This window comes from Cynocephalus volans, chromosome 15, assembly GCF_027409185.1.
Source record: "Cynocephalus volans isolate mCynVol1 chromosome 15, mCynVol1.pri, whole genome shotgun sequence".
In the NCBI taxonomy this organism is placed as follows: Eukaryota; Metazoa; Chordata; class Mammalia; order Dermoptera; family Cynocephalidae; genus Cynocephalus; species Cynocephalus volans.
Window position 1 is genome coordinate 66,024,476 of NC_084474.1, and position 72,089 is coordinate 66,096,564.

General features: G+C 39.2%; 1 protein-coding gene across 1 annotated transcript; it reads right to left on the bottom strand.

Moving 5' to 3' along the window:
* Nucleotides 1–26,344: 26,344 nt before the first annotated feature.
* LOC134363704 (low-density lipoprotein receptor-related protein 12-like) lies at nucleotides 26,345–51,645 on the bottom strand. The gene is given in 8 exon segments (XM_063079269.1): nucleotides 26,345–26,906; nucleotides 26,908–27,148; nucleotides 27,151–27,220; nucleotides 31,267–31,399; nucleotides 33,047–34,151; nucleotides 35,720–35,925; nucleotides 43,802–43,937; nucleotides 51,579–51,645. Coding segments are annotated over 8 exon segments (2,505 nt in total). The 3' UTR covers nucleotides 26,345–26,359.
* Nucleotides 51,646–72,089: the final 20,444 nt, after the last annotated feature.

Below are 72,089 nucleotides of genomic sequence, written 5' to 3' on the forward strand. Positions count from 1 at the left end.
AATCAGAGAAGCATTCCATAATCAAAACATAGTACCCTGTTATGATATTTGGAGGGCCAAATCTTTATTGCCCACCCTGTCTCTATCAAGCCCCCTCAAACATGTGGGTTGTAGCCCCGCACTGCTTCTTGACATGAGGCTGTGTTTGGGGGATGGATAGTTGCCACTGTGCACAATTTATCAGGCAAGCTGTCCCCTGGAAGTTGCAAGCATTCTAAGAAACTACAGAGTTCCAAAATTTCAGACAGTTTCTGCCAGTATAATTACTGACCATTTTGTGAGATGGATTCTGTTGCTTTCTACTGTACCATTTTCTTAACTTCACTCTGCTGAGGATCAGTTTTAATAGTAAAGCATAATTACTCCTTAAGACCATTTTGTGAGATGGATTCTGTTGCTTTCTACTGTACCATTTTCTTAACTTCACTCTGCTGAGGATCAGTTTTAATAGTAAAGCATAATTACTCCTTTAAGCATGTTGATTACCCTGTATCAGATATCCTAATTTTATCCTCTTGGATTAAATTTAAGAGGATCCATTCTCCAAGAATACAAAACAACCTAAATGTATATGCATCTAACAAAAGAACTCTGAAATACATGAGGTAAAAAAGGATTAGTCTGAGAGGAGAAATTGACAAATGCAAAGTTACAAGAGACTTAAGTACTCCTCATTTAATAAAAGAGCAAATAGGCAGAAAAACAGTCAGAAAATAGGTTAGTTGAAGATAAAAAAAAACAATCCTGATTGACATATCTAGTATACTCTACACAACAATAGGAGAACACATCATTGTCCAGTGAACAGAACATTCATAAAGTAGATTAAATGTTTAGCAAGCAATAACACATTTAAAAGAATAGAAACCATACAAAGTGTATTTCTGGAGCAGGATGGAATTAAAGTAGAAATTAATGACAAATACATTCGGAAAATTTGCAAATTACAAAAATGCAGCAATATGCTTACAAATAACCAATGGATCAAAGAGGAAATCTAAACAGAAATTAAAAAATATTTTGAGCATAATGAAGATTAGAATAAATCTTATCAAAATTTGCAGGATGCAGCAAAAGGGTGCATGGAGAGAAATGCATAGTATTCAGTGTGGACATTTAGAAAAGAATAATAATTCCATATCAGTAGCCCAAGATTATGCCTTAAGAATATGGAGAAAGAGGAACAATTAAATCCAAAGCAAACTGAAGAAAGGAGCTTACACCAATTAGGACAGAAATCAGTGAAATTGAAAACAAAAGCAGGGAGAGAGGAGGAGGAGGAGGAAGAGGAAAAGGAGGAAGAAGAAAATGGAGGATGAGGAAGAGTAGGGGGAGGAAATAAATGAAATCAAAAGCCTGTTTGAATATTTCAGTTCAGTCTGAACAAGAAGAGAAGAAAAAGGATGTAGATTACCAATATTAGGAATGAAAGAGGGGCTACCAATATATACTCTACCATTATTAAAAGGATAATGAACTAATACTGCAAACAATTCTACATAGAGGAATTTGACAGCTAAGATAAAGAAAAAAATTTCCTTGAGAGACCCATACTACCAACCCCCTGAAGAAATAGATAACTTGAATAATTCTATATCAGTTAAGAAATTAAATTTGTAAATAAAATCTTTCCCAAAAAATCCTGTCACTATTATTTCACTGGCAATTTTACCAAACATTTAAGGAAGAAGCAGTTTCCACTCTACAGTCTTTTCTAGAAAATAGAAGAAAAGGGAACACTTCTTCACTCTTTTTATGAGGCCAGCATTAATGCTAATTTCAAAACCAGAAAATAATATTATGAGAAAAGAAAACTGCACCAATATCAGTCATGGAAAAAGAATGAAAAAAAATTTTAAAAAAATATTGCCATATCAGAATTAACTACAGAAATTGTATACATGTATATGCATATGTGTATGTATGGTGGTGATGCATTATGATCAAGAAAAACAGAGCTGATTAACCATTCAAAAATCTACGTAATGTACTATAGTAGTAGACTATGCAAAATTATCTCAATAGATGCAGAAAACGTACTCAGTAGAATTTAACATCTATTTCTGTTAAAAAAAATAACTCTCAGCAAGTTAGGAATAAAACAATTTTCTTAACAATAAAGAATATATTTTAAAGTCTACATTCTTAATGGTGAGGATTGAATAACTTTTCCCTAAAACTGGGAACAAGGCATTTCTATTTGGTATTGTATTAGAAGACTTGCAAAGTGCAACAAGAATAAGAAATAAGTGGCATACATAGTAAAGTTGAAACAATTTTTATTTGCTGATATAAAAATATTCTAGGAGAAAATCTTTGGGTTCTAGGGCTAGACAAAGAGTCCTTCCTTCTTATTTATAAGTATCTTTTAATGAATTTTTGTTTTCAGTAATAGAGTAATGTGTACCTTTACTTATTCTGAGAAAAAGGAAAAGTATTCAATGTGCCCTTTCAGGTTTATAGACAAATCACACGGATTGATCACTCATCATAAACCCATAGTTGATCAGTCTCAGAGCAATCCACTTTTTTCCTGAGGGGAAAACACTTCATGCTTATGGAAATTTTGGAGAATTAGGGGTGGAACCAGGGGGACCAGAGTGATCTGGAGATGCTGCTAGTGGAGGGGAAGAGCTAGGGAATTCACCAAATCCAAGGACAGGCAGACCTCGCTGAAAGTTCTGGAGAGATGTAGAGCAGTTAGCTGAGCTTCAAATCTACTGATTAATTGTGAAGTGCCATGTTTTGTAGAATAATGAAACAGTACTTCCTAGGGAAGAAATAATGAAATAGGTAATGCAAATATAGGGATGTTGAAATACATAAACAAAAGCACACACACAGACGCACACACGCAGGGCTGCACGGACCTCTGGCGCAGTGGTTGCGTCTGGCATGGAGTCACGTGGGGGCTGCTGCACCGTCCATGGCAGAGCCACCCAGACCTCTGGCACGGGTCCTGTGGCTTCCTCAGGCGAGAAGGGCTGTGGGGGCTGTGGGGGCTGTAGGACCGTCCACAGCGGGGCTGCACAGAACTTTGGCATGGGTCCTGTGGCTGTGACTGGTGCAGAGGCCCGTGGGGGCTTCATGGCTATCCATGGCAGGGCTGCGGGGACTTTTGGCACTGGTCTGGCAGCCGCTTGTGTAGGAGGCATGCGGGGGTTGCCGGACAGTCCATGGCAGGGTTGCGTGAACCTCTTGCGTGGAGGCACAAGGGGGCTGCGTGACGATGCCAAGAAGGGCTGTGGGGACATCTGGCATGGGTCCTGCGGCTGTCTGAGGCATGGAGTCATGTGGGGGCTGCGGGACCATCAATGGCAGGGCAGCACGGACCTCAGGCATGGGTTTTGTGGCTGCATCTGGGGCAGAGGCACATGGGGGATGTATGACGATTCATGCAGACCTCTGGTGAAGGTCCTTCAGCTGTGTCTGGCGTGGAGGCATGTGGGGGCTGTGGTACTGTTCATGGCAGGGCTGCAGTGACCTCGAGCGAGCGTGGGTCTTATGGCTGTGTCTGGCGTGGATGCACATGGGGGCTGGGGGACCACCCATGGCAGGGCAGCACGGACTTGTGGCATGAGTCCTGCGGCTGTGTCTAGGGTGGAGGCCTGTGGGGGCTGCAGGGCCATCCACTGCTTGGCTGTGGTGACCTAGTGTGCTGGTCCTCATGCTGTGTCTGAGGGGGAGACCCGTGTGGGCTGCAGGACCGTCCATGGCAGGGCCACATTGACCACGGGCGTGGGTCCTGTAGCTGCGTCAGGTACAGAGGCAACTTGGGGCTGTGGAAGCATGCCCGGCAGGGCCTCCTGGATCTCAGGCGCAGGTCCTGCAGCTGCATCTGGTGCGGAGGCACATGGGGGCTGCAGGAAATTCTCTGGCAGCGCTGCGGGGATCTCTGGAAGGGGTCCTGCATCTGCCTCAGGGGTGGAGGTAAGTGGGTCTGCGGGACCCACCATGGCAGGGCTGTGCTGACTACTGGGAGGGGTCCTGTGGCTGCATAAGGCACTGGGGCACGTGGGGCCTTCGGGACCTTCCTCGGCAGGGCTCAGGAATATCGGGTGAGGATCTTGCGGCTGCATCTGGCATGGAGGCCCGCGGGTTCTGCAGCGCCATCCACGGCAGGGCTGTGCGGATCTTTTGCGCATGTCAGGGTCTGGCGGCTGTGTCTGGGTGGAGGCACGTTGCGGCTCTGGGGCCTTCCACGGCTTAGCCGTGGGGACCTAGGGTGCTAGTCCTGGAGCTGCATCTGGCAAGGAGTTATGTGCGGACTGCAGGAACATCCACAGCAGGGCTGCCGGGAACTCTGGTGTGGATCCTGCGGGCTGCCTCAGGTGTGGAGGCATGCGGGGGCCGTGAGACCGTCCACGGCAGGGCTGCCAGGATGTCTGGCACAGGTCCTGTGGCTACCTCTGGTGCTGAGGCATGTGGGGGCTGTGGGACCACCCACGGTAGTGCTGTACGGATCTCTGACACAAGTCCTGTGGCTGTCTCTGGCACTGGGGCTCATGGGGGCTGCGGGACCGTCCCTGGCAGGGCTGCAGGGACCTCTGGTGCGGGTCTTGCGGCTGCCTCAGGCACAGAGGCAACTTGGGGCTGTGGTAACATGCACGGGCAGGACCTCCTGGACCTCGATTGTGGGTCTTGTGACTGCGTCTGGCGCGGAGGCACATGCGGGCTGTGGGACCTCCCATGGCAGGGCCCTGCTGACGTCTGGCACGACTCCTGTGGCTGCATCTGGCACTGGGCCACGTGGGAGCTTCCGGACCTTCCTCGGCAGGGCTTGAGTGCGGGTCTTGCGGCTGCATCTGGCATAGAGGCACGCGGGGTCTGCAGCACCATCCACGGCAGGGCTGTGCGGATCTTTTGCGCACGTCGGGTCCGCGGCTGCGTCTGGGGCGGAGGCCCGTTTCACCTGTGGGAACATCCATGGCAGGGCTGCGCGGACCTCTGGCGTGAGTCCTGCGGCTGTGTATGGGGCGGAGGCCTGTTTGGCCATCCACTGCTTGGCTGTGGGGACCTACGTTGCTGGTCCTGTTGCTGTGTCTGAGGAGGAGGCCCATGTGGCCTCAGGGGCAGACCATGGCAGGGCTGCGGGGACCTCTGGCCGGGTTCCTGCATCTGCCTCAGGAGCGGAAATACATGGGGGCTGTGGGACCCCCAATGGCAGGACTGTGCTCACGTCTGGCATGGGTCCTGCAGCTGCATCCGGCATTGAGGCACGTGGGGGCTGCGGGACCTTCCTCAACAGGGCTGCAGAGACATCGGGTGCTGTGGCTACACCTGTAATGGAGGCACATGGGGTCTGTGGCGCCATGCAAGGCAGGGCTGTGCAAATCTTTTGCGCACGTCGGGGTCCTGCGGCTGCGTCTAGGGCGGAGGCCCATGGGGGCTGCAAGACCATCCACCGCCGGCCTGCGCAGACCTGTGGCGTGTGTCCTGGGACTGCATCAGGTTCGGAGCTATTTGAGGTCTGCGGCACCATCCACGACATGACTGTGCGGATTTTTTGCTCTCATGGTGGTCCAATGGCTGCGTCTGGGGCAGAGGCACTTTGGGGCTGTGGGGCCTTCCACGGCCTGGCTGTGACCTAATGTGCTGATCCTGCAGCTGCCTCTGTTGCTGAAACACATGTGGGCTGTGGGACCACACTCGGTAGGGCTGTGCGGATCCCTGGCACAAGTCCCGTGGCTGCCTCTGGCACTGGGGCACATGGGGGCTGCAAGACCATCCTCGGCAGGGGTGCGGGGACTTCGGATGTGGGTCTTGTGGCTGCATCTGGCATGGAGGCATGTGGGGGCGGTGGTACAGCCCAAGGCAGGGCTGCTTGTATCTCTGGCGCGGGTCCTGTGGCTGCGTCTGGGGCCGAAGCCCATTTGGGCTGTGGGACCATCCACTGCTTGGCTGTGGGGACCTAGGGTGCTGGTCCTGCTGCTGTGTCTGAGGCAGAGGCCCGTTTGGGCTGCGGGGCAGTCCATGGCAGGGCTCAAGGACCTCTGGCAAGTGTCCTGCATCTGCTTCAGGCGTGGAGGTACGTGGGGGCTGCTGGATCCCCTATGGCAGGGCTGTGCTGACGTCTGGCATGGGTCCTGTGGTTGCATCTGGTTCGGAGTCCTGTGGGGGCTGCAAGGTCATGTACAGCCGGCCTGCGCGGACCTGTGGGGTGTGTCCTGTGGCTTCATCAGGTACGGAGCTACGTGGGGTCTGCAGCACCATCCACGGCAGGGCTGTGTGGAATTTTTGCGCTTGTCGGCATCCAGCGGCTGCCTCTGGGGTGGAGGCACTTTGAGGCTGTGGGGCCTTCCATGGATTGGCTATGGGGACCTAGTGTGCCGATCCTGCAGCTGCCTCTCTTGCTAAAGCACATGGGGGCTGTGGGACCACACTCGGCAGGGCTGTGCGGATCTCTGGAACAGGTCTTGTGGCTGTCTCTGGCACTGGGGCACGTGCGGGCTGCGAGACTGTCCTCGGCAGGGCTGAAGGGACTTTGGGTGCGGTCTTGCAGCTGCGTCTGGGGCCGAGGCCCATTTGGGCTGTGGGGCCATCCACTGCTTGGCTGTGGGTGCCTACGGTGCTGATCCTCCTGCTGCGTCTGAGGAGGCCCATGTGGCCTTCAGGGCAGTCCATGGCAGGGCTTCACGGACCCGTGGCATGGGTCCTGCGGCTGCGTCTGGTGTGGAGGCACATGGGGGCTGTAGGACCATCCATGGCATGGCTTCATGTACATCTGGCTCAGGTCCTGCAGCTGTGTATGAGGCGGAGGCCCCTGGAGGCTGAGGGGCATCCACAGCCGGCCTGCGTGGACCTGTGGCATGAGTCCTGCGGCTTCATCAGGTACGGAGCTATGTGGGGTCTGCGGCACCATCCTTGGCAGGGCTGTGTGGATCTTTTGCACAAGACAGGGTTTGGTGGCTGTGTCTGGGGTGGAGGCACATTGTGGCTGTGGGAACTTCCACGGCTTGGCTGTGGGGACCTAGGGTGCTGGTCCTGCTACTGCATCTGGCATGGAGGAATGTGCAGGCGGTGAGACCATCCACACAGCAGGGCTGCAGGGACCTCTCATGAGGATCCTACCGCTGCCTAAGGTACGAAGATTTGTGGGTTCTGCAGCACCATCCACGGCAGGACTGTGTGAATCTTTTGCACTCATCAGGGTCCGGCGGGTGCGACTGGGGTGGAGGCACGTTGGGGCTGTGGGGCCTTTCACAGCTTGGCGGTGGGGACCTAGGGTGCTTTTCCTGCAGCTGTGTCTGGCGCTGAGGCACATGGGGGCTGTGGGACAACACACGGTGGGGCTGTGCATATCTCTGGAACAGGTCTTGTGGCTGCCTCTGGCACTGGGGCACGTGGGGGCTGCGGGACCATCCTCGGCAGGGCTGCGGAGACTTCGGTTGCGGGTTTGCGGCTTCGTCTGGCATGGAGGCAGATGGGGGCTGTGGGACTGCCCAAAGCAGGGTTGAACGGATCTCTGGCCCGGGTCCTGCGGCTGCGTCTGGGTTGGAGTCCTGTGGGGGCTGCAAGGCTATCCACAGCCGGCCTACACGGACCTGTGGCGTGTGTCCTGCTGCTTCATCAGGTACGGAGCTATGTGGGGTCTGCAGCACCATCCACGGCAGGGCTGTGCAGAATTTTTGCGTTTGTCGGGGTCCAGCGGCTGCCTCTGGGGTGGAGGCACTTTGAGGCTGTGGGGCTTTCCATGGATTGATTGTGGGGACCTAGTGTGCTGATCCTGAAGTTGCCTCTGTTGCTAAAGCACATGGGGGCTGTGGGACCACACTCGGCAGGGCTGTGCGGATCTCTGGCACAGGTCCTGTGTCTGCCTCTGGCACTGGTGCACATGGTGGCTGCAGGACTTTCCACGGCAGGGACACGAGGATATCTGGTGCAGGTCCTGTGGCTGCCTCTGGCACTGGGGCACGTGGGGTCTACGGCACTGTCCACGGCAGGGCTGTGTGGATCTTGTGCGCATGTCGGGGTCAGGCGGCTGCATCGGGGTGGAGGCTCGTTGGGGCTGTGAGTCCTTCCTCAGCTTGGCTGTGGGGAACTAGGCTAGCTGGTCCTGCAGCTGCATCTGGCGTGGAGGAATGTGTGGGCTGTGAGACCATCTACAGCAAGACTGCGGGGACCTCTGGAGCGGATCCTGCAGCAGCCTCAGCTGTGGAGGCATGCGGGGGCTGCAGCCAGTCCATTGCCGGGTTGCTGGTACTTCTGGCATGGGTTCTGCAGCTTCCTTAGGCACGGAGGTATGTGGGGGCTGTGGGACCCCCTATGGCAGGGCTGTGCTGATGTCCGGCACAGGTCCTGCGGCTGCATCTTGCGTGGAGGCACTTGGGGGCTGCGGGACCATCTTTGGCAGGGCTGCTGTGACATCAGGTGCGTGTTTTGCGGCTGCATCTGTTACGGAGGCACGTGGGGTCTGCTGTGCCATCCAAGGCAGGGCTGTGTGGATCTTTTGCGCACGTCGAGGTTCGGGGACTGCGTCTGGGTTGGAAGTACGTTGCTGCTGTGGGGACCTCGGGTGTGGGTCTTGAGACCGCGTCTGGCGCGGAGGCACGTGCGGGCTGCGGGACCGTTCACATCAGGGCTGTGCATAGAAGTGGCCTGGGTCCTGTGGCTGTGTCTGGCCTGGAGGCACAGGGGGGCTGCGGAACCATCCACGGCAGGGCTGCGGGGACCTCTGGCGCGGGTCTTGCGACTGTGTCTGGAGCGGAGTCCTGTGGGGGCTGCAGGGCCATTCACTGCTTGGCCGTGGGGACCTAGGGTGCTGGTCCTGCAGCTACATCTGGCATGGAGGAATGTGCGGGCCGTGAGACCATCCACAGCAGGGCTGCGGGGACTTCTCGTGAGGATCCTGCGGCTGGCTCAAGTGTGGAGGCACGTGGGGGCTGCGGGACCTCCCACTGCTGGGCTGCAGGATTCTCTGCTGCAGGTCCTGTGGCTGCCTCTGTCACTGCGGCACGTGGGCACTGTGGGACCATCCTCGGCAGGGCTTTGCAGACCGGTGGCTCCTGTGGCTGTGTCTGTCCTGGAGGCACATGGGGGCTGCAGGACTTTCCAGAGCAGAGCTATGCCTACCTCTGGCACGGGTTCTGCGGCTGTGTATGGGGCGGAGGCCCCTGGGGGCTGCAGGGCCAACCAGGGCCAGCCTGCGCGGACCTGTGGTACGGGTCCTGCGGCTTCATCACGTATGGAGCTTTGTGTGGTCTGCAGTACCATCCATGGCAGAGCTGGGCATATCTTTTGTGCTGGTTGGGGTCCGGCGGCTGCGTCTTGTGTGGAGGCACATTGCGGGTGTGGGGCCTTCCACGGCTTGGCTGTGGGGACCTAGGGTGCTGGTCCTGAAGCTGCCTCTGGCGCTAAGGCACACGGTGGCTGTGGGACCGCCCACGGCAGGGCTAGGTGGATCTCTGGCACAGGTCCTGTGGCTACCTCTGGCACTGGGACACGTGGGGGCTTCGGGACTGTCCTCGGCAGGGCTGCGGGGACTGTGCGTGTGGGTCTTGCGGCAGCATAGGTCATGGAGTTACGTGGGGTCTGTGAGACTGCCCAAGGCAGGGCTGTGCGGCTCTCTGGCGTGTGTCCTGTGGCTGCGTCTGGGGCAGAGGCCGGTGGGGGCTGCCGGGCCCATCCACAGCAGGGATGCGTGGACCTGTGACGTGGGTCCTGCGGCTTCATCAGGTACGGAGCTATGTGGTGTCTTTTTGGCGTCGTCCTCGGCAGGGCTGTGCGGATCTTTTGAGCACTTCTGGGTCAGGCGGCTGCGTCTGGGGCGGAGGCATGCTGGGGTTGAGGGGCCTTCCACAGATTGCCTGTGGGGACCTAGGGTGCTGGTCCCGCAGCTGCATCTGGCGTGAAGGAATGTGCGGGCTGCAGGACCATACACAGCAGGGCTGCTGGGACTTCTGGCGCAGATACTGCTGCTGCCTCAGGTGTGGAGGCACGTGGGGGCTGCGGGACCGTCCACAGCAGGGCTGTGTGGATCTCTGACACAGGTCCTGTGGCTGCTCTTGTGCTGAAGCACATGGGGGCTGTGTGATTGCCCACAGCAGTGCTGCACGGATCTCTGGAGTGGGTCCTGTGGCTGCCTTAGGTGTGGAGGCACGCGGGGACTGCGGGCCAGTCGATGGCAGGGTTGCTGGTACCTCTGGCATGGGTCCTGCAGCTGCCTTAGGCGCGGAGGTACATGGAGTCTGCGGGACCCCCATGGCAGGGCTGTGCTGTCGTCTGGCACGGGTCCTGCGGCTCTGTCTAGGGGGGAGGCCTGTGGGGGCTGCAGGGCCATCAACTGCTTGGCTGTGGGGACCTAGGTTGCTGGTCCTGCTGCTGCATCTGAGGCAGAGACCCACGTGGGCTGCGTGGCAGTCCATGTCAGGGCTGCAGGGACCTCTGGCACAGGTCCTGCTTCTGCCTTAGGTGCAGAGGTATGTGGGGACTGTGGAGCCCTCCATGGCAGGGCTGTGCTGACGCCTGGCACGGGTCCTGTGGCTATGTCTGGGGTGGAGGCCTGTGGGGGCTGTGGGTCTGTCCTCGGCAGAGGTGCAGGGGAATGGGGTGCGGGACTTGCGGCTACATCTGGCATGGAGGCACGTGGGGGCTGTGGGACAGCCCAAGGCAGGGCTGCTTGGATCTCTGGCGTGGGTCCTGCGGCTGCGTCTGGGGCAGAGGCCCGTTTGGCCTGCAGGGCCATCCAAGGCAGGGCTGTGCAGACCTCTGACAGGGGTCCTGCATCTGCCTCCGGAATGGATGTACTTGGGGGCTCCTGCCCCCCCCCCATGGCAGGGCTGTGCTGACGTTTGGCAGGGGTCCTGCCGCTGCATCTGGCGTGGAGGCACGTGGGGGCTGCCTGACCGTCCTTGGCACGGCTGTGGGGACATCGGGTGCGGGTCTTGTGGCTGCATCAGGCATGGAGGCACGTGGGGGCTGCACATATCTCTTGTGCGAGTCCTGTGGCTGCCTCTGGCTCTGAGGTACATGGGGGTTGTGTGATTGTCCTTGGCAGGGCTGCGTGGATCTCTGGTATGGGTCCTGCGGCTGCTTCTGAGGCCGAGTCTCCTGGGGGCTGCTGGGCCATCCTTGGCAGGGTTGCACAGACCTGCGTGGGTCCTGCTGCTTTATCAGGTATGGAGCTATGTGGCGTCTGCCGCGCCGTCCATGGCAGGGCTGTGCAGATCTTTTGTGCACGTTGGTGTTTGGCGGCTGCGTCTGGGGTCGAGGCACGTTGGGGCTGTGGGGCCTTCCACGGCTTGGCTGTGTGACCTAGGGTGCTGGTCCTGCAGATGCATCTGGCGCAGAGGAATGTGCGGGCTGCTGGACCATCCACAGCAGGGCTGCGGGGACCTCTGGCGTGGATCCTGTGGCAGCCTCAGGTGTGGAGGCATGTGGGGCCTGCGGGCCAGTCCATGGCAGGGTTGCTGGTACTTCTGGTATGGGTCCTGCAGCTGCCTCAGGCACGAAGGTATGTGTGGGCTACCGGACCCCCCATGGCAGGGCTGTGCTGACGTCTGACACAGGTCCTGCAGCTGCATCTTGCATGGAGGCACGTGGGGGCTGCCTGACCGTCCTTGGCACGGCTGTGGGGCCCTCGGGTGCGTGTCTTGCGGCTGCATCTGTCATGGAGGCACGTGTGGTTTGCGGCTCCATCCATGGCAGGGCTGTGCGGATCTTTTGCGCACGTTGGGGTTTGGCGGCTGCGTCTGGGTTGGAGGCACGTTGGGGCTGTGGGGACCTCAGGTGTGGGTCTTGAGACTGCGTCCGGTGCGAAGGCACTTGCGGGCTGCGGGACTTTCCACATCAGGGCTGCACGGAGAAGTGGCATGGGTCCTGTGGCTGTGTCTGGCGGGGAGGCACATGGGGGCTGTGGGACCGTCCACGGCAGGGCTTTGGGGACCTCTGGCGCGGGTCCTGCATCTGTGTCTGGTTTGGTGTCCTGGGGGGGCTTCAGTTCCATCCACTGCTTTGCTGTGGGGACCTAGGGTGCTGGTCCTGCTGCTGCGTCTGAGGCGGAGGCCCGTGTGGGTTTTGTGGCAGTCCATGGCAGGGCTGTCGGAACTTTGGGAGCGGATCCTGCAGCTGCGTCTGCGTGGGAGGCTCGTGGCGGCTGTGGGGCCATCCACGGCGGGGCTCCGGGTATCTCTGGCACAGGTCCTGTGGCTGCCTCTGGAGCTGAAGCACATGGGGGCTGTGGGATCATTCCCGGCAGGGCTGCGGGGACCTCTGGTGCGCATCCTGCTGCTGCCTCAGGCTTGGAGTCAACTTGGGGCTGTGGGAGCATGCAGGGCAGGGCCGCCCAGACCTCGGGTGTGGGTCCAGCGGCTGCGGCTGCATCTGGGATGGAGGTACATGGGGGCTGTGGGGCCATTTATGGCACGGGTACACGGACTTCTGGCATGGGTCCTGTGGCTGCGTTAGTTCCAGAGCTACATGGGTAAGGTGGGTAAGAACAAGGCCTTGGCAGCCACTTATCACCAGGAGAGATTGGACAGCTCAGGCAACCAAGGCTCAAGATAGCTGGGACAGGAGTTGTCAACCAGCAGCTATTGTATGGACACAAGCTCTGTGGGATGGAGCTCAGCAGGAGTGCCACCAAGTGACACTGAGAAATAGCCAGGCTGGAGACTTTTGTAGGCAGATGGGAGGCCATAGGGTCCATGGGTTGTGATGGGGAGGAACGGGTGCGAGTGGCTGGGGGAGAGGAGGTCTAGTGGGAGCAAAGGCTCTGGTGGTTGAGAGGCACCCAGGGTGAATGGGAGCCAAAAGAAACCATGGAGATTGTTGGGCTTAGTGACAGGATGGAGGCCACAGGTAGAGGAATACTCACCCAGAGGAAACGGGGCAGCCCGTTGGCATGTAGTGATCGGACCAGCATCTTCCCCATGCTCCCCGCATGGCTGGTGGATTGAGGCAGGTGCTGGTTTGCACACCTCACCGGGAGGGTTGGGGATCTCTGTCAGGTGGCTATAGGAGACACATGTTGCAGCCATGAGCAGATGGGCCAGGAGTGACAACTGCACCCACGGCCCCTCCACTGCCCATGTGCTGACTTCACACAGCTCCTGCAACCTTTTCCCCAGGACTGTAGTCACATGCAGTCCCCTTCCTTGGTACCCCTCTCCCAGGTCCACCTCAGGCCCTGGGGTCACATCATAGGCCCTGGTAGGAAGGAGGACATGGGAGAGAAGGGGAAAGTTCCTCACCTTTGCCGATGTGAGGTCAGACCCCATGCCTCCTTCAGTTCCCCCAGGCCATCTCTACGGGCTGAAATCAGGAGACTTAGTTATGGTGGAGAGGGAGGCTTAGTGGAATGTGCTTTAGGGGAGATCATGGGAAATTAGACCATGAAGTTTTCGCGTCGGTGTCCAAGGCTATGAGATCCCTGACAGTCACAGTAAGGCATATGGATGGGCAGCGCTTTGTCATTTACAAAGTGCTTCCATATCCAGCACCCCATGGTCTTTACAACTGCTCTCTGGGGGAGGAAGGGCAGTGTCACGTCTAAGAGGAATCAGGTTTAGCAACCTTAAACAGTATGACCACATTTGGACCAGAAGTTCTACCTTAAGATCCAGGCAGTGTTGGTCCACTCTTCCCCCCACCAGCCCTGCTGGGCAATACCCCTTCCCTGGCCTGCTGTGGCTTCATTTCCAGCACAGAAACTGAGAAGGACCCCAGATTCTGGTCTTCTTCCCAGGACCCTTTCTCTCAGGCCTCTGTAAGGATATCCTCACAGACATGGCCCTCATTGCTCAGGGACGTGCAAGGTCAAGTCACCTCCGGGGCTCTGGCAGAAGGGCAGGGCCTTTCCTGGCCAAGCGTCACTCTTCCTGCTCCTCCTTGTCTCCACCTGATGCTGAGAGACAAGAAAGAATGAGGGCTGGGACCCAAGTCTCACTCTCCTCCCCCTAGACAAGCTGCAGACACACAGCGTTCATGAACAACACAACGTTCTACAGTTAGCTGACGGAGCCCTGTGCTCTTTTCTTGCCTTTTACTCATTTTGAACGTGGATAAAATTGATTCCTGTTTTCCTTCTGTGAAAAACAGAAAGAGGGATTTTCTATGTGAGCTCCACTGCAGACGACCTCAGTTGCTCTGGAAACCCACAGGCTAGGCCGGCATCTGAGCTGTCAGGTAGGATTCTGCCTTCCAAGACCAGAGTCACCTCCAGCCTCTGATAGGAGCTCTCAGGGGCCCAGGAAGGACCTCATAAGAGCCCAACACACAGACAAGACTTGGCCCGAGGCACCTGCCACAGGGAGGGACTGATGAGCTCAGGGCCTGTCCTCCCACGGAGGTCTCAGCTCTTAGCAGTCCCATTCTAGGCCACAGAGTTGAGTCTCGGTGTCTGACATTGCCTTGGTCCCTCCCGCTGAGCAGCACAGCTGGTTTGAGAGCTTTGGACAGAAATCCTAGTGTCCACTCTCACCCCTGGCCTGCCCTGTCTGTCCCTAGAAGGATGCTGTTCTCATCTTTCCTGAGATTTCCCATCTCAGGCATCTCTCTAGTTGATTTGGAAGAGAGGAGATAGTAATAGGAAGAAAAGAGAGAATCACTGTCTGTTGGGTCTGGACAGAGGTTTGCTTACCTTCCTCATGTTCCTCAGGTAAGGGGGCATCCTTCTGGATAAAGCGGGGTAAGAGGAGGAAGTGCCCCAGCCCACCCAGGATAGCAAGGGTGATGTCCACCTCCCAGGAAGTGGAGCTGGGGCTCAGCCATGTGGCTCTGATGCTTTTCAAATTTAAGAGAAGATTCTCCATCGTCTGAATCGCAATGCTGCTCTCAGGCAACTGAGCTCTGGGAGTTGCCTTTGGTGCTAAAACCCAGGCCTGCATCACAGAGCTGTGGCCTCATCACAAAGGGCTCCTGGGGGGGAGGGGCAAAAGGGGAAGAGGCTGAACCACAGCCCCTCCCCCACCACAGGCCCAGCAGGTCCCTACGCTCTTCTAGGCCTTCTTGATCCCTCCTTCCAACTCCACCTGCTCAACCTGTCCCAGATAAAGCTTAGTCAACTTTCTGTTCTTTCCCCCTGGAACCCAGATATTACCTGCTTCCTCAGAGATCCCTGCTGTGGTCCATCCATTTCATAGTTTTTGAAAACATGGAGTTATCCCTGTAATTTTTGTTATTTCCCAGGGATTGTTATTATTTCCCCCAGGAGACAGGATCTCCTCTGTCTGCAACAACATTCTTTTATGTAGTATGTTCTTGCCTTGCATCAACTCAGATATACGAGTTAAATTTTTTCTATACTTTAGCTTTTTTGAATAAGATTTTTATAATTTTTTGTTTCAATTAATCTTTACTATCTTGAGCTAGAGGGACTTAAATATACATTAAAATTACACAAAGTTCAGAAGGCTACATAAGTATAAAATAATTGAAATACTGAAAGCTTCAAATGACATTTTTATACATTTCTAGTATTTTTGCTGCTAAAATAAGTTAAACTGCACAAGAAATTTTGGAACATTTAGTACACGCACACACACACATGTGCACACATACACACATGTGCGCGCGCACACACACACACACACACACACACACACACACACACACACACCTTTGAGAAATCAATCCAGTATTTTCAAATGAAAGAACCAAGCATTGCTTTTAGTTCCAAGGACTTCTTTTAGTACTTCTTGTAAGGTAGGACTGCCAGCAACACCTGTTTTAGTATTTGTATATTTGGGAATTAATTTTTCCTTCATTTTAAAAGGTAGGTGTTCTGGACATGGAGTCCTTGGTTGACTTTTTTCTTTAAGCTTTGGATATGCTGTCTCACTGCCTTACCCCCACTGTTTCTGATCAGAAGTCAGTGGTTAATGTTATTGTGGTCCTTTGTACAAGAAGAGAGTTTTTCTCTTGCTAATTTCAAGATTCTCTGGCTTTTCAGAGTTTGCCTGTGATGTTTCTGGGAGTGGATATTTTTGTTTTCATTTTACTAAGGGTAAACGTTGACTTTATAGATTGCTGTTTTAAGTCAAATGTGGTAAGATTTCATCTATTATTTCTCCAGGTATTTTCTCCTTTTCTCCTTCTTTCTGAGACTCTTTTCCCGCCTGTGTTGATGTGCTTGATGATGCGTCATGCGTCAATTTTCTTCAGTCTCTTTTCTCTTTGTTTTTCAGATTGTGCAATTGTTTTGTATCTTCAAGTTTACTGAGTCTTTCTTATGCCATCTCAAGTTTGCTGTTACGCCCTTCAGTGAGTTTTTTATTGGTTGTTGTACTTTTCAATAGCAAAATTCTACTTTTTAAATAAATAACTTCTAGCCCTTTATTGGCTTCCTGTGTTTGTTGAGCCATTGTAATTCTTTGTGTGGTTTCCTTTAGTCTCTTTAAGTTCTTACATTCACTGCTTTGAAATCTTTATTTGTCAAATATAACACATGGGTGCACTTAAAGACAGTTTCTACTAATCCTTTTTTTTTTTTTTTCCCACACAAGTATGGGTCACATTTGCTTGTTTCTTTTCATGTTTTGTAACTTCTCATTAAACACTGGATATTTTAGATAATATATTGTAGCAACTTTGCATATAATTTTTTCCTCCTGAGACTTGTTTGTTTGTTTAGTAACTTGCTTGTACTAAATCTGTGAATTCTGTTAGCAATGTATAGCCACAGGTGTCTTGCTTAAATTTTTGCCTTGTTTTTATTTTGATTCATGGTTTCACAGGAGTTACTCCTTTAGCTGCATGCATGGTATTCAGTCAACAGTTGTTTGGATTTGCACACAGACACCTTTAGTCAGTGAAGCTTCCACTGTTTGCTGATGATCTGTGTGTGGACAGGGAGTGCATTCAGAATCCTGGTGTTACTGGTGTTTACCTTCTACCTTTGTTTACTAAATCTACTTTTCATTGAAATACAGCTATAAGTCACCCTGTAACCAAGAAAATAGGACAGTGACTACTATAAAAAAAATCTGTTTTCAGAAAGCTCTCTAGTAGTATACAAAATGCATAACAAACCATGTAGGGGACTCTAAAAAAGATTGTTTTAATTTTGAAAATGAATCTGTAATATTGATGTGTAAAATTTATTTTCAACTTCTATGTGTCACACTCCAGGAAACACATGACTCCTTATGATTGGGCACAAGTAGCTAAAGCATGTTTGTCTAGAGATAATTATTTCTTATGGAGAATGGAATATGAAGAACTAGGTAAGAGAGAGATTACTGCTAGAAATTTAGGTGGAGGAGGTAAGAAACAAGGTAGTCCCCTTACATTGGATATGCTTTTAGGGCAAGGTACTCACTTTGAGTTATCTGAACAATTAAAAATTTCTAAAGATATTCTCTGCCTTATATCATCTTTGGTGGTGGGTGCCTGGAGAAGGCTCCCATCTTCAGATCAAAAATTTCCTGGATTTATTAATGTACGACAAAAGTCGGAAGAGCCTTTTGAGGATTTCGTGGCTCAACTTACTCAGGCTGTTGAGCGTATAGTTCCTAATCCAGGATCTGCAGATATTTTCATCAAACAATTGGCTTATGAAAATGCCACTTCTGCCTGTCAGGCCCTTCTTAGACCAGTGAAAAAGTCTGGGGATCTATCTGATTATATCAAAGCTTGTGCAGATTTAAGCCCTTCCTATCTTCAGGGAATAGCTATAGCTGCTGCCTTACAGGGACAAACGACTACTCAGTTTTTGTCAGAACAGAAACAACAGCCTGGAACAAAGGCTGTTGTCTGTTTTTCATGTAATCAATCTGGACATATGAGTCGTCAGTGTCCTAATAAGACTATTGTTCAGAATCCACCTTCACCTACTTTTCAGGCCTACTCTAAACCATTGCCTCAGGTTTTATGCCCTTGTTGTCAAAAGGGGTGTCAGTGGTTTAATAACTGCAGATCTAATTATCATAGAGATGTTTCATTGCTGTCTCCATTGGATTTTCAGCTGACACAAATTTCACAAGTTTCTCAAAATCAAGTCTTGCAAAATAAAAAAGGTTCAAGTCCCACAACAGGGAAACTGGACACGGGGCCAGTCTCAGGCCTCTCAAACGATAGGGACAATCCAAACCAGTCTCAACCCTTTCGTACAACAATCACAAGGGTTGTAGACCTCCAGTGTACCACTCCAGGGAGCGCAGGACTGGACCTCAGTTCCACCACCTCAGCAATATTAACTTCTGATTCTCCTGTAGTTAAGCTTCCCACAGGTGTTTATGGTCCTTTGCCTGCTAACATTATGGGTTTAATCATGGGAAGAAGTTCCACTTTACAGTCATCCCTGGAGTGATGAACTCTGATTATATAGGAGAAATTCAGATTCTAGTAAGGCCACCACAAAAAACAATAATCATTCATCCGGACAAAGAATTGCCCAACTTATATTAATGCCTTATTATCAGGTAGGAGGCTCTGTTACCCAGTGTCCCCGTGGTAATCAAGGTTTTGGATCTAGTGACATGAATTTTTGGGTTCAGGAAATACAATCTAAATGACCTAAAAAACTCAAAATTCAGGGTAAAGACATTAATGGTCTTATGGACACAAGAGCAGACGTGTCCTGTCTGGCAGGAGCAGGGAAAGATTGGCCTTCCCCTCGGCCTACTCAGGTAACAACTTCTCATTTGGTGGATCTTGGCTAAGCCTCTAATGCAGCTAAAAGTTCTCAGATTTTGACTTGGTCTACTCAAGACCAAAAGGGAACATTTTGTCCTTATGTCATTCCATCATTGCCTTTTACCTTATGAGGAAGAGATATTTTGGAACAGATGGGGGCTTTATTAATTAGTCCAAATGAGTTAGTTTCTTCCCAAATGTTACAGATGGGATTTCATCCTGAAAACGGTTTGGGCAAATCCCTGCAAGGTCAGATAGAGCCTTTCACATATAAAATACAAAATGACAAACGTGGTTTAGGATACCAGGATTTTTAGTGGGGGCCACTGCCCATATTACTGCTGATGCTATAACTTGGATATCAGAAGTGCCTGTTTGGGTGGAGCAGTGGCCCTTAACTACTGAAAAATTACAGGCAGCTCAATTACTAGTAGAGGAACAATTACAACTTGGCCATTTAGAAACTTCTACTAGCCCTTGGAATACCCCAATTTTTGTTATTCAGAAAAAATCTGGTAAGTGGTGACTCTTGCAAGATCTTAGAAAAGTAAATGCTGTCATGGAAACAACGGGAGCCTTACAACCTGGTCTCCCATCCCCTATCACTATTCCTAATGAAGGTAATATTATTGTTATAGATTTACAAGATTGTTTTCTTTACTATACCCTTACACTCTAATGATAGAAAAAAATTTGCTTTTAGTCTTCCTTCAGTCAATTTACAAAAACCATAAGCTAGATATCAGTGGAAAGTTCTTCCTCAAGGAATGAAAAACAGTCCTACTTTATGCCAAAAATTTGTGGATATGGCCCTTAGGTGTTTTCATCAAGAATTTCCTTCTATATATTTGATTCATTACATGGATGATATATTATTGTCCCATAAAGATAGAGCTTATTTACAATAGGCACTTGCTTGTCTAGTAAATGATTTACAAAATTATGGTCTTAAAATTGCTCCAGAAAAAATACAAGTTCAGCCCCCTTATTTATATTTGGAAAGAGTCATTTACACTGATTAGGTTGCCCCACAAGATATAGAAATTAGGATTGATACTTTAAATCTTTAAATGATTTTCAAAAATTCCTAGGAGATATTAACTGGAGTGGACCATATTTAAAATTGACTACAGCTGAGTTACAACCTTTGTTTGATATATTAAGAGGGGATCCTAATCCATTGTCTCCTAGGAGTTTAACTCCACAGGCCCTATTGGCATTACAATTGTTCCAACATAGATTGAGTCAGAATAAAGTTGTCAGATTAAAGTATGAGGAGTCGTGGCAACTCATAATCCTCCCTACCCCTCAAACGCCAACTGGTTGTTTGTAGCAAAAGGGTAATTGGAATGGCTTCATTGACCTGCTAGCAAGAGACGAGTCATCGTGTCTTATTTTTTTCTTGTGGCCTCTTTAATTCATAAGGGAAGGTTAAGGAGTAGGGAATTGTTTGGTTTGGATGTTGCAGAAATTATTATTCCCTATTCTGCTGAACAATTTAATTACCTTATAGCAGAAGAAGAGGATTGGCAAATGTCTTTAGTAAATTTTACGGGGTTGATTTCTCATCATTTGCCTAAAGACCCATTGCTTCATTTTATCAAAAATCATGCTTTTATATTTCCAAAACGATGTGCAACTTTTCCTGTGGAACAGCCTGCTTGTTTAGTATTTATCAATGGCTCTTCTAGTGGTATGGCATCTGTGGTTATAGATTCTACACCTTTTACTTTTCTAGTTTGAGACTTCAGCACAGAGAGTTGAAATTTGTTCTGTTGTCAAAGTTTCTGAACTGTTGCCTCATTCTGCTTTCAATTTGTATACAGATTCGTTATATACAGCAAATCTTTTTCCACATATTGAAACAGCTCCTCTGACGGGGAGTCATACTTTTATTATTTCCGTTTTAATTCAGTTACAAAATTGTATCCATGATAGAAAACTTCCCTTTTTTGTTGGTCATGTTCGAGCTCATTCAAAATTGCCTGGTCCTATTCATGAAAATAATGCTATGGCTGGTGCATTAAAAAACATTTTATAGGATCCACACAGGCTGCGAAAGACAGCCCTGCAGTTACACCATCAAAGCGCATCCGCCTTTCGCTTTCAGTGTCATCTTACCCGAGAAACTGCGCGGGCCATTGTACGTGAATGTTCAATCTGCCCTACAGGACATAACACTCTGCCTATGGGAGTTAACCCTAGCGGTCTGCGCCCTAATGATTTGTGGCAGATGGATGTCACGCACATTTCCAGCTTTGGACGATTGGCTTACGTCCATGTGTGTGTGGATACATGTTCTCATGTAATTTGGGCCACAGCTCGAACGGGTGAAGCAGTAAAAGATTCAGCATTTATTTTCATGTTTTGGGGCATCCTAAAAGGTTAAAAACAGATAATGCTCCTGCTTATGTTTCTAAAACTTTTCAATCTTTTTGTTCTACTTTTTCTATTTCGCATAATACTGGAATTCCTTATAACCCACAGGGCCAGGCCATTGTTGAACGTGCTCATCAGGTATTAAAAACTCAGATTACTAAATTACAACTGGGAGAATATAAATATTCCTCCCCTCATCATATTTTGAGTCATGCTCTTTTTGTAATTAATCATTTGAATTCCACTGCCTTTTAAAAACATTTCCAGGTAAATGTTTCTCCTAAGGCTTTAGTTAAATGGAAAGATTTATTAACAGGTCAATGCAAGGGGCCCGATGTTCTTTTAACTTCTGGGAGAGGCTATGCTTGTGTTTCTCCACAGGACGCTGAGGCACCTGTTTGGATAGCAGATCGTCTCATCAGACATGTTCGGTCAGCTCCAGCATCCAGCTCCACGCCCAGCTCAACCTCCTCCCCCGCTGTCTGCTCCACCGTATCCCTGTCATCGACTGCGGTCTCCGCCTTCACTTCCTCGGAGACTTTCGTCACCCCCTGCGCAGAGGATCGCACTACCACCGTCTCCTCAAGCGCGACCTAACAGCTCACACTTTCGTCCCCGTCCCCGTAGAGACTGGATTAATAGAGCTCTTCGGGTGAGTCCCGGGGGCTCCACGCCTGCTTCATCTTCTGCCATTGCCTTGTCTTCACAAGAGGATCCTGGTGCTGGCGCTGCTGCTCAGAGTTCTTCATTTAATTGTGACTTTGTTCAACAAGACTTGCCGACTTGGAGACAAATTAAGACACTTATCGAGACTGCAGAAAATGCACTAGTTTTAGAACAACTACCCCTAACTCCTGGGAATCTTTTCACTGCTACGCTCGCGCTATTAACTGTGCAGGCATCCTTGTGTCGCCCTGTTTCCACTCAGCGATACTGGACTTATGTTCCTGATCCGCCTTTAATACATCCAGCCACTTGGGACTATGAAGAGGTAAAATTTTTACTTGTGGAGATCAGGATTCTTTTATAAAGCATAAAACTTCTCAGCCTTTTGATTATTATGGTCACGCTGATTCATGGCCTATTTGTTATTCTACTCTTGGGTTCCTCCTTTGCCAGGTTGTGTTTCTTTGTCTTATCGCACTTTATTGGCCGATTCTCCTTATGAAGGTGCTTCAAAATTTCAAACTCGACAACTTTGGACTTTTAACTTTCGTTTTTGTCGCTGACGATCCTGATTCTTCTCAGCTTACTTTCCACCCTTCTTTCAGAGCTCCTTTTTTTATTCCTCCCTGTAAAGCTGCTTCTGCTTATAATCATATGTGGGATGCTGTGTCTTGTAACGCAGGATATCCTAAACGGATTTTAGGTGGCTTTCCAAACATCACTGTTTATTATTCTCCTTTTAATATTCCGGTTATGTTTATGATTGGTCTATTTCTGCTCTCGGTTTTAACCATCGTGGTTATCTTAATTCCCATGCTTCCCAATTTGGATGGGTTGCTCCAATTTTTTTTTTTTTTTTTTACCCACATCTCACCCCATTCCTCAGCGACATTTATACAATTCGTTTGCTTCAACAGATACTACCATGTTGGTCAGACCCTCAAACACGATATTGAGAGGGACAGGTGCACGTGTATCTTCCCCCTTTCTTATTTTGGTTAAAGGACTTAAGGGATCTTTATCTATTGTCCATAATAATTCTGTATATAATATTAGTTGTACATATTGTGTTGTTACTAATTGTATTAATAATACTATGCCTCCTGGAACGTGTTATCCTTCGACAACCTCCTTATGTACTTTTGCTTGTTAATTTAACCATCCCTTGGTATTCAGATCCTGGCTTGTATGCTTTACAGGTTATTTCAGATGCTTTATCTAGGCCCAAACGTTTTGTTGCCACGTTAATATTAGTTATAACTGCTTTAATAACTATAATTGGTTCTGTTGCTGCTTCAACCACAGCTTTAGTTCAAGAGGTTCATACTGCTGAGCGTGTTAATTCTCTTTCCCAAAATATTAGTTTAACATTACTTACTCAGGAACAGATAGATAAAGATCTTGTAGGAAAAATCAATGCTTTAGAAGAAGCTGTATTGTATATGGGTAATCAAATTCAAAATTTAAAAGTTAGATTTTTCACTGCTTGCCACAATCAATATAAATGGATTTGTGTGACGCCCCTGCCATACAATGGGTCTGACATTGCATAGGATGATGTGAAAGCACAATTAAGGGGAATTTAGAATAGTTCCTCCATTTCCTTTAGTATTCAACAGTTGCATTCACAAATTACAGCTATTTCTTAATTCCACTTACAACTTTATTCTGCTGGCGATGTTGCCAATCAGGCTATTCAATCTATACAAAAATTTATTTCAGGAAAAACATTTTGGTCTTTAATAATCAATTTAGGAATTATTTTGGTTATAGTAATTATTATTTTATTTTTTGCACCAATATTTTTCAAACGTATAATCACTGCCCTTCGTTCCATTCTCCAAGAGCTTCATATTCTTTAATTAAAAAATAAAAAAGGGGGAGATGCCGTGAGCCATCCTGCTACAGGGAACGGCATGGGAGCCTGAGAATGAGGCCCCTTGTTCAGCAGGCTGCAAGAGGGTCTCGTATGTGCGGCACGGCTCCATGGGAACTTCTTATTTGTTCACCTTTGGTTGCTTGGCAACACTTTTCAGAATTAAAGGCCTAACTTTTGGCTTAGTGTGGCTTTGGGGAAATCCAAGGGCCCCAGAGTTTCTCAAGGCCATACTAACATGTCCTTCGGAGGATTCCAAGGGCCCCGGGGTTTCTCAAGGGACATGTTAATAATACGTCAAAACTAATTGGTTTATTTAAAAAGGCATTGTCAGTACTAAGGGTGTTTTTGATGCATGTTCCCAGTACAGGTTGACTCTATTTAATTTTGTTATTAATCTTCCTTCTTAGTGATATTTGCATTAACCCATTGTGGCTGTGGTCATGCTTTTGTATGTATGGAATGAAGTTATGTTAGATTTCTAATTACATTCTCCCAGGGAGACGGTGGGTCTGGGTGCAGTAACATTTATAACTAATTGATCACCAACCAGTTACAGATTTCTTTGTTTCTCCCCCCTCCCACAGTTTCACTTGACTTACCAAGAACGTGTTCTTTCTTTAGTAATAATAAGAATGATATAGTGTTTTTGTTAGCTTGAGTAGGATCATTTAATTTTTCACTTTGTTCCTTGTACTGTTCCCAGAGTCAATTGGTAAAAAAATAAAAAGTTTTACTATGAAGATGAATAGGTAAAATAGTAAAAATATATAAAAAGTTTTTTGACATTAAGAGATTTTGTTTAGGTTAGTTTATAGAATTTTTAATAATAGTAAAAATATAATAGAACATTATAATCAAGTTTCATTATATAAAATCATGTTGTAAGTATTGTGATTTTGGTTATAAATTAGAATAATAAATATAAAATACAAAACATTAAATTGTTAAATATAAGTATAAGTAAGATTTAATAAGAATTTAGAATATAAGTTTATGTGTAAGTTTAAAAGGCCAAGAATTGTGATTCAGAACCAAAGTCTGATGCTTTAATGACAAGCATGCTGCTATTGTATAGTTTCCTGGCCACAAGCCACAGACTTTAGGGTGAACTATTGATACATGAGTGGGTGCTTTTATCACAACATAATTGTTTTGGAACATTTTGTTTTTTCTTTTTCTATAGAGATGAAATAATAAATGTTTTGATTAAAAGGTAAATCATCACGTAAAAGGTTAAGTAAAAAATATAAATAAAGCAAGATTTTTGTGGTCGTTGACCACACTTGCACTAGACATCTGTGGTCCGTTTCTTCCTTTTCACCGAATCCACACAACCTGGTTCAGGTCCAACGAATCCTGCGGAGCTGGTCTCCGGCATACAAGAAAGTTCAAAAAAATAAAAAAAAACAACTTTGATTTAAAAAGTACCTCAAGACAATAGAAAAAAATCATTTTAATGTTTGATACATATTAAAACATTTTTGTCAGTTTTCCCTGACAGCATAACATGACAAATACACAAGACCTCAAACATGCTTTAAAATGACATTCAGCAAAGTATTTAAAATTTAATAAATAGCAATAATCACACACAAATACATTTTTCATACTCCATCATTAAGCTACGAAAACAGACACCTGAAGAATAAATAAATAGGAATTGACAATAAAAAAATATGCTGGATTTTGCAATTCATTCTACCTAAAAAAGAGGGGTGATCTGAATGATTTCTTAATTTGCTTTTCTTCAAGATTGTAGCATGATACCCCCATGAATAAAATATATTGAAAAAAATCACTCTTACAATAATACAGCTTTAAATACAACTAATAAATATGAAACCAGCACAGTATTTTCAAGTTGTAATAAAAAATGCCCTCCCCACCCCCTGTAAAAGCTATGGAAATATATAGTCATTGTGGTAGCAAATAATAGTATTTACAGTGATAGTGCTTGTGCACTAAATTCATCTGAGACCTTGATATGATTTTAGTGCAAATCCCTAGGGTCCAATACAAGCATAACCCTATGTTAGGGAAAGACATTACCAGTTGGAATTTATCTTGTAAAACTTTTGTACATATTTTCTAAAGATCAAGATTTAATGCATAGTAGAATATCTTCATCTGCTTAATGATGTCTTTAAATGGAGATGAAAAAAGAAATGACTTGGGATTTTACCATTTGGTTTGTGCCATATTAGAGCATTAAAGTTAAAATTAGAAAACCTATAAAAGAGTTTTGTTTTTGCCATTAACATATCTAATTCTACCTAAATTTTACATCACTGCATTAAAACATAAAAGAAAAATTTTTAGAGAAAGTTTTCTTCCCTTTGACAAGTTCATATTATGATAAAATCCAATAATAGACAAATTGTTATACAAACAAAAACACAGGTAAGTATAAGGGTTTTTTTTTTTTTTTGTATATTAACAACCTAATATCTAGTATATTAAGTTATAAGATGTTTGTCAAAAACATAAAAGGTTCAATTAAAAGGAGGTACGATTTTGTACAAACAAATTTTTAACATAGGATAGATAAAATGACAGTCAAATGAGCTTCAGCAGCCATATTTTTACCATGAACTACAGTACCAGGATAAAAACAATTAGTAACAAATGAAAGAACATTATTGAACAATATGAATATATAATGCATTTTTAGCTGCTAAAATAGTAAACTCTAAGTTCATAGAGTTACAAGTTGTTTAATTTAACCATGCAGGCTAACCTATAATAAGAAATCATCCTGTATCTTTTTACTTTTTAAACTAAAACTAGTTTAATTGTAAAGTTACAAAAAAATGAATGGATATTGCTCCAACCTGTATACGATCTCCCTTATGTGATTCGTACCTAACAAAGTAACAAAGCCTCATCATCACTCGTTTCATTTTTCATTGTTGCTTCTAAGCAAGTGTGTGGTATCTGGGCAGTGTGGACAATTCCACAGCGTTCACAGGGGCCATCTCGATTACTTGGCCTTACTCCAGGGTTTGTTGCACTATATTGCTGTCTAAACCCTTGTCCTTGATCTGAGGCAAGATCAAGAAGAGGTCTGGAGCAGTCATTCACATCAAAGTCTGAAGCTCCGTCAGCAACTGGAATTAGCATTTCAACATCATCATCTTCTCTTCCGTTTACCCCATTATCAAGTTGTCTCAAAGGACTCTGGTTCTGATTTATGGAGCTTGATCACCCTAATGTAAAACATACCCAACGCAGCCCTTGAGTCACACGACTTAGCATGCTTGTAAGCTGGTGACTTGCTGGACTCACACTTGGGGGTTCCACACTTGTCACCTCCCTTCCATTATCCACATGACCACCTCGAGTAGTCTGAGTTGAGGAACTTCCACATGCTCCTATTGCTGCTTCTACTGCTGTTGTGGGAGGGATTTTGGGGCAAAGGAGCTGCAATGCCACCAGATGCTCCTGCCTCATCTCTTCTCTCATTTTCTGTGTCTGTATCATCAGCCTCCATGGAAAACAAACTTCTGTGAGTATGACTTCTTTCAGATTCTCTGCTGGTACTCTGACTAGGGACAACCTCATCTCCATCTGCTGAGACCAAAGCCAATGACCCCGAATGACGTGATCTTGCAAAATTCAAAATACAATGTCAAATGTTGCTGGATCTGCCTGCACAGGAAGTCTGATTGAGGTAAATCCAAGTTGAGATCGTACAGCTAGCATCAGATTTTCCAAAACAGAAGGCTTCAATAATGAGAAAAGAGATAACAGCAAGGTATTAAGATGGAAGAAACCCTTCTCTTAAGAATGTGTTGTGGCTAAAAATTCTAGTACTCGTTGTTATCAGGGTCTATGGAAGACATATTAAGTTATCTCACCTATACAGGTTCATCCCACTATAGAATTTAATCTATAACTTGAATCACTGCTCACCATGCTTAAGATTTTTTTGGGGGGGAGGGGCAACTGGTTGGTATGGAAATCCAAACCCTTGACCTCAGTGTTATCAGCACCATGATGTAACCAACTGACCTAACTAGCCAGACCTGTTTAAGATTTTCTTGATACTTCGTTTTATATAGGCAACTTTAAAGTAATATTTGATGTCAATTATGTTATTTTGTTTAAAAACCTCACACAGTAATCCAGTCCTAAAAGCATATCAAAGATAGAAAATAAAATTGTTTGATACTTCTACAACTAGGAAGGTAGAAAAATCTCCACCATAATTCACTAAGTGACTTTAGGAATATGAAAAGCAGGTCTTTATTTGGTTTTTTTTAAAAAAACATAGAACAAATTAGACTTGATTTATGATGGAGTTTGGATGTGTTGTCCCCTCCAAAACGCACATGGAAATTTGATCTCCAATGTGGCAGTGTTGGAAACTGATTGAGTCATGGGGGTGGATCCCCCCATGACTCAATCAGTGAATGGATTAATGAATGGATTAATGCTCTCTGTGGGGGAGAGGGAATTAATGAGTGAGTTCTCGCTCTATTAGCTCCCATGAGAGCTCGTTGCTTAAAAAGACCCTGGCACCTTCTCTCTCTCTCATTTCCTCTCTCTTGCTTCCTCTTGCCTTGTGATCTGCTTGTACCCGCCAGCTGCCTGCCAATTTCCGCCATGAGTAGAAGCAGCCTGAGGCTCATGCCAAACGCACCTGTCCCAGAATTATAAGCCAAATAAACCTCTTTTCTTTATAAATTACCCAGTCTCAGGTATTTCTGTTATAGCAACACAAAATGGACTAAAACAATTTATAAGGCTGAAACTTTCCAAAACGTGAAAATTGGTTCTCAAAGATTTGCTGAATGAATGGATACTAAAGATTTAATTATATTGTGACAAATAAAGAAATTAATATATTTGTAATACAGCACAGATAATAACAAAAACAAAAAAGCTAAAAAAATTTAGTTGTTTATAGCACTACACAATGGTATGCAGACATCTGGATTTATTCTCAACCTTTAAAGATTTTTTTTTTTTTGACCACTGGTTGGTAAGGGGATCTGAACCCTAAACATGTTTTACTTTCCACAGTTTAGTATTAAATATAAAATACCATCATTATTCTTTGAAAACTGGTTATTTTTAAGTAGTTCATATGGAAAATAACCTTAAAAATATATCTTTTTTCTAGATGAACTAGTCTACAGATTGTTTTTCAAAATGTATAGCATTTACATAAAGTAGTCTTTAAGCTCCATCTAGTAGTTCTAAAAAGAAGTATTCAAACTTGAAACAGCTTTTATCAACCTGGCATTTAGTGTATTTAAAATAGAGTATTTCCAAACAATGGTAGTTTCCCTCTGCTAAAACTCATGCCTCGTGCCTTTACTCTCACAGAAAAAAGAAGTGAATAGGAAATGGAAGATGTGAAGCTTATGTTTTCCATCTCTGGGACTGGTATTGCAATTATTTGTGGTTTCCATATAGGCCTTTCCACAGTGCTGGGAACATAATTCATGGAAAGCTAAGAAGCTATTATCATAGGAATATTTCATAGTCTAGCTTTAATAAAACATAGAGTGTCAATAAGAAATTTGGGTACCAGCACCCATGGATTTGTTATGCAAACAAGTAATATTTTTCACTGTTAAGAGGTATCTAAATTTAGAAAAACAATACAACAAAACAAAACAACTCATTCACATCCCTAATGAACTTCTCCATAGATTTGGTACTCAGCATTTAAGTTGTAAGGTTCTTTGTGAGCACTGTGTTATATCCAGCAATGAACAAAAGTCTCTTCAGATATCCATCCATGTTATACAGCTATCACCCTGCAAGGTCAATGATGCCTTCGGCATGCTTTAATGCCAACTTTAACGTTATAGTTTATCATAGTGAGGTGAAGCTCTCTACTTAGTTAAAAAGTCTGTTTAATTAAATGATTGCCAATCTAATATTAGATTCTCTGAGGAGACTTTAAGAATGTTTTGGAAATAATTTTTATATACTTCTACAGTTTACTCAGGGAGCATTTTTATTTTGAGTGAGATAGTAAATTACAAGATTATTTTTTCTTTTTAAAAACTCCTATGGAAATTTAATAATTTGTTACAGAAAGTTTCAAACTTGAGAGTTTACTCTCATTAATGAATAAAATCTAGCTTACTATTCATAAACACATTTTATTTTTAAACACTGTTGAAGTAGAATTCTCACACAACATTTAATTATAACCTTAGAGAACGGGGTAGTGTACAGAAAAGAATTTAAACTTACCCAAAGGCTTTGTCCTTGGTTTCTGGGGATATGATCTCTAAGCCCTTGGAATGTCATGACTGATAGAAATGTCTTTGTTTGGGGGCCTTGGGCCAGCCAGAGAGTAACTCTGTGATTTAGGATGGAAGCTCTAAGTCACACCAACAATGTGATGAAGGGTGGGGGCTTTGGGTCATGTAGTATCAGGCAGTCTCTGGAGGGGTTAGAGAATGAGATTAGCCATAAGTGTGATGGAGCCCCAATGAAAAGTGTGGACACAGACTAAGGTGAGCTTCCCTGGTTGGTAATATTTTGTGCATATTGTCACACAGCTGTGTAATGCTCTCCTCTCTCTATGTGGAAAGTACCACCAGAAGGTCTGTGTTTGAACCTGAACTCTGTCTGTGTATTTCTTCCCTTGGCTGATTTTAGTCTGTAACCTTTCCCTGTAATAAACCATAACCATGAGTAAACAGCTTTCAGTAAATTCTGTGAATCCTAGTGAATTATCAAACTGGAGGATGGTTGCAATTGGTGTAAGGAGTGAAGGCAGTCTTGTTTGGCCTGTGCTCCTTCTCACTTAGTGATTAGAGGTGGTGGGTAGCAGATGATGGAGCAGGTGAATGGAATTAGCTATGGTCTGAAAGCCTACTTAAAGAGAAACTTTCCCCATAACAGGGCCAACAATATAAAGAAGCTACAATTTAGGTTTTCCCTATTTTGCACACAAACTTCCAACCAATGGAACTTCTAAATTATTTACTTAGCAAATTACATCAGGAGAAATGTTTTAAAACTACAAACTCTCGCCAAAGATTTCCTAAAAGACCCAAGTAAAGTGACAGACTGTAGTCAGAAATGTCTTTTTACCAAAAAAGAAATGAATTAAATCACTGGAAAACAATATTTACAATTTTTCTTAATCCTAATAATGAAGAAAATTTTTATAAATGTTTCTTAAATGAACCTACAATTTAAATGTATAAACTCTTATGCCTGAAATGAACCTGAGCACACATTAAAGCACTGAAAAAAATATTTTTAAATTGCTGAGAAATTTAAAGAATTCAAAACCATTAATAAAGAATGAGTTACTATATAAAGAAAATGGTATATATTCTTAAATAATATAAAATCCAGCTTGAGTAAATTTTTCCTCATATGAGGTGGAAATGTTAATTTCATTTTGATTACTTTTACTTCTGCCTGGTTAATCTAGCTTAATATATTACTAGAATATTAATTTTAGCATTCATTCTTAAATCTTCTAAATGATCAGTTCAAGTAGAAAATAATTTGCCAAACTTGCTTTTGAATTTTAATGCACTGAATTATCCTAAACAGTTAAATGCTTAAGAATCTCACAACCAAATTGGAAGAATGAAAAATATATTCCTGTAATTTGTAGTATTTGTTAAAATATAATGAAAAAATATATAATTTCAAATCTTCCATATATTTAATCTTTGACCTGACTGGAAAAAGGCTGACAGTCAAGGGTCCTTGTCTTACCTTACGTACAGGCATAGATTTCATTTTAAGAGGTACTGAAATAGAAATCATAAATTACAATATACCTGATTAGGTGAACAAACAGGAAAATCTTCAACTGGTGGTATTAAACCCTGAGCGATCAATTGTCCATAAGAGGGAGGGGCTTCTCTTCTTAACAATTCTGCTTCCACTCTTGACAACTGTGTTTCAAAAGACCTTCAAGAACAGATGGGAACAAAAAATAGTTTAAAAAGGGCAAGGCAAAACAATAATTTTCAACTCGTAGTAATTAAAACAATCTGAATATGAGTATAGTTGATCATTTTTAAAGGTTAGTCATTCAACCAACATTTACTGAATATATGTAGGGATAACCCTACACTGGGAATACAAAGAAGCAGTCTGCCTGTCTTCATGGGGCTTTACACTAGTAGAACCCTAGATCACTAAGTTTTAATAAATTGGAAATCCCTTTAAAAGTTCAAAAAAGAAATAAAAATACTAGATTTTTAATGCCCAAAGAATATGCCATTGGGTGGGGGGCAGACTTTAGGTGACAATATTTGAAAATTCTCAGAAGATGCTTTATTCATTAAATCCAATGCACTTATTTTTCAGATAAGAAAGTGAAATGAATCACCAAAACTTTTTAGGATAGTTGGTGCTTGAACTCAGGACCTCTGACTCTTCATTGTGCTCTTTTGTTGCAATGTTTTAAGTTTTCTGGCCATTTTTACTTGCTAAAAGAAAAGATGCAGCAATTATTATACTGTGCATCTGTGTGCCATCTACTATCTTAGCTGTCTGGTAGGTAAAGTTCTTTGTTAAATGTACTATTTGTAACTAACCTGGGGGTGAAGGTCATTGTCTCCACAAGAGCCTTCTGGGGACCTGACATTAACTTCCCCCAGGTCCAAGTTATCCTGCAAGATGCCGAAAAATACTGTCTCTAAAAGTCGTTCTTTAATAGTTAACTGTTTCTCAATGAACTAAGAACTCTGAAGTGTGGCTCTTACTGAAGTCTACAGCATGACATTAGCCTTGTGCCGCAGTCTTATCTCCTATTAGTCCTTCATAAGTGTCTTCAAGATAAGTTGAACATGTGCTCACTCTAAGCACTGATGGGCATTCCTACTTCTATTTTCCTTTTTCTTTTTCTTTTTAACTACAACACCTTTTTCCTATCTACATTCTACTCATACATTTCATTGGCACCTCACCGATTAAAGCCTTTCCACATCCTCCCATTAGATAAGGTACTTTTGACTTTTATACCAGTTAGTTTTACAGTTCTTACAGAACTTATACTCCTGTCTTCTTACTCTATGAACCAATTCTTTCCTCATAACTGTAAACTGCTTGTGCTATTATTCACTTTTCTATTCACCTGTATAGTGCTTTGAGCACAGTTCTCAAATATCTGGAATTGTTTAATTAATATGAGGGCACTTCAAAAAGTTCATGGAAAGATTTGTATAATCTTTTTTTTTTGGAAGTATTATCTGTTAATTCTATTTTCCATAAACTTTTTGAAGTATCCTTGTATTTATAAAAACAGGGTAAAAAACTACAACTGAGAGTTGCAGCTTACAAAATTCTGATAAAAGAGATTAATCTGAGAACAGAAGCTGGTAAATTGGCCTTTCTCACTTCATTACTAAGCATTTATTAGTTTGTAAAGTGTTTAGCCTTTTGAGTCTTGGGCTTTTCACACTAATCTTATAAATCATAAACAATATTTATCCATTTATAAACTAATAAAATAAAAGTATATTGCTAATCATTAAAGTAGTTGTTTAAAATATTTGGGCCATATTTTTACTGTAGAGAGCAAAACCACTATCGTTTTGTTTTGATACTGACCTTCTTTCAAACATTCTCAGAGAATAAAGCTTACAAGTACATCCCAGTGCAATGACGAGTAACAAGCCACAAATAAGGCTCCCTGTGACAGCTGCAGTTATGACTCTGGTAGGCACAATTACTGGGCAGTTCTCCTCATCGCTCCCGTCACCACGGTCATCCTGCGAATCACATACCCAGCTTGCCAACACACAACGATTATTTTTACAATGAAAATTTCCTGGCTGGCAAAAAAAGCAGTTTTTTTCATCTGATCCATTTGAGCAATGATTCTGATAGTTGCAGCGATCAGAACGAGGATAACACACACCATTTCGGGAACATGGAAATTCTTCCTTTTGGCACATGGTACAATTGATTTCATCCCTTCCATTTGGCCAATGCCAATATCCATCACAACGCTGCTGCTCAGTATAACACCCCCAGTTACCTCCGCAGGGTATTTCCCATGGCAAACAGAAGCCATCTAGCTGGTAAGTAGCATTAAATCCCCTTGCAGCGTTCACTTTATCAGCACAAAAATGTACCCTTATCTGTCCAGAAGAAGAAACAACTGTAAGAGGAACATGACAATCAAAAGCAGTTGTTAACACATGCAAAAGCTTGTGTGGATTTTCCTCTAATCCATCATATATTTTGACATAGTCATCATAACCAGAATCATCATGTTTAAAGTCAGTGAAGCGCAAAATGACTTTACGATGATCACCAGTGTCTATTAACCAAGTGCAATTGCTTCCAGGAGGATAAAAGTCTGGATAATTGGGAGAATTGAAAGTACCATAAAAATATTTTAACCATTGCCCACAAGTTGGCACATCACAGTCTATCTCATCTAGGTTGAGGCACTCAATGTTCCCATCACATTTTAAGGATTCAGGGAGGCAAGCGTAAACTTTGGTGAAACGGGATAGACACTGGAACTGGATGTAAGTACAGGGCTGAAAAGCAGCAGCTGTTGGAGGATTCACTTCTTTGGCACAGATCTCTTCATCGGAACTATCTCCACATTCATCCATATTATTGCATTTCCAAGCTTCTGGTATACACTTTCCATTACCACAACGAAACTGATCACAAGCACAGTTTGGTTCCTCAGGTTTCCCTGGGAGGATGTGGGTAGGAGAGAGATGGAGAAGGAAGCAGAAAAAACATACTCCTCAAAAGATATATAACAGCAAGTGGTATTTTCATAATAAACGATTAGGCCCAAGTGATAGGGGTTAAAAAAATCTTATTTTAAAAAAGGGGTTAAGTTCTAATGACAAAGTAGTACTGGCACATCAATTACTCAATAATTCAGTTTATCGAATGCTGATTACTTGTTCCATAAAGATCTTTGTATTTTGATCTAAAGGGAGAAGGGACCAATTCTGTTTTTGCAGATAGCTAATTTACTGCAGAACATTTAATAAAATGGTGTAAGATACACAAGCCAATAAGACATATTGCCTAAGAATTTTAAATAACTTCCTTCATAAACACCATTAAAACAATGATAGACATTTTTTAATGAAGAAAAATTTATCCACAACAATCACCTGATCAAATAATTTTTTATATTGTTCTGTAGTTCTTATCTCTCTATATACATATGTATAATAAATATATATATACACACACACACAAATGCACACACTATTTTGCTATATACATGATAGTGTATTTTGCAAGCCCATTATTTAGACTCAAACTTTTGCCAAGACTGTCATAAGATCAACTTTATACTGTTTATAATGTTTCATGTAATCATAAAACAGTATTTCCAATTTATAATTTCTATTAACATGACTACAAAATACTGTATGAATCTGAGCTAAAGGTATAAATTTACTCATCAAAATAAAAGTAAGGGGAGAAAAAAATTGAGGTGCTTACAGAATTCTAATTACCTTTGTATACCATACTAAATATATAACAATAATAAGGTAGGGAAAGGCAACCAAATAACATTAGATTTCTGCAGTACCCAAATTGACAATTTTGGGCCAGTACTTACTTTTCACCAACAACTTATTTATCGGTAAATAGGTGACTTATTTGTCGGTGAATAGCTAAATAAATATTACAAAGACTATGTTTTTAAGAAAAAAGATAAAAAGTAGCATATGTTTGCTAAAGGAGACTATGTAATCTCAAAAGATGCAAAATAAGTTTTGGCAAAAAAATATACATAACTAATGCTCTGGATTATTCATTTCTGTATAATCTGGTCACCTTTTTTTGGATACAGTTTAAGAAAAGCAAAAGATGACTTTTCTTTTTCTGAGACTATGAACTATGAAGATGAAACTGGTTATATTTTATCTTTGAAGGTATAAAAATAATAATAATTCACATAAAATATATTCTATATAACTTTCAGGATATGGGTAAGCACTTGAAGGAAAAAACTACTTGCAAAATAAAAAAATGCATTTTAAAAATAAATGCATTCAAGATGTTTAAAAAGACGTTTATTTTTTTTTGAAATTAATCATTTTATTAGGATTATACAAAACATCCTTTGGAAACCCAGCCCCAGACTACCTGATTTTAGCATCTAATCCTTCATCTCAGCTGCCTTGAGGGCCTAGTCATAATTAATGGACATTGTTTCGAAATTAGCTTCAAAGTGACTGAGCAGTTAAAACCATAAAATTTGGTTCAATATTTTTCTTATTACTTAAAAACCCAGCTGAAAATATGCCAGTCTGAAACCCTTTCTAGAGATGCTGTCGTCCTAATGAAACCTGATCCAGACATGATCTTGTGAAGAGATATATGGAGGTGAAATTGTGGAACCACAAGCTCTGTAACTTTCAATATTCTTGTATGTTTCTATCATTAACCAGTCCAAACTGCATCTTCTGGACCCTTGAATATCAAAATCCTGAAAACTATACACACACAGAAAAGTTATGAAAGACTATTAATAAAGTAATTTTGGAAAAAAAATTCATAATAAGACAATGTAACTGAGGACATTATTAGAAGCCTCCATACATTCACTGGTTCTCCTGAATTTTCCAGGCCTATGACCTTATCATCAGCAAATAATAATACCGCTTCTGTGTTCCTAATACTTGTATCTCTTTTCCAGGTTCCAGAACCTTCACATTCCTTCTTCATAAGTAATACCAGATTCCAAAATAATGCTAAAAAAACAGGTGATAGTTGGCACCTTTTTCTTTTTCTTCTCCATGTGTGTTTATTTAGGAAAGACCACTTCAAATTCAAAATATCCTAAATTGTTCTGTGTTTGAACCAGAAAAACTACTTCATAATTTGATGAACTGAAATACACATAGAGAAAGTCAGCCTTCTCTTACATTAGACTAGTACATCTGCTTGCTTAATGAAAAGTTTGTAGCATATATTTTCAGGAGAACAAATAGCACAAAATCTGAATAAAATTAAAAAAAATTAAAAGTTAACAAACACAAAAACATTTTCAGTGAAAAGTCCCTAAGTTTGGGGATACTTTTTACGTAAATCACTTTAGATCTAAATATATTGTAGTTCATAAAATATGGGTATAATTAAAGGACAAAAAAAATCAAATGAATAAAAGCACATACAAAATTAGTAACTGCTTATGAAAAAAGAGAAACCAAAATATAATTTTCCTATATCTGAACAGGTCTCATCAAGAAGTGATCTGACTTTATCCTCTTGCCTCTGCCTTAAACTAAGTAATAATGAAATAGCTAAGGATTATTATACCAGGATATTTCCTCTTTAAATATTCTGTATAGGTGTAACAAAAGCTGATAAACAATTTGACTGTTTCCAGTTTTTCACTATCATGAATGATGATTTAAAGAATCCTTATACATGTATCTCTCTCTCTCATACACACGAGCAAGAATTTTTCTAGGACACAGTTTTCTAGAAGTAATATTCCTGTGTTATAAGATGATCCATTTTTAAATTTAACAGACACTGACATAAAATATTCATACTAATTTACAGTTCCACCAAGTATGTATCAAACTCCCCTATAACCCACACCTCTCGCAAAATGAGGTATTCTATGTTTAAAAAATGTATTGCCAATTAGGTGAACAAAAGATTTATCGTTGTTCTATTTTACACTTCCATATGTGCTGATACTGAAATATCTTTTCCTATGTTTATTGGCTACTTTTATTTATTTTCCTGTGAATTACCTTTTTATAGTCTTCATTCATTAATTCTTTTTCTTATTTACTTAAGAACTTTTTATATATTATAAACATGGACTTAGTTGGGGGAATGGCTGTTATGCAAGGCATGTGTACATCTACCCACACCCATATTCTCTCCAGCAGTTGGTGTGGTCGGTCTTTTTCATTTTAGTCATTGATAAGTGTGAAATGGGCTCTCTTATGTGGTTTTTAGTGCACTTCCCTTGAGACTAATTATGTTGAACATCTTTTCATATGCTTATGGGCCACTCATATCTTCTGCGAAGTGTCTATTCTTCTGCCCATTTTTTAAAAACTGGGTTGTCTTTTTGAGTTATAAAAATTATTTTTATATTCTGGATTCAGGCCCTTTATTAGATATGTATATTACTAGTCTTTTCTTCCAGTCTTTAAAGTTTGCCTTTTCATTTTCATAATGGAATCTTAATGTGAAGAAGTTTTTAATTTTTGTTTTGATGAAGTCTAATTTATTATTTTTCCCTTTATGTTTTAGCGCTTTTAGTGGATACCTGTGCCTACCCTAAGATCCCAAAGATAATTCAGCAATTTTTTTCTTATATTTTAGAGTTTTAGTTTTTACATCTATACCTAGGATTTATCTTGAATTAGTTTTTGTGTGTTCTCAAGTGGGGGTCAAGATCTTTCTTTGTCTTCTTACATTTATCTAGAATATAGAATATACTAATTTTTGTTCTACCACACAGTTAAAATACTATCTGATTACCCTGAACTTACGGAGGTTTGATTTTACTCTTTGTTAGATTGGGTTTGTTTAAACCCACTTAGTTTAAACGAAGGGCAAAGTAGAAACAGAAAACTGTACACTTCTTCTAGAAGAGGTCAGCCAGAGATAACCTCAGTAGTTGTGCATACAGATGTAAACTTGAGAAGTATGACAGTTACAGGGTTCCAATAACAATCCCAAGGTGTTTAGGAAGCCCCTCTAAGTCAGCAAGTTTCAAACTCCAAACTGTCTCCCCTGTGATGAATGGGATTCAAACTCCAAACACTGCCTCCTCTGTGGTGCTCAGTAGCTGAAATCCTTGCACAGCTTTTTCAGCCTTCCAGTTGTTCTTGGGGTCTCCTTTAAGCATGCATAGTTCATGAGTCAGCAAAGGATTTGAGAGGTTTGTGGCTCTCTCCTTTCCAGGATCTGCTTTTTCAGTTTCCAGTCACTCTAGTAGCCTCAACTCCATTCTGACACCTCAAGCTTTCAAGACCCTGACGATCTACTTGAGTTCCAGTCACTCCATGCTGCACGTACTGGCGAGAATCTTCAGGCAGCTGGCAGGAAATCAGCATTTTACACCCAGTGTGGTTCCTTCTCTCAAGAGTGGAATACCCTCCAGTTTCTGCCAGCATCTGATTACTCTCTAGAGCTTTGAAGTAGTTTTTAAAATTTTATCCAAAGTTAATAATTGTTTATGGGAGGGCCAGTTCCACTGAAGCAAGATAATCTCTCAATCTACTTTTAGTCCACTAAAATGTTTAAGATTCACAAATGCAGGGACCTTGTCTAGAACAAGAAATCATCAACAAATATCTGTTCATGTATATACCCTATTAGAATTGGTTTGCTAATATTTAGCATTTTTTAAATGCATTTATAAGTAGAATTAGTTTTCAGGATTTTTTTTTTTTTTTTAGTTTTCCATATAGTTTAAATTGTAAAAGCACTGCTAACATACCTGTGCCCTGTGCCTCTTCAGAATACAGAGTAGAGATTTCAATTTTTTCATGCTTTTTTTTTTGTTGTTGTTGTTTAATCAGCATTTCTTAAACTTTTCCCAGTCAGTTTTGATAATTAAAATTTTCTTAGAAATTATTATTTAATCTGGACAGTGAAATTTATTACTACAAAGCTGTACACAGTACTTTCATATAATTTAAAGATTTTTCATATCTATGGTCTTTAAATTTGCTTTGTTAGTAAAGTTCTGTTTTTTCCTTCCCAATTTCACACCACTAATTTCTATCTTGCATTATTGCAATGACTAGGGGTTCTGGCACAGAGTGGAAGGTGCATTCTTGTCTTCGTCTTTGGTGCTGGAATTAACTTTGACACTGTTTGTTTTTTAAAATTTTTTAACAGACATCTTTTATCAGGTTATGAAAATTCCTTTTCTGTTCATCTGGTTAAACTTGCCTATAAAACTATCTAAGTCTGGAGTTTTATTTTGAATGTTGATTCTATTTCTATAATGGCTATTGATTTCATCAGTTTTATAATTCTTCTTGAATCAATTTTGGTAATTTACATTTTCTACAAAATAATCCATTTCCTCTAATTGCATGAAAGAATTAACATAAAAGTAATATGCTATTATGACTTTTACAATCTTTATTATATCTACAATTATAAATAATTTTCACATTTTTATTTATTTGTATCTTTTCTTTTTTTTGTCTTGCCTTGTGTTTTGTCTATTTTCCGCACTTTTTTAGAAAGCCAATCTTTGTTTTATTGAATCTTATTATTTATTTTCCTGATCTTTTTTTCCTAACTTAAAATTTACCCTCTTATTCTTCTAAACTTGAGTTAAATGTTGAGCCTTATTTATTTTCCATCTTACTCATTTATAAATCCATGCATTAAAAGCTGCAGTATTCTCTAAGTACTTTTTCCATGTGTTCCAGCAATTTTAATACGTAATACTTTCACTATTTTTTTTTAATACCTACTCCCACTGCAATTTCTTCTTTAATGCAGGAGTTATTTGGGAATATGTTTCCAAATGTATAGGTTTTGTTATTTTTTTCCCTTTATTTTAATTGCATTGTGCTAAGAAAACACAATCTGAATGACATAGAGTCTTTAAAATGTATTAAAGAATTCCTTTGTGACTTAACAATTTTCTATAAATGTTCCACATATCTTAAAAGAATGTGTATTGCCTGTCGAAATAGATATAAACATTAAAGTTGTGTTAAAAATCTTCCACCCTAATTGTGAATTAGTCAAACTTGCTTGGTAACTCTCCACATTTTGCTTTGCATATATTTTAGGCTATGTTTTTAGGCACACAAAATTCACTACTATTGTATCTTCCTAGTAGATTATCCCATTTGTTACTAGTATTTTGTGCCTTAAACTCAAATATATCTGATGTTAATCCTCCTACACTAGCTTCTCTTGATTAGTATCTCTGAGGTTAATCTTTATCCGTCCTTTTTTAGAATTTCTGTATTAGTTTTGTTTTAGGTATGTTCTTATAAGCCCTCTATAGTGGGATTATACAAACCAACCAATAAACCCAATGGAATAATCTACCTTTTAACGGTTTGAGTCTATTTGTGTGTTTTTATAGCTTTCCTATTTGGGGAATTCACATTTTCCTCCTTTCCTTATTTTTTGAATTAATATATATATTTTTAAAGTTTCTTTTCTTCTATGAGATGCATCAGATGGTTATTTCTATTTTTTTTTTTAGTAGTTACCTTTAGATATTTTAATTCAAATACTAAAACACTTTTTTTTCTAATAAAGGCCAAGTGAGGGTATTGTATTTCTATTCTCTCAAGTTAGGTGGAAAAAATTTATGACTTTATTTTCACTAACCTCTAACTGAAATTTAGGATTTCTTTCATTTAAAACATTAACTACAAGCCATGGCAGTACTTACAGTACCTGCTACTCTGTCACTATTAGAAATCAGAGTTACTACTTCGAAATTACAGGAGTTATTAGAACAATCACTTGATCTTGTTACTGTATTAATAAATAAGCATATATTACTATATTATAAATATTTAAAAATATCTGATAGCTGTGCTTTAATATAATTGGCCTCCTTTGTAATGCTATGCATTTTATTTTATGAATTTACAAACATTATCCTGAAAGAGAATTCATTTTTCACCAGACTACCAAGTGTCCATGGCACAAAAAAGGATAAGAAAGAATCTCTTGCATAATACAACTTAAAATGTCTGGTGTAAATTTGTGTTCCAACTTGATTTTGTGGGCTGTCTTCTTAGTATTAAAGTTTTTCAAACATTCTGAAATTTTGGGTTGCAGGCTTATTTTGTGGAAGGTTTTTTGGTAACCTTTTTTACCTCTATGTTCCCCAACCTGGGTTTCCATTCCAGAAGCAGTCTTAAATAGTGGTTCAGAGTATTACAGATCCTCTCATAGAGTCAGTAGGTGGCACACTTATATATCTGTCAGAGTATGTCCTCTCACCTCTCTAAGCTCTCAGCCCCCATATAAGTTCAGGAAGTGGTTAGTGGAAGCTTTTTTTCAGCCTCTTTCCTGAACAAAATAGCCTGATCCTAGTCCTTGGATTCAAGCGAGGTGCTAGGATGCAATCCTATCTCCTATGGATAAGGTGGCCTTTGTTGATTTTGGTGGGTTCCAAAGGAGAGAAATGCCTTTATATCACCATCTTCAGCCAGTTTTACACAGAGAGCTCTTAGTGTCGTTTGTTTATTCTCTGTAATTTCAGTTTCCCTCTTCTATATAGATTTTTTAAAACCATGTTTCTAATTCTGTTTTACTAAGAATTTTAATTTTGTTTTAAATTCCAGAGTGAATCTGATTTTCTTTCTACCAAAATACTTTAAAGCATCTATTTATCCTAGATAATCATACCCTTTTTCTTCTGACCTATTAATATGGTAAACTAATTTAAAACTTCCTCATACTGACTCATTTGTATGTCTAAATGAGCTGCATTAGACTATGGCACATGATTCTTTTGAATCATCTATTTAAGATTTTACATAAATAATAACGTGAAACTCTTCTGTCTTTGTGTACATATATATGCATATCGTCTTTTTAAAGTTTTGGTGTTACCAGGATTATGACTTCAGTAAAGAACTATGATAGTTACTAAAATCACTTGATCTGTGCAAATCCAAATTCATTAACTTCTTCCAGAATTTAGAAAATCCCTCTTCGGATGTAGGGCTCACCTCTAATTTTATTCTGCATTTCAGTATTGTGCTTTGTCTCTGGTGTATCTAACTTTGTGAAATCTCAAGGATCCAACACATGATCTAAACCAGATGGTAGTATTCTATGTAATCTCTTCTGTGCTGGCAAGAATTTCCAAGTTTTACATAACTGAGCTGGTAAGCTGCAAGTTTAATTTTTAGGTTAAAAGATAAAAATCTCTATAAATTCTAGTTCTACGGTGAAAAAATCCAATATTTGGTAAAAATGTTACTTTGTAAACACATTTATACTTAGTCATATTACAAGTAACAGAAAATAGGCATATTGTTCAGATTCCATCACTGGTACTATAGCAGAAAGATAGCCTTAATGGTACATACTACTAATCAATCAGACAAGATAATCACACTTTTCAGAGGAGTGAAAACAGCTTTTATATGCACCAAGCTCCAGGGTTCCAGAAGATGTAACCTGGGGCAGAAGGGACTAAAAGGAAAATAAACTATGAGGGTACTTCAAAAATTTCATGGAAAAATAGAATTAAAATATAGTAAGAATCTTTCCATGAACCTTTTAAAGTACCCTCCTATATGACCCCTGTTTATGATTTCCACAGAAAAAAGGGAATGGATGACAGTTCTGTTTCTCAAGAGACTGGTTCTCTCATTGGTTAATAAATATAAAAATGAAAGACAGAAAACTATGAGAAAGTATGCTAAATTTACCAGGCTTTTTAAAAAAATGTAAAATGAAGGTATGAGTCTATGATCTGCAAAGTCTATCCAAATTCTAAAATTTCATAATTCCTACCCATAAAACTATTGCACATGAAAGGATGTCAAAGGTGCCTTTGTGCTGTAGCAGAACACCATCTCTATGATGTGAATGGCATTCTTATTTGTGTTTCTGTTCCAAGTGCAGTTCTTTCTTCAGGTACAAAGTTTTTTTTTTTTTTTTTTACCCTTTTAGGTAGATTTTTTCTCTAATAACCTTGATGTAATTTCCTTGAGCAAGCAATATCTAGTTCTACTCAGTATTTGCTCCTTAGTATCTTTTTCCCACACTGTTTTTCTCTGCAAATATTCAGTAAATATTTTTAAAATTAATCTTAACCTCCTTATTTATATCATATTTATTCTTAGAATCAAACTTATGGTTATTCTCCCTAGGAATGCCTTTCACTCTGTTTACTTAACAAATGTCCTTTTTGTTTCAAAGTCATAAAAAAAGAAAGATTTTTCTAGATAAAATATTTATCTATTAGTAGCTTCTTTCAAGTTTTATACATATATACGTACACACAGACATGCACCTACAATCATGTTTTAACTGATTTAGGTAGAAGACTCTACCTAGATCTCCAAGTGAATTGCTAAGTTTTGTTTATCCCACTGCAAAAGATTACTCTTGATCCTAATAAGCTATGTTGAAAATGTGTATTTTTCATTAAAAATTAGCTTAGAAGAATATAGATGGCTCACTGCAAATACATTACCACCATTAGAAAATATTCAAAACATAAGCTAGATGTGCCATTATTCTAAAATGATACAGCCATACTTTACTATATCTAAACAATCTTCCTTTTATATTACTGCATGTTAAGTAATGATATTTGGGAATTGAATTTATATTTTGTAATAAAATATTATATATAATAATAATACATAAAGGTATCAGAATTACCTTATAGTAATGATTTCCCCTGGGTGTGCCCTTATGAACCAGCTACAGTTGATTTTGTCAGGATATTCAGAAGGCCAGCCTGGGCTCGTGATTACACCACTTGGTGCTTGAATTTGTTCTGGAGTCTCTCCACAAGCTGGAAGATAGCCAAAGCAATCTTAGCTAATTATTATACTTTAAAACACACCATTAAGTAAATCAGTGTTTATTATTAAAAAAACCCAAAAAACTTTAAACATCAAATCATATACAATAAGATGTGGTATTATCAACCTTAAAAAGCATCTGTTATTCTAATGAGACATTTTAATTTCCTCCTTTTTAGACAAAGTACCTTATCCTAATTAAGTACATGTCTTAGGCCTGCAAGCAAGTTTCCAAATTGGACTAAATAACAACTCAAGAGTTAGGATCGCTAGCTTTAACCCTGGAGATCACTCCATCCAACCATCTTTTTTCAAAACTCATCTTTTAAATTTGATTTCTTTATTATAAACTACCCAAAATTCACTGGTACTAGGGGTACAATGACAGTTATCACAAGTGATGTGGCAATCTTTAGAAATAAATACTAATACTGAACTCTAAAAACATAGGAACTCAGAATATTTACATAATTGTTTGTCTTCCAAAAGGTAAGACTTGTATTATATCATAATAATTAACAAATTAATTAATATTCATACCTATCCAAAAGAGTTGTTGAGTGAATAAATGAATCAGTATGAGCAAAGTGCCTGGTACAACCTATGGCCTGAACGCCTATGTTTTTGAGTTCTGCTCTTAGTTTAAAAATCAGGTAACCTAATTTGTAGATAACCAAATATCCCCATTACAATTGGAATTTGGAAAAATTACTTTTTTTTTTTTTGGTAACAAAGGTCATCATCTATTCAATTTCGGTTAAGGATACTAGCAAGTATACTATATAATTTAAAGAACTTTATCCAAAATGATTAAAATAAAGCAAGTTGGGCTGTCCTAGCTCAGTTGGTTAGAATGTGTTGGTAATAACACCAAGGTTCAGGGTTCAATCCCTGCACTGGCCACTTGCCAAAAGAAAAAAAAAAAAAACACCCAAAAACCGAAAGAATAAAATAAAGCAAGCTATATTGCTTAAAGTCAGTCCTTTGTCTACATGATAGCCCACCCATTCCTTGAAGAAAACATGTAATCAATGCTCTAAAAGTATATTTTACTTAAAAAAAAAAAGTTTGTGCCTAAAATGGGTTTTTCCAGGAAATAGACTATATTGCCAAAGGAATCTTGTTTCAAGTCACTTTCAGAAGAATGGAGATTCATGGCACAGAACACACAGATATAATACATCAGAGGTTTGGCATTCATCCCATTGCCCAGGCACAGTCAAATCTTAAAAATTTTTTTGCTATTCCTGTTTCATTAAGAGTAAATTTCCTGACCAAAAAAAATTTTGATTTTAATGGTGTTTTATAAAAAGACTAAATTTATCCAAATGTAATTCTATTTTGAAAGCTCATTAATAAAAACGTGCCAGAGTTTTGCTTCCACTTTGCTCTGAGTTATCATCACAATAATTTAATAAGACATTATTCATTTATAAGACATTCTTTTTTATTATCTCTTACCAAATCATTCTGGAGTAGTACACTGAAGGAATTCTTAAGTTCATGAAGATACAAATAAACAGGCAAGAACAATCACTACACCCCTTACCCAAAATACAGAAAATTGTTCATTTTCATTAAAAGACTCATCTACATTAAAGAGAATAATACAATTTTGAGTTAAATTCCATTTAACTTAGAAGTATAATACGGACAAATAATTACTCAATTACTTATTAGTTGATTTAACAACAGTGAGATATGGCTGAAAACGAGGTAAAAGTAATTTATGACAAAGTAGAAATCTGCTAAGCTTTAATAAATGAATTGACTAATTATAGGGGAAAATTAGAAAGAATTTTATTAGGCTTTTGTTTTATTAGATTTTAAGAAAAAATTTCCAAATACATGAGAAACCCATAGGTGGTGCTCTTATACCAAAAACTAAAGTTATATTCTGGTATGATACTCAAAAATACATGCTGTAAATATTTTATTTTCACATAACTGCTCAAAGATAAAACATACCTCCCATAAATAAGCTATTTTAAGATTCAGTACTTAACATTTCTAATTCAACACATACTTTTATAACACTATTTTAAAATATTAAAGATTCCCCCAACCAAAAACTACAGTATCATAAAGTTTCTCCCTGAATTTGTTATAAATACACACATTGATGTAGTTTTGCACATTTACAATATGAATGAATTTTACATTTTGTTCCAGATCCAGCCAGTGGCTTTTTATCAACACATTTTTGCATATACAACATATTGGGCAAGTAGATAAATACACTCTAGCACAATCACAACTAATTCCCTTTTAATAGCTAAGGATAAATTCAAATGCCAAAAGAAACCATTAACAAATTTTTCCCCTCCCTTTGGGGTTAGAAGTTTGCCCATATGATGGGTCTTTAAAAAGTTCACAAAAAATGCGTATTTTGAAAAACCTATGTATGCATGGATTGCAACTTTTTTTTTTTTTTTTTGCACCAAAATAAACTCATACTAACTTGTTATAACATCTCTTAACAGGATCTCATTTTAGGCACTAAGAAGGACAAGACATCTTTGAAAAGAGCCCCTATTAGAGTAGCATGAATTGTGCTAAATCTGAAGCAAGAACAAACATTAAATTTATGGTGAAACTGGATGGACGAATGATGACATCACCGATGCTTTACAGAAAGCTTATGGGGACAAGGCTCCAAAGAAATCAGCAGTTTACAAGTGGATAACTCATTTTAAAAGGGACAAGACGATGTTCAAGATGAAGCCTGCAGAGGAAAATCCACATCAATTTGCAAGGAAAAAATTAGTATTGTTTGTGCCCTAACTGAAGAGGACCAACAAAAAACCAGAAACAATAGCTAACACCATAGACATCTCAACTGGTTCAGCTCACACAATTCTGACTGAAAAATTACAGTTGAGCAAAGTTTCTGCTCAATGGGAGCCAAAACTGTTGCGCCCATATTAGCTGCAGACAAGAGCAAAGCATTCAATGGAAATTTTAAACAAGTGGGATCAAGACCCTGAAGCATTTCTTTGAGGAACTGCAACAGGAGATGAAACGTGGCTTTACCAACAGAATCCTGAAGACAAAGCACAATCAAAGCAATAGCTATCGAGAGGCAGAAGTGGTCCAGTCAAAACAAAAGCAGAGTGATCAAGAGCAAAGGTCATGGCAGCAGTTTTTTGGGATGCTAAAGGCATTTTGCTTGTGGACTTTCTGGAGGGCCTGGAATGATAACATCTGATTATGAGTGGAGAAAGTTAACTGAAGCTTTAGCAGAAAAACTCCCGGGAAAGCTTCAGCAGGGAGTCCTTTTCTACCACATCAGTGCTCCTGTTCTTTCCTCTCATCAAACAAGGGCAATTTTGCCAGAGTTTTGATGGGAAATCATCAGGTATCCATCTTACAGTCCTGATTTGGCTCCTCCTGACTTCTTTTTGTTTCCTCATCTTAAAAATTCCTTAAAGGGCATCCATTTCTCTTTTAATAATGTAAAAAAAGACTGCATTGACATAATTAAATCCCCAAGACCTCAATTCTTTAGGGATAGACTAAATGGCTAGTACCATCACTTATGAAAGTATACTGAACTTGATGGAGCTTCCGTTGAGATATAAATTTTACATTTTTTAATTTTTATCTTTTAATTTCATTTTCCCATAGACTTTTTGAAGTGCCCTTGTATATAAAGGAAGATGTGAAATCAGAAGACCTGGATGCTGTCTGTTCTATCTGCCACTTACTGGCTTTGCCATAGTGTAAACTACTAAAACTTTTTGGGTCTTACTTTCCTCATATGTTAAAATAAGGAATTGCTATTTGTCATCTTTTTCGGGGGGATGCAGGGGCTGGCTGGCTGGTACAGGGACCTGAACCCTTGACCTTGGTGTTGTCAGCACCATGCTGTAAACAACTGAGCTAACTGCCCAGCCTAAGAGTTGCTATTTGAATTGAAGGAGTTGCCAAGGTTTATTTCAGCCCTCAGTCATGCACCTTTTCTCCTCATACTGTGATATATTTCTATTATTTCTGATAGCTCATCATGATGAGTCAATACACTTTTCATTTTCTTACTTTGTATTTTCTCTTTGACCCACTGAAGTCAGACTTCCAATTCCTACTTTATCTCCACAGAAACTATGCTAGCAGGCAAAGGCCATCACTGACTTCACTGCCAAATCCAATGGACCTTCAGTCCCCCATGACTAAAGCACTTGACACTGACTTTCTTTTCTACCCTGACTTTGCTGACATTACCTCTTCTGGTTCTCCTCCTAACTCTGACTGTTCTGTGCTAATTCTCTAGCACTAGATCCTCCTTCTTCAGCAAGCCCCTGATATGTTGGTGTTCGAGGTTCATTCCCAAGCCTCTGCTCTTCTCATTCTCAATGGACGATCTCATCCACTCCAACAATTTCAACGATGATTTATAGATTATGGGTTTAAAATCTCTAATGCAGAGACTGCATAGTCAAATGACCTCAAATTCAACATGATCAGAACTGTTTCTCAAATCCTTCTCTTTATCCTCTATTCTGAATATTGTCTTAGGCATCATTTGGCTGAAGGAACAGTTACTTAAGTTAAAAAGAAATTTACTTTAAGAATACCATAGGCATCCTACACTGTTGGTGGGACTGTAAAATGGTATAGCTATCATGAAAAATGGTATAGAGCTTCCTCAAACAACTTCAGACAGAACTGCCATATGACACAGCTATCCCACTGCTGGGTGTATAAAGGAATGGAAATCATCATGTCAAATGGGATATCTGCACTCCCACATTTATTGCAGCTCTATTTACCATAGTCAAGAGCTGGAATCATCCTAAATGCCGATCATTGGACAACTGGATAAGGAAAATGTGGTATATCTACACAATGGAATACAACTCTGCTTTAAAACAGAATGAAATACTGCCATTTGCAGCAAAATGGATGAACTTAGAGAAAATTATGTTAAGTGAAATAAGCCAAGCATAAAAAGAGAAATATCACATGTTCTCACTTATATGTGGGAGCTAATAAAAATACATAGATAAATAAACAAATAAACAGGAAAAAAAGACAACAATCACAATAATTATTTGAACTTGTTAAGAGAACAGATATGATGTTGATGGGGGTGGAAAAGGGGGAGAAGGAGGGGAGAAGTAAGAAATTGGTAAAGGGCCACGAAAATCAACTACATTGTATAATGATTAAAAATAAATAAATAAATAAATACCATAGGCAATCTCAAGGATTTTCAAGGACAGAAAAAAACTAAATCCAGGCTTCACAGCAGCTAAAACTGGATATTTCGAAGTCAGAAATTGAGTCTGCCTTTGCCACCTCTTAGGGAATCAATGTCTGTTTTATTTCCTACACATCTGCCCAAATCTTCCAACTGGCTTCCTCTGAGTCCTCTATTTTTAATCTCAGTGCCTTATATATGACTTCCCAATCACCATAACACTTCAGCTCTAGCACTTACCATCAACTGTAATTTCATTTTTAAAAATTTATTATATTTATACTACTGTTATCCGATTCATATTATACCTTTTTAAAAGCTTTGAGGTAGCTTATTATTTCAACCAATTTGATAAAACTTTAGTCTCCATTTTCTCACTTGAAAAAGAGGATTAAAACACTACCTAGCACATAAGGTGTTGCAAGGATTAAACACACTGCTTAGATTATAGTAAACTATCAATAAATAACATTGTACAACATGCCAAACCCGGTTGGTTTGCAGAAGTGCCTGGAATGCTGTCTTGAGGTGGCTACTAAGGGTGTTCAGACCAAGTGGGGGAAAAGGGCAGTGACTGTATTTTTCTTTTTTTTGGGGGGGGGGGGGTTGGCCAGTATAGGGATCTGGACTCTAGACCTTGGTGTTGTAACACTGCACTTCAACCATCTGAGCAAACCAGCCAGCTCCCACTGATTGTTTATTTAACATGTGCTGGGCACCATCATGCTGTAGAAAGATTGAGAAATTATGACATGGGTAAAAGCCAGGATAAGAATGGAGGTTGGGATACATATAAAACTTTACTTTAGGAAATAAATCTTCTGTTTTAAACCAAAAAGTTTATATGGTTTTGCTGGTTTGAACCTCATCTTTCCAGATTTTGACTATACTCCCAATTTATGATACATCAAACCCGACCTCCGATTACCTCCACTCATTCTATCCATGCCTTTTATATTGCTTATACATAATTATTTTAGCTATGATATGGTTAAGTCTTTAATAAGAACTAATTTATATGTAATTGGCAAATAGAGAAATCTTGTCAGTATAATGAAAACTCTTTAAGATTTTATTCCCAATATGCTAACAATTTGAAATAACTAGAGGTAGGAGTTTTCACAGTTTAAGAAAAAAATATATAGAAACCTCATAGAAATAGCATCCTTTATTACAAGAAGTGGTTGCTTTACTGGGTTAAAGAATTGCTTGGCTTTCTAATATATTTAGTTATCTTGGGAAGCTGCAAGTACAGATGGAGATGTGAAGACATCATTCCACTATGAAAGTAAAACAAACACCTTAATTAATGAAGAATATGTCTGGGCTGACCCATGGCTCACTTGGGAGAGTGTGGTGCTGACAACACTAAGTCAATGGTTAAGATCCCCTTACCGGTCATCTTTAAAAAAAAATAGAAATAAAAAATAAAAATAAAAAAGAAGAATATGTCTGAATTATGCTTTTAGTTTTGACTAAATTGTTCTCCTTTACAAGCAAATGCCTTTAAGAGGGAAGCTTGAACTCAAGCATGTATGGCTACAGAGTATGGACTGATTCTATATGCAAACATCAAGGATATTTGTGCTAGTACCTGCATTAATACTTTACCTGTTTGTGCAATACTTACAAAGTTATGCAGCTGTGAGTGATCTGTGTCAACACTGCTTTTTTTTCATAAGCCCTAGTGTTTTAATGTGGGATTTTGTAAAATGTAAAGTGTTTAGCAGAAATGACTATATTTTAATCTTTGTTCATTTTGCTTCCTTAATATAGCTCTTAATTATCAGTATCAACTTTTTGTCCTTGGAAAACAAATATCTACAAAAAACATCTATTTAATTTACTTTGGTCAGTATCTTTATATATAAACAAATATTGAAGTACTTTGGATGATGATGATAATAATATACGTTTCTACTTTTTTATAAATTTCCCAGAACTACAGAATAGAAATCCCCAAATAAAAAAGGTTCTAAATGTTCATTCAAAAGATAGCAACTTTCAATTTGGACAGCATTTTCTTTGTAGGAATAAATAGTGATTAGGTTACCTGACTAGCCCCCAAAAGCCTATTTAATTCATAGTGGAACTAGTGAACAGGACATCTGGAATGAAAAAAAAAAAAAAAAAAAGACAATGACATTATTACAATGCTACTGGTTAAGTTACACCAAAGATTAAACTAAATACTGTTTTTTATTCATCATGTAAGCTATCAATTAAGAAAGGGAGAATTAACTGAAGAATGAATAGGTAGAGATTCTCTGAGGGAGTTCTTAATATTTTGATATTAGATTCCTGGTTTAAAAATACAAAGATCTTGAGAGCATGCCTGGTGTCCTAGGCAGGAGCTGAGGGCAGCATCCCCTGCCAGGAAGCAGGCAAGGAGCATGCCGAAAACACCACTTCCATGTAGGTGGCCCATCACAGCCACTGTCACAGCCACAGACACTACAAACATGGCTTGATGCCACAGCAGTAGCCACAACCGCCATGCAGGCAGCTTGCCAGAGAGTTGACTGCAGTGACACAAGGAGAGTCACCAGCCCAGACCAGAAAAAGAAAAGGCCATCTTTCTTCTCAAAGCCCACTCCAAAGTAACAGAAGAAGCAACTGCTCTACCAGATAACCAGACATCAATGTAGAGATACTAGAAATATGAAAATCCAAGAAAATATGCCATCACCAAAAGAATAGAGCAATTCTCAGATAAGAGACCCACCTATACAGCAGGAACCCTTGAAAAGACTGAGAAGGAATTCTGAATAACAACCTTAAGGAAATGCACTGAGATACATGAAGACTCAGACAGCATAATGAAATGAAGAAAAATAAAATTCCAGGATATGAAGGAGAAAATTTACAATGAGATTAATACCTTAAAAATGTAACAGAACTAATGGAACTGAAAGATTCACTCAGTGAAATTAAAAATGCAACTGTGAGCTTACACAGCAAGCTAGAACGAGCAGACAAAATAATCTCTGATCTTGAAGATAAAGCCTTTTCAGAAAAACCCAGGTGGACCAAAAAAAAAAAAAAAAAAAAAAAGAAAAGGAAAAAACAATTTAAAAAATGAAGAAAATCTAAGAGCGCTAGTCGATAACATTAAGCACACAAACATTTGAATCATGGGTATTCCAGAAGGGGAGGAGAAAGGAAAAGGCATGGAAAACCTATTCAGTGAAATAAAACAGAAAACTTCCCAGGTATAGCAAGAGACATGGACATTCAGATCCAGGAGGCTCAAAGATCCCCAAACAGATTTAACCCAAAAAGATCCTCTCCAAGACACATTATAGTCAACCGGCAAAACTCAAAGACAGAGAATCTTAAAGATGCAAGGGAAAAGTGTCAAGTCACTTATAAGGGAGCCCCTAACAGACTAACAGCAGACTTTTCAACAGAAACTCTACAGGCCAGAAGAAAATGGGATATATTACAAATACTAAAAGAAAAAAACTGCCAGCCAAGAATATCACACCCAACAAGGCTATCCTTCAGAAACGAGGAAGAAATCGTATATTTCCCAGACAAACAAAAACTGTGAGAGTTCAACACCACACACCAGCCCTTCAAGAAATCCTCAAGGGAGTCCTGTATCAGGAATCCGAAAAACCATAATCACTCATCTTACTAGCAATAGTTCTGTTCAAACTCTGTTTTTTCATAATTCAGTCTTTGTAGGTGGTATGTTTCTAGTAATTCATTAATTTCATCTAGATCTACAATTACTCATAGTATTCTCTTATGACCCTTTTGATTTCTGTAATTTGGTTGTAATGACTGCTCTTTCATTTCTGATTTTAGTTATTTAAATCTTCTCTCCTTTTTCTTAGTCCATCTAAGTAAAGGTTTGTCAATTTTGTGGATCTTGTCAAAGTACCAATTTTTGGTTTCATTCATTCTCTATTTTTTTCTATTTCTTTTATCTGTGCTCAGTTTTTATTATTTTCTTCCTTTGCTAGGGCTGGGCTTAGTTTGCTCTTCATTTTCTAGTTTCTTAAAGTGCAAAAGTGTGATTGTTGATTTGAGATCTTTCTTTTTTTATTATGTACACATTTACATTAAGTAAACTTCCCTTTTAGGAAAAAAAAAAAAGAAAGAAAGAAACATCCTGGAAAAAAAATAAAGAAGAGTCAAATCAAGTTTATGGTAATTAAATCTGAAATCATAAACAATCTCAAAAAAAAAAAGTAAAACAAAAAATACAAAGATTTCATCGTATAGTTTAGAAAACCAGGCAAAATTAACTGACAGAGAAATACTCAGGACTTCTTCATGTTTATCTTGATTCTATTTTAATAATCCTACAAAAAACACAGAACTATAGTTTTAAAACTAGATTAATGCATCATACCTACTATCTTTAATGCAAATATTTAAAAACTGTAAAGTGTTCAAACAACCTCTGTTAAAAGGACACGTGGGAAAGGAGAGGATCACTTCAAAATGATGTCAAGCACACTGCTCTTCAATTTGAGATTTCATGGTGTCATGGAAATTATAAGTTAGTAACAACGATGTATGCTTATCAACTGAATCCAAGAAATATGTAACATTTATTATGAGAGCATACAAGACCATACAGTACTAAATGATATAATACATACCTAAAGTAATTTTAAACTAAGTGTCACATGTAAAGTTAAGCATGTAGTATTACTAAACGGAAACAAAGACCCACCAAAAAAACTGCCTTATGTAAGTACAGAACAGGGAGGGTTATACTTGACTATGAACAAAGAATTTCTTTCATAGAACGTAAGTAAATAGAGCCAGAGTAAAAAGCACATTCCAAACTAGTTAGAAGAATTTGAGGACCCAATGCCATGGACACTAGTCAAGCCTGGGTAGACCTACTGTGAAATATGAAAGGAAGTGACGCGATCTAAACATTTTGTAAAGATTACCTTACAGTGCTATAACCTGTGGAATGAGAAACCAATGAGGCAAAGAGATCAGCTATGAAGCGGGTATAGAAGCTCCTCTCTGTAAAATTTTACTTTGTGAAAGTTTCACTATGGAACAAAAGCACACTCACCCTATTCATAAGCAAAGGATAGCATTTATGGGTAACGATGGTCACTATCACTTGGCCATCTCATTTTTCAGGTATAAAATGTCTTATAAATATTATTAATTCCCTCATGGCTGATGAGTACAAAAGGAATTCCAAGTGTTGAAAATCCTAGTAAGAAGGGTTTGATTCTAACGGAAATAAGTGTACTTTAAAAAGAATACCATCTCCCCAATAAAGCTATATTGGATGATAGTGAGAATGAGTCTGAAAGTTAACAAGTGAATCATAAAATACATGGAAAACACTGTGCCTATGTAAACAATAAAAGGCACCAACACATGCAAAAATTAAAATATGTAGTTAGGTGATTAGCATGAAAATCAGATACCTACTGGCCAACTGCTATTTTAGGAGAATGGCAGCATTTGAAATACTTAATGGCTAAGCATGGCACAAAGTGCTCAGGATGAGATTTCTGTTGCAAGGCAGAAGTTTATAGTTCATAAAGGCCTGTGAATATCATCAAAGTGAGGAGAATAGTCAGGCCTGTGAATCCCATGGCTGATGATAATGTTACAAAATTAGCTAACATTTATTGAGCTCTTACTATCTGCCAGGTACTGCCTTTTATCTTGTCTTTTCTCACTTAATTCTTACTACTACTATCCTTATTTAACAAATGAGGAAAAAATAGAGGCACAGAGAAACTAAGTAATTCTCCTAAGATCACAAAATAGCTAGTAAGTGTCGCAGCTGGGATGAAACCCAGACAACATGCTTCAGAAGCTGCACTCAACCACTAAGGAGCTCCCATGAGGTGGAAGAGAGCTACTTCAGTAGAATTTCAATTAAAAAAAAGAGGTCTATTTTGATAAAAAGATTTACTGGTTCTATATTAGCATGGACAGAAAGGGTATTGAACCTATAGTAACACACAGAAAAAGGGTATGCCTAGTTTTAAAGCTTCTAAAGACTGATGGCTATTCTACAAATCTATCTAGGGACGGCAGGTAGGACTAAACTGCTTCTCAGTCTCTGAAATTAAGATTTTATAAACAGCATTCTAGAACCTACCTGTAATAATAAGGAGAATGTAAATATAGTCAATGATGGCTAAGATGCTTAAGGCATGGAGTAGAATAGCAGCAACAAGGGGATGAAATGGAGGTTGAAGTAGACATTTCAAAAGAGGAATGAATAGAAAAGGGGAAGAGCAGAGAAGGCTGGATAACTACTGAAAGGTGGTAGTATTCCTAAAGATGGTTAATATTGGACAGATAGTTTGGAAAGCATGCATGGTATAGGGGCCACTGAAAACACAGGACAGGTGATCAACTGAGTGTCATAATCTGCAAGATGAATGAAGTGAAAGCATTGGAACAGCTATTTGTTAGACTGTCATCTATGACATAACTAAGCCCTGAAATGTGAACAGGAAATGTAGGAAGCACATGGCTAGAAGAAATGACTTCAGTCTGAAAATCACCTTCTTGCAATTTGATTGCATGTGTTGCCCATACCCAGTGTCTTGATTTCTTTGACCTTTAGTTGTCCAGACTCCTTAAATGGGTTTTCTGACTACCTGGTACTTGAGCTGAGCTCTGTCATAATGGAAATGTCAAAACAGTCAACACACTGAAGATGCGGAGTTGAAAGGAGAGAGAGATCGGACATGAGTAGTGTTCCTTAGAATTACTCCAAATTTCATTCATTTTTAAAAATGAAGTGAGAAAGCGGAACTTCTCCACTTGTGGAAATAATTACTAGTACTCTAATATCAATATTCACTAGTCTAATATGGGGAAGAATTAAATTATAAAAGGTAAAAATAAGTACAAGCAGGAAAAATGATATTAATCCATAATTCCCGACTCTCTCATTACTCTCAGACCTACTACTAGAAATCACAAGTTTCCACAGCAAGTTGGAAATCCTATATCCAGCTGTTTATAATTTAGATGAATATTCCTCTGCATTAGTACAGATACTTAAGAATAAATGTAGGAACATATTTATTTCTATTATTTTAAGTGACATTCTTTAAGAACCAAGATATTTTACTTGGCCGTCAGCTCTAATCAAGGCAGATAATTCCTTGATTCCTTTAAAGTCACTAATGTCCAGAACAAACAAATAACAATCAAGGGTTAGATGGCAGTAAAATAACACACACACACGACAAAAAAAGTCAGAAGAGGCACAACATATGCATGAAGAGAGAAGAAAGAAAAATGGAGAAACAGTGTCACAGCACAATATAAAGATGAGAGCAATTAAACTGAATATACCTACCCTAAACAAAACTATCTAACCAGCTTCAGCCTGAAATTTCTAAGTAGTAAGAATAATTTTCAATTTTGCTAGCAAAGCATAGGATAAGATGAATAGAGATTTGTCCTTTTATACCTTTTAAAGGCAAAAGAGGGCAATATTTTTTCCTGCAAGGGCATAAAAACTATTGATATGGTATCTACATTTTTCAATTTTAAGCACCACAGAAGACTAACATGCTAAACAAGCTACCACTTCTATTTCCTGAGTGGGAAAAATTATTAGTTTTTGAAGCTTACTGTGACTCTTGCTGGAAGCATAAAAGAGTTGCAGAAATCAGCACCTGAGCAAACTAATTGGCCTTGGAGCTCATGACTTCCTTAACCATCTCTTTCAGCTTTGACAGATTTTTTCTATACTCACATCTTCTAGGAGTGTCCCAGTCATTGTGTCCTTTGTCAAAGCTGGTACCCAGAAATAAATATAATAGAGTGTGTTTAAGTGAGAAATTAAAAAGAGCAATCATTTGCTTTATTCTGGATACTGTATTTCTATTACTGCAGTTTAAGATCAACTCATCCCTTTACTTATATGGGGCTATTAGTCAACTGATATCCAAAGTCCAGTTTGCTCATCTGCTAAGTGACTGGCTTTTACACAACAGTTGCACAGTACATCCAATTCAAATTCATGCCTTGGCAAAACTACAGATAACTAACATGTTATCACACTATGAAGAATTATTGTCAAAGTTACACAGTAGAAGAGAAAATGTTAAATGTTTGAATGCAACTTGATTTTATACCTTCATTGGCTCTGGCCCACTCAATAGAGTGCATGCACACATCCAGATGAAATTCACTTCTACCATCTAAGCATTATACACTCTCACAATACAATCTGTTCTCTCTATAGTTCTGGTACTCACATGTACTGTTCTAATGCTGAATTTGTTTATTGCTTAATAACAGAATTAAAAAACATAATAATCTTGCTATAAATATATACTTGCTCAATAAATATTTGATAACATAAAATGTTACGATTTCATAATATACAGATGTGTCACATAAAATATATTATTATATAATAAAATATTATGAATAAATTATACAGTATATAGTATATAACACGATATGAAAATTATAGTACTGCCATTGCTTTGCTTTCTATTCCTTAAAGGGAAATGCTCTACTCCAAACCATATGTCTCATAAATAAACTTTCTGAAGGTAGGCAATGACTTTAAAAATTAATAGCATCCCATACTAATGTATGTTCAGTAGTCCCCCCTTATCCATGGGGAATAAGTTCCAAGACCCCCAGTGGATGCCTGAAACCACAGATAGTACCAAACCTTATATGTACTATGTTTTTTCCTTTACATACAAATCTGTAATAAAGGTTAATAATATAAATTAGGCACAGTAAGAGATTAACAACAACTAATAAGAAAATAGAACAATTATAACAATACACTGTAATAAAAGTGTGTAATAAAAGTACATGATGTGGTCTCTCTCAAAAAATTTTATTGTACTGTACTCACCATTTCGGATCACGGTTGACCATGGATAACTACCATACATAAGCGGGGACTACTTTTACAGGAAAAAACATGGCATATACATGGTTTGGCACTATCCACAGTTTCAGGCATCCACTGGGAGTCTTGGAACATATTCCCCACAGATAAAGAGGGACTACTGTATTTTTTAAAAATTATATTCTGTCTTATACTGCCCACTCACTTACTTCATTTGAAGGATAGTTTCTTGGGTTCACACTAAGTTCTATTATTATATTCAGAAATCCTAAAAACCCTAATGGATTCATTATTACCCAAAATATAAGCTTCCTTTCCTTTCTTCATTTGAAACATGGATAAAACACACTGTATAACATTGGTCAAAAGAAGCAGTGAAATTCTTCTCAGTAACTTTAGCAAACAGGTCAGATAACTGGTTGAATAATTGTAATATAATATTAAACTCACATAAGAAAGGTGCAAAGGACCACGTGACCTCCTGCTAATTTGTGTAATTTTTCTATATTTAAAAAATAATAGTAAATGCTATCAAATAATTACAGTTTAAGTTTTACTTGCTTTCAGATTCTTCATATGGAAGTATCTTAAAAATTCTAGAATAATAAAAGTTTTATCAGACTAGACGTTTTTCCAGGGAAACTTCAAAATGCCATGTTACAATATTCAAGTCTAAAAGCTGTGGTTAAAAACAAAACCGGTTGGATGGTTAGCTCAGTTGGTGAGAACACAGTGTCATAACACCAAGGTCAAGGGTTTGAATCCCCTTAAAAGCCAGCCACTAAAAAACAAAACAAAAACAAAAGTCATTTTACTATAGTGCTCTACACTAAAAGGCCTGGTTATAAATCAACTTGACCTAAAATGTTTTATTCCATGTATCAGATAAGCGGTATTTTAGCTATTTAAAAAAAAGAACATGAGACATATAATTTAGACACTTTGTAAAAAAATAAAATAAAATAAAAATCACATTAAAAAAGCCTTCCTACTCTCTCATATGTACAATTAAATTACTTAGCAGTTTCTTTGATATAATTTCATAATAATTTTAACATATTATCAGATTTACAAAAATACCCTTTGTCTTTTCTCCTTTATTTTTATATATGAAGGAAGATTTAAAATTCTGGGGCATAAAAAGTTCTCAATCAAAGAAAAAAGTATAAACAATATAATTTTATACAGTAATTCTTTTCCATTATATAATCAATAAATATATACTTTTTGCTAATTTAACTAACATTTCTTATGCCAACCTACAGCATAAGAACCAGCAAAAAGGTAGAGTTATTATCTCTCTTGGTAAGCATGTGGGGAGGAAAAGGATAGAAATGAATAGAATATCAGAAATAAAAACAAATTATTCCAAGCATGACATCAAAAATATACTACCAAGCAGAAATTAAAATTCCCCCAATTCGCATGAATAAACAAATTAAGCACTCACTTAGTACTTTTCCCAGTTAATAAAATAAGAAAAGTTAATATTGTTATTTACTACTCACTGAAAGAAAGTGAGCCGAGATGTGGGGTACCGTTCAAGCTTTATTAAAGGAAGAAAATCTGCCGGGCTGTGCTCAAAGTGAAAATGGGGGCCAGCACCAGGTGTGGGGGTGGTAGTGCTTATATTGGTATGTTGGCGCCAAGAGCTGGGTGACATAATTCCAGGGTGGGGATTGAGTTAGGTCATGGGGATGGAGAGTTCTGCGCATGTGGAAATGCAAAATGTTTCCTTTTCTCCGAAACCATGAGGCTTCTTGTAAGTGAGAATGGGGGAGAGGAGGGGTGGAGGTGGAAGGCGCCATTGAGTCCTTGAGCTTGTCTAAGATGGAGTTGGTTATGCTGCAGATCTATTACTCACCAGACATTATAACTAGCCTTTTATAAATTCATTATCTAACTTGATATGCTCATTGTTTGCCACAGGATTTACTACACTAAGACCACAATGTAAGTGCATTTTGTACATGTTTACTTCCTCCATTAAGAAAGTTTCTTGAGTCAACAATATTTTACTTATTGATTACTCCCTCCCTTCTTGGCACAAGGTCCATATCAGATGCTTAATAAATGCTAAATGAATTGGATTTAGATAAGTTGACTACAGATTTTGGTTTGTCCAGAACAATTCTGGTTTTGTTGATGATGCCAGTATAATGAAAAAGCACGTACTCTTTCATTTTCACTGTCCTGATTTGGACAATAAGTTACCTGATAATCGTAACTGCAGACAAGTTAAAATTCTTCTAAAATTGTCAGTAAACTTTACAAAGCTCAAACAATGTCTGGAATAGGGTCCTGAGTGCTAGCAAATGGAGTAGCAGAGGTGAAAAGAGCAGGTGAAAAGCAGAAATAGGCAGCACCACAGAATACTGAGGTACCTCACCATTTCTCTTGCTGGTCCCAAGAGAAAACAAGTCCTATGTGTAGACATTCTTCCAAAGGCTAGTTCTCCATTTAGAGAATGGCACTGACCTAGTTTCTACTGGGGATGCAAGAAAACTTAGACTATATTAAACATTACATATATAACTCCATAGTGACCAAAGAAAACATGCAATGAATCCATGTACCCAAAAGCACCTTTTGAGATAGCATCCGTTTATTTTTCAAATAGTATACAAATGCTCCTTAATTTACGAATGGGGTTACATTCTCGATAAACCCATCCTAAGTTGAAAATAACCTAAGTAGAGAAAACAGTTTAAACTTAGGCTATTTTTAATTATAATGGGTTTACTGGGTATATAACACCACTGTAAGTTGAGGACGGTACTGAACGCATATAGTTTCACACCATCGTAAAGTTGAAAAATTGATAGGTCAAACCATTGTAAGTTGGGGACCATCTATAATTGGAACACATTTCATATATTATTATTCTCATTCCACAGAAAATCATTTTATAAGACCAGCCTTCAGAAAAAATAAGCCATTAATCAGATTTCAGTGACCTCTGAAAAGGAATTTTTTATTGATGTATAAATACATTTAATTAAAACACACATTTTGTTATGAGCTGAAATTTGTCACCCCCCGAAACTCATATCTTATAAAGTCTTAACCTCTGTACTTCAGAACATAACTGTATTTGGAGAGAGGATCTTTAAAGAGGTGATTAAGTTAAAATGAGGTCTTATGGGTGGGCCCTAATCCAGTATGACTGGTGTCTTTATAAGTAGAGATTAGGACACAGGCACATGCACAAGGAAGACCATGTGGAAGACACAGAGAGAGAGAACTCTAGAAGAAACCAATCCTACTTACACCTTAATCTCGAGCCTCTAGCCTCCAGATTTATGAGAAAATATACGTTATTTAAGTTACTCAGTCTGTGGTACTTTTTTATGGCAGCCCTAGCAAACTAATACACATTTGTAAACATACTCCACCAAATTCCCTTTGGTTTTTCATATTTAAATGTTTTAATTGGTTTCTGTATTTTTTCTTCTTTGAGAGAATACTTGTTCATTTCTATTGGGTGGGGGCGGCCACGGAAAAGCCGCTTTCTCCCTCTGTCTACAGGGGAATGTGGCCTTGTGGCCTGGGTGGGGCAGTCATTCCCTTCCATGTGCAGGGGGCTGAAAATCAGTGCTGGGGGTGGTGGGCAGGCAAAGGGATTACTGCCTGCCAGATCTTCAAACTTTTATATATATACATAAATATGAAAATGCCACGGTCCTGCTCTGGTCAATAAAGGATCCTTTGGAGAATAAAAAAAAAAAAAAAAAAATCAGAATTAGAACAAAAACAGATTAAAACATGTAAAAAAGATTTTACATATTATAAAGTGCTGAATTTTTAAACTACTCTTTTTTTTTTTTTTTTTCAAATAAGAATTTGCTTAAGGGCAATATTAATGCTCAACAAGAGCCTAGTAGTCTAATGTTAAGCAGAAAGATAAAAATAAGAAATAGAATCTAATTCTGATGAGTTGATGCAACATTCAGAATTTAAGTAAACATTGGATCTGTCGAAATTTCTATAGCTTCTCATATTCCATATTAATATCCAATGCATATTATAAAATCATACATGGTAAGAAAATCCATTCAATGGGCAAGAAAGGCCAATCACATTTTAATGTAAGAGTACAAAAAGTTCACTGATACTGTTTCAGATTCCATATTGCAACTAACCTTTAAGAAACTACCCCTTGTTGAGTTGTGGTGTAATATCAAAGAAGAATATTCACAATTATCTGAAAAAGCTATTAAAATACTCCTCTCTTTTCCAACTACACATCAGTATGAGGCTGGGTTCTCTTCACAGATGTTAAACACAACATGTTGCAAAAGACTGAATGCAGAAAAGGACATGAGAATCCAACTACCTTCTTCTAAGCTAATCACTAAAGACTATACAAAATTATAAAAGTGTTATTCTTCTTATTAATGATTTTGTTTTATAAAACATATTTTTCATAAAACTATGTTAATGATGTAAACATGCAATATGTACATTACTGCTATTTTTAAGTGAATTAATAAGTTTGTCAGCACCACACTCTCCCAAGTGAGCTAACTGGCCATCCCTATATAGGGATCCAAACCCGTGACCTTGGTGTTGTCAGGCACCACACTCTCCTAAGTGAGCCACAGGCTGGCCCCTCAAGAATTAATAAGTTTTGAAACAATTTCTCAGTTTTAATTTCTAATACAGTAAATATTAGTAGTGAAAGCCCACATAAACAAAAACTCTTTGAAGTCCTTGTTAGAGACTGAATTATGTCTCCCCTCAAAACTCATACGCTGAAGCCCTAATTCCCAATGTAACTGTATTTGGAGACAGTGCCTTTAAGGAAGTAACCGAGGTTAAATGAAATCATAAGGGTGAGGCCCTAATCCAATAGGAATGGTGACCATCTAAGAAGAGGAAGAGACACCTGAGACCTCTCTCTTTCTCTGAGTACTCACAGAAGAAAGGCCATATAAGGACATATGGAGAAGGTGACCATCTGCAAGCCAGGAATAGAGGCCTCACCAGAAAACAATCCTGCCAACATCTTGCTCTTGGGCTTCCAGCCTCAATAACTGGGGAAGATTAATGTCTGTTACTTAAGCTACCCAGTTGTATTTTTTGGTGGCAGCCTGAGCACACTAATGTAGTCCTCAATAATTTTTAAAAGCTTAAAAAGGGTCTTCAGAACAAAAATTTTAAAAAAACCGCTAAATTAGACAACACCCATTTAGTTGGGGAAATTAAAATTGCTTGTAAATAATTTTCATATTTACAACTTGGAAAGGTTGTAATCATAATTCTCATTAGCTATTCAAAATAGAAAAATAACTTTATTTTTACTTGATGTATACAATTATGTACTATTTGAAAGTATATGAAAAAAAAAAAGGGAAAGAAATTGTGAAAGAATTAGCACAGGCTACTGAGGCACTTGCTTTTCATTTTCAGGAAACCAAGCTTGTCAGTGTGTTTGGCTAGGGCTTACTAACCCTTAGAGTACTGGTTAAGTCTATTAACTTTCTGAACACAAAGTCAGACACAGAACAAAAGAACAAATCTTCACTTTTGCTTCACATGAGAAAAACGTAACCAAACAAATTGCTAAGAAAGATGAAAGAAATCAGTCAATGCTGATAAAAACACTAAGTGCAATTTTTTAACCACATAAAACTTATCAAGAATATAGAGAAATAATCAATTAATAGTAAGAAACCCTATTTCTGTACAGTAATGTGCTGCATAATAACCTTTTGGTCAACAATGGACCGCATATATGACAGTGGTCCCATAAGATTTAAATTGCTATATCATACAGAGGTGTGTAGTAGGCTATACCATCTAGTTTGTGTAGGTACACTGTTTACAAAACAATGAAATAGCCTAACCGTGCATTTTTTAGAGTGTATCTTCCTTGTTAAGTGACACAACTGTATATGCAAAAATAAATATTTTTGCTTTCCTGGTAATTACAGTTGATACCGCAAAAATGGTAAAAAAGCCGTGGAAGTCACCTAAGAATGAAAATTTTAGTAGTTATAGGACATTAAGCAATTATTAAGTGATAAAGGCCTAGATGAGTGGAAATAGTGCATTTACCTCAACAAGTTTCTTAATTTCATGGACACAAGTATGTTGTTGAGTTACTTTTAGCAGCAAATAAATTGTGCACTCAAGTATAACAGTTTGATGTAGAATAGTACTCTCATCTGAAAATCAGGCAAAATGCTTACCTTCTAAGGCTCTAATCTTAAGGACAGCATTCCAAGTTACATTTTAATAAATTTCATTTCACATAACTTTGTATAGAAAGAAAATACTAACTCAACTTGAGATAACTTTTCCCTTGGTTGAATGTTTGTATAAAAAAATAATTATGCAGTCCGTTTGGAAAAATACAATAAATCCATATGCATGCAAGTATCAATTTTATCTTATGAAAATTTTTCCGTGTTCCAGTTACTTCATTCCTTATTACATGCTGCAAAAAGCAGTAATAATTTTTATAGCCAAATATCACATCGTAAGATATCAGGTAGATTTCAATATTTACCGTAAAATTCATGCATGAAATTTAAACATTACAAAAAATGACTTACCAGTTGACACTCCTAAAATATGCATATTTTCAGAATGTTCTGCAAGAGCACCATTTCCTAAAATTAAACGTAATGAATAAACTAATTTCCAAGATAATATTTATAAAAATTTTTAAGGACCTCCCTTTAAAAGGGAAACAACTACGTGGAGCTACTTTTAATATTCAGAAACTAAAGTTTCTTATAATAATCTTCAAAACAATACTGAGAAGCCCCAAATCATAATAATAATAGCGGGAAAAAAACATCTTGGCAATAACAACAATGTGACCAATATAACGGTCATGTAAATAGATCTTTTTAACACCAGAAAGAAATTCCTACCAATAAATAATCAAAAGGGAACTCAGCACTAGTATTAGAAAAGAGAGAACCTTAGCTTTTTAAAAATATCATTCCTCTTAAACATGTCAAATCAGCCACAGGCTACAGTATGATGATTACTGGTCGGGCCACCCAAGTTGGTACTTAAAAAAAAAAAAAAAAAAAAAAAAAAGTTTTGCATTGTTTTCTAAATCTTTCAACCTTTTCTCATCAACTCTAATAGTCTTAAGAACAGGAGCAGAATTAATTACATATTTCTTTGGTAGTACATGATACCTCATTCCACACAACACAGTTGGGCACATAGGGGCATTCACATAATTGACTGAATGTCACCTAATAAAATAAAAGTATGATTCTAAAAGACTCCCATTTAAAGTACTAAAGATATTTACTCAAATTAATGTGAACAGTGTCCCTTCAAGTATTCATTTTCAAAAAGTATTTTTATTTTATTACAAATTATTTCCATCAAACTCTGTTCTTTCTTGTACAAATTGTTCACTGTTACTTCTAAAATTTAGTCTCTCTCTACTCTTTAATTGGATCTGGCACCATAACAGCTCAGGAATCCAGTGGACAGAGAAAGAATTCTCTTCAGAGTGGATTGGTAGAGGAAGCTTAGAAGGCAAAAGGAGAACTCTCTCCCATGGTAGAGAATGGAGAAAATAGCAAATATTGTAATAAACAACTTTTCTTTTAAACTACCACATTTCTGTGATTACTTGATTATTATATAGCACCCCACATTACACTAAACTATAGGAGAATAGAATCTGTTCTTATTTGGTTCACCTTTGTATACACAATTCCTGGAAAACAGCAGGTGCTCAAATAGCTGATGGATGAATAAATGAGGAATGTCCTGATGATTAAAATGATATGATGCCCATTAAGCACTTGATACAGTGCCTAGCACACAGTACTGAACAGTATTGATTTTTGTCACTGTGTTAAGTATATTATTATTACTAAATAATAAAATAGCAGTGATAAAACTGCATTTCTTTTCTTTTTTCTGACCGGTAAGGGGGTCGCAACCCTCGACATGGTGTGGTCTGCACCATGCTCAGCCAGTGAGCGCACTGGCTATCCCTATATAGGTTCCGAACCCGCGGCCTCGGCGCTGCCAGCGCCGCACTCTCCCGAGTGAGCCACGGGGCTGGCCCTAAAACAGCATTTTTAATTTAACTATAGCTATATCCTTAAAAATGAAAAGAAATGTTATGTTTCCCTCAATTAAGAATGATACAGTAGACATGGTTAAATAGGTGTGTAAGCCCTATTAAGTATACAAATAAATCTTGATTAGTTATGTTAAGTACTATTCATTAATACCACGCAAGCAATTTTTTTCCCAGCAATGTTAAATGTTACATTTATAGAACTGAAACTACTAGAAAGACACCACACATTTTTTTACCATACAAACTTATAAAAATAGGTAAGAGAAACAATAAGAGACTGGTAAATAAAACATCTAACAAGGTTTGCCAAAGGTCAGTATAAACTGCCTAAAATCTTGTCCTCACAAGTAGACCAGCAGTACTGGCATCCTTGGGAGCTTATTAGAAATGCAGTCTCAGGCTCTACCCCAGATTATTGAACAGAATTTGCTTTGTAATAAGATCCACCTACATTCCCAATGATCTGTAAGCACATTAAAGTTTAAGAAGCACTGGCAAGTTTTAGCTTAAACTTTCTACTTTTGTATGCACATTAAAGTTTGAGGAGCACTGGTAAAATTTTGTCGTAAATCTTCCACTTGTGCATTATATACTACTACAAAGTATAGCTGTGTAATTTTGATGTTAAGGTTGCCAATATGCTCATGAGTTTTAATATTAGACATATTTTATACACTAAATCTTTTGCCCAATTCAGTACACAGAGTAATGACAGGCAGAAGGAAAAAAATGTAGCACGATGTAGTATTTAAGATTATGGATTCTGGATTAGATTGCTAGGATTCTAAAACCACCTCCGTTACTTACTTGCTGTGCACTTTACGGCAAATTACCTACCCTGTCTGTGCCTCTATTTCATCTCTAAAATGAAGATAATACCTACCTTACAGGGTTTAGTGGAATTCTTTGTAACAGAAAAAAAAAAGAATCTGAATCTACATCGACATGCAAATAAATTAACTAGCATAGCCTTATAATAAAATATTCAATAAACCAAATGACATAATTCTCTATATAGCTTGGATAGATATGCACATTAAATTAAAAATATTTCAGGACAGCATTAGAGTATAATCTCATTTTAATGCTAAAATTATGTATGCACAGTTTATAATATGCATATGTTTATATAAGCATGTCATATATATGTAGACACATTTATCTAAACATTGATGAGTCTAAGGGTATAGAAAATCTGTAGAAGAAAACCTCTGGAATTGGAATTAGACAGGAAGACTAGTTTCATGTACTTTAGCACTGACCAAGTTTGTTACAAAAAGGCAAAGATTTTCTTTAGAAACTTTATTCATATGGCAGAAACGAGAGAAAAAGAAATAGGTGAACAGAACATAGTGCATTCCCCACCATTCCGAATAAACAGAAATCTGATAAATGTTGTGCTAAGTATTATAAAATATAATTTCAGAAAAGTATTAATAATTTTTAAAACTGATAAAACCTTAAAACATAAAATATAATACTGCTAATATTCCATACATTTACTCTAAATGAAACACGGTCCTAATTATTTACTTATTTTTTGTGTGTGGCTGGATGGTATGGGGATCTCTTGACCTTGCTGTTATCAGCACCACACTCTACCAAGTGAGCCAACCGAGCAACTCAAATATTTAGACGTTTAGAAAAAAAATGAAATCAATAATAATTTCTGTTAACATCGGATAACTATCTTTTTTGGTTATATTACATGTTTCTAATTATGAACATCACTTGAAGTAAGTGAGGTACTTAATTTGGGTATACTGCCATTCTAAAAAGTATTTTTACAAAAATGCCACTTATGTAACACAATTATGTCCATGTTATCAGCAGGTAGCCCAGAGAAAACTGCTTTGTAGACACAAAGCAAATTATATTCTCCCTAATGTCCCTCTCCCAACTCCCTAGAAAAGAAAACCTTGTATGTATGAATATGTATACACACCAACTTCCTTACTAAATAACTACAGTGTTCAAATGCAGCCTTTCCAAATATTCTTGCAGAAGTCACCCTTTAGAGGTAGCAAACACTGAAAAACATAGTTTCATAAAACATTACTTCTGTAACTATACACTAGCAGCTGATTAGTTAATGAACCAGCTAATTAAGTTGAGAGCTTCTAAAAAGCAATTTTTCAAGAAAAAGCTTCATTACCAAAATCAGGAAATAACTTTTTATGACATAACTCTATTTTTTAGTCCCACCAATGATATACCAAGAGGTAATCAACTGTCGCCATCTATTACTCTTCTGCAGTTTTGATTACATGATACAAGAGTGAATAGAACAAAAGAGTTGCTATTTTAGGAAAAAGGCTACAGAGCAGTGATAAGCAGTTCAAGTTCTGGAACCAGACTCCTTGGAATCACACCCCAGCTATACTATTTATTTAGTCATGAACGTCAACTGTACTACTTCTCCTAAGATTCAGTTTTCTCACCTGTGTAATGGGAATGTCACTGTAAGAGAATGTCTAAATTTATGGTCTCTGCATTCCTGTTGCTCTTTTATCAGTCTGTTGTCTTTATTTATTTCTGTTCCTTTACTGAAGTTCATAAAGAATAGCTAATAAACACACCTAGGATTTGATAGATATGTGCCAGCCAAATCCTAAGTGCCTTACAAGCATTCCTTTAGCTAATCCTTAAAACAACAGTTCATTTTACAGACAAGAAAACCAAAGCTTCTAGCAGTTTGGTAATTTTTTCAAAGAACTAGTAGTGGAATGGACTGAAAATTAAAATCTACTGTCATTAAGAAGTTCGTGTTCCTAACTTTTAAAAAATATCAGTTTCTTTACAAATTCTCATGACATTAAGAAGCTTGTGCTGCTTACTTTTTAAAAAGGGTTCAGACATGAATATATTTCTTGTTTATAAATGAAATAGTGCTTAACTATTAGAGTTAAAACCCACTTGCCACAGCTATTCCAATATGTATGGGGGGAAACATCGGTTTAAAAGTTAAATGACTGGCAGCTACAAGTAACTAACATGCTCAGCATCCTACAATTTCTTTTCCACTGTGCAATGAGAGTAATTATCAAAGATAAATACATATATGTATACACATACATAAACCCCAAAGCCAAAATTGTTCCTATTTTACTTATATCTTAGTTCATTTTGTGCTGCTATAATAAAACCAGAGACTGGGTAACTTACACAAAAAAGAAATTAATTTCTCACAGTTCTAGAATCTGGGAAGTCCAATATCAAGGTGTCAGCATCTGGTGAGGGCCTTCTTGCTTGTGTCACTCATGGCAGAAGGGCAAGAGAGCACATGCAAGAGAGGGCTTTTATAACTAACCACTCTCGAAATAATGAATCCACTTCTATGATAGCAACATTAATCCTTTCATGGGGGCAGAGTCCTCACTGGTGCATTGGGGATGAAGCATCCAACACATGAACTTTGGGGGACACATTCAAACCATAGCACTGTACTTAAGGAAAAAGTCCAAAATCCTAATAGTGATTGCCATGCTCTCCAGTCTGGGTCTTCCTAACTACTTCTAAAGCTTTACCTCTTGTGATTTACTTTTCCATTCTATCTCTTCTTTCCAGTAATAATGGATTTTTCTTAGAAAAGTGTCAGCTGTTCCTCTTGCCTTTGGACTTTCCTTTAACATTATTTCTTTAGGGAGGCATCTCTTGATTACCCCCTACCACGTGGGGTCATTCTGTTATAGGCTAGTACCCAATACTGTCACTTGCTGAAAATTAATCATATTTGTGTTATCTGTGTAATGCTTATATTCCCAACCAGATCTTCATCTTGGGGCAGGGAGTGGGAAGAAGGAGGAAGGGATATGGCACAGTGATGGGTCACAGATGAGTTTTGTTTTGTTTTGCAACCCCAGTGCCTAACACAGAATATAACACACAATAAGGGATACTCAGACCATATCTGCTCAAACAAACGAATGAATGGTAAGCTGATACATAAGTAAGAGGCACGTATAGTCCCATCTCCCAAAGAGATTATAATCTACTGAGAAAATAAGTGAAAATATATGAAACAGAGCAAACAATACAAAATAAAATTAGCATGCTTCTTACTCAAGGAAGGGAATCTCTAGAGGCTTTTCTCCTGAAAACAGGAGTGTCCACTATAGTCACATGTGCCACAAAACGTTTTAGGCAATGATGAACCACCTATACAATAGCGGTCCCATGAGATTATAGGTGTGTAGCAGGCTATACCATCTAGGTTTGCGTAAGTACATTCGATGTATTTCATTTAATATTCTCCGGTTGCCATCTTGAAATTTGAATAACGAGCCTTCCATTTTTATTTTGCCCTAAGCCTTCTACATTATGTAGATAGTCTTGGATAGAGACCCTGATCCAATAAGCGTTGAACTCTTTATTTACACAATGTATATACCCCCACGAAAATATAATTTTTTTCTTCCTCTTTTGCTTGCTACTAGTGTCAGTTTAAGTTATATTTGAGATCTATTGCCCCAAATTGAATCCATTCCTATTGTCCTACAAATTATGGTGTTTAGAAAGGGAGAGACATTTAAGTTGATGAGAGCTTCCTCTGGACGAGGAAAGGTCCCCCAAATAGGCAAGGATATAGTCACAGAGGGACATTTGGGAAGTGATGCTAATCAAATAAAAAAAAAAATAGATGCATATCACTTTGCATAATGTTGGAATTTGAGAATGTACATATTTGTTAACAAATTCCTCTATTATTTAGACTGTTTTATTTAACTATAATTGAATATAGATGTTTGTGCAGTACAGAGTTGAATACCAATACCTGTGTACAATATGAGATGATCAGATCAGCATAATTAGTACATTCATAAAAACAAAACATGAACATTCTCTGTCTAAAAGTTCAATGTATTATTGTGATTGTTTCCTTCCTTCCTTCCTTCCTTCCTTCCTTCCTTCCTTCCTTCCTTCCTTCCTTCCTTCCTTCCTTCCTTCCTTCCTTCCCAGCTCCCAATTATGAGGGAGGACATGTGGTATATCTTTTTCTGTGGCATTACCAATTGCACTGATTTAATTCAGTGTGCACTGTCCCTCAAGTATCTTTCAGTAGTGGACACTGGATGTTGTCTACACAGTATCCATTCTCTTCTTTTCCACTTGTAATACAGACTGATTTGTTCAGCTATCTAACCTTCTCCTCTTCAGCCTTGTGCCTCATGGGAAGTCCTAACCCAGTTTCACCAGTGTGTTTCATCTGTCCAAGAATATTTTCATTTGCCACAATACGAACTGATTCAGAGATGGGCAAACAATTAAGTTCTGGCCAATGAGATGTAGGAGAGACTCAAAGAGAAACTCTTCATTCTTCCTCTGGATAGTGTCAAGCACACTATGGTTTCTGAAATTGTTGTAGTCATCTCGATTTAAAGCCAGAATTAAAGATAGCAAAACAGAAACAAAGAATGAACCAAGTTCTGGTTAACATTGTTGATCTGTTAAATCAGACAATACTGGAGCCCATGCTATCACTATAATTATAGATGCATGATAATAAATGTACTTTTGGAGTTAAATTTTCTTTTCTTTGTACCTGGAAGTACCAAAATTCATAACCATCTGTCACCCATTTGTTCATTTGAAAAATCAGGGAAATGACATTGAAGTCAATTTTGCCTTCAAAATAGTAAACTCTCCCAGATCCCCGTGGTCATTTAATTTCAAGTAAATAAATTATACATAATGAAGAAATTCACCAAGAAGTTGAATAATATATATATATAAAGTGTGTGTGTGTGTGTGTGTGTGTGTGTGTGTGTGTATATATATATATATATATATATATATATATGTATGTATGTATGTATATAAAGCAAGCTTAAGTCCTGAGGCCATCTTATATAAAAGACTGATTAAAAAACAGAAAACAAAAAACAAAAACTAACAAATCTTTGATGAGACCTGGATGTTCTGTCTTATATTATGTCAATCATAAAAATCTCAGAATGCTTTCTTCAAGAAAGTAAAAATAATGCTCATAGAATCTATGAAATTACCCCAAATATAAATAGCAAATTGAA